General features: G+C 38.7%; 2 protein-coding genes, 1 long non-coding RNA gene and 2 pseudogenes across 3 annotated transcripts in view; all 5 read left to right on the forward strand.

The window, feature by feature from the left end:
- The window catches only part of LOC118811074 (NAD(P)(+)--arginine ADP-ribosyltransferase 2-like), a 6165-nt gene extending 2094 nt beyond the window's left edge, over positions 1 to 4071 (forward strand). Inside the window, exon 2 of the mRNA XM_036575287.1 lies at positions 3307 to 4071. Coding sequence (XP_036431180.1) covers positions 3307 to 4071 — 765 coding nt within the window. The remainder of the gene's footprint in view (positions 1 to 3306) is intronic.
- A 4675-nt stretch (positions 4072 to 8746) lies between these two features.
- On the forward strand, positions 8747 to 10631 carry LOC118811075 (NAD(P)(+)--arginine ADP-ribosyltransferase 2-like). Its single transcript, XM_036575288.1, has 3 exons — positions 8747 to 8812; positions 9026 to 9730; positions 10512 to 10631. Exons 1-3 carry the CDS (start codon positions 8747 to 8749, stop codon positions 10629 to 10631), a joined length of 891 nt encoding a protein of 296 aa, XP_036431181.1.
- A 9294-nt stretch (positions 10632 to 19925) lies between these two features.
- LOC118810786 lies at positions 19926 to 25131 on the forward strand. The gene is made up of 3 exons (XR_005007445.1): positions 19926 to 20288; positions 24773 to 24885; positions 24988 to 25131. It is a non-coding gene; the product is annotated as an uncharacterized LOC118810786 (long non-coding RNA).
- Positions 25132 to 42719: 17588 nt separating this feature from the next.
- LOC118810791 lies at positions 42720 to 46178 on the forward strand (annotated as a pseudogene).
- Positions 46179 to 71461: 25283 nt separating this feature from the next.
- The window catches only part of LOC118810789, a 4541-nt pseudogene continuing 3913 nt past the window's right edge, over positions 71462 to 72089 (forward strand).

The following is a 72089-nucleotide window of genomic DNA, read 5'->3' on the forward strand; positions in this document are numbered from 1 at the left end:
ACGTATCATAGCAGTGTTTGTATGTTTTTGATAGCTATTTTTATATTCTTTATATTTGTTTATATTCTTTTTATATTCACACAATTTTATTGTGTGCAATTTATGCCTGCTATTTAGTTGTTGCTTGCCATGACATAAGAATTTAATTGAGCATGTGTTATACTGTGTATTTGATAAAAAAAACAACTTTGAGTTGAGGTGCTCTGTGTTGTGTATAACTATGAAGTCTTGCGCTGCACCCTTCAGTGGCTGCTCGCTACTCAGCATAATGCTCCATACCATACCCGGACACTATATATTACTTATTAGGCCTATATTTTGATTAGGTCATTTCATTCCCCTGATTTTATAGGGTATTTATTTCATCTGTAGTCAAGAAATACATATTTGCATGGACTATACATACAGCAATTCTCTCAAATTCAAAGGTGTTTTTTTGACATGGGAACAGATGTTTGCCAAATCAAGTGTGAAATAAAAACAAAAATATATACATAAGCAGGAGAATTGTGATTTTGCTGTAAGAATCATATAAATAAGTGAAAAAATTGTAGTTAAAATACAAATACAAATGAGAACTATACAACAAATAACATTTTTCTCTCTCTATCTACAGAGAAAGTTAACCAAGATAAGCGAGTGGACAGAGCAATTGGGGTCTGTAAAAAGGTGATAGCTGCATTCTCCTTCTCCTGGAAGAAAAAGCAGGACTTTGCAGCTGCTCAGGAGGAGTATAACTTGCCAAAGCACAAGTTCAAGAGTGAGACACCAACAAGATGGGGCTCCCGTCAACAAATGGTGTAGCGGGTTCTGGAGCAGAAAAGGGCCATCACAGAGGTCTTCTCAAAGGACAAGAAGACCAGGTCGCTGGTTCCCACCTGGACGTTTAAGAGTCTATAGATGCAGCCCTGAGCCCACTCCTCGAATTCACTGATGCCCTGTCCGGTGTGTCATTCCTAAAACCAGTCATGCATCTCTTCAACACCTCCATCTTGAAGGAAGCAGAGGATGACACAGAGCTCACCCGGACCATAAAGATAACAGTGAAGGGATACCTCAACGAAAAGTATGATGACACAGCAATGGACGATCTGCTTGATATGGCATGCCTCGTTGACCCAAGATTCAAGCTTCAGTACTTGCTCAGGAGGAGAAGAGACAATACATCAAAGAGCCATGTTGGAGATGCTGAAGGGAGAGAGAGCTGTTGTGGTAAAGGAAAAGAGTCTAGTGAAGAAGCTATGGGAGATGTTTCTGCAGCAGTGCCACCAGCTAAGAAAGCAAAGCGGTCTCTGGCTAGCTTTTTTTCAAACAGGCCCACCACTACCAACACAGCAGGCCTGAGTGCACAGCAGGCAGTTGAGAGGGAGCTCGGCAACTACCTTCTGGTTCCAGATGCTGACAATGACTCAGATCCTCTGGATTGGTGGAAAATCTATCAAAAGAAATTCCCCAGAGTAAGCAAACTGGCAAAACAGTACTTGTACATTCAGGCCACAGGCTCCCCCTCTGAGAGGGTTTTTAGCTCAAGTGGCAACATTGTCACAGGTAAAAGGGCAGCTTTGAAGACAGATAATGTAGATCAGCTTGTATTTCTTGCCAGAAACCTCTAGGGCCCATCATAGGGTGTCATCAACCCTCAAACATGTCCCTCCTCCAGCAACAAGGGTTTTTATTGTTGCTCACTTTTTTTTCTGTATTCCGCAGCTGTTTTTTCTGTATTCTGCAACTCTGAGCACTTTTCTTATTTTTTTATCCTGGCTGAAGCACTTTTGTTTCAATCTATGTACTTGAGAATAAGATAACCAGCCTATGTTGTAGTTTAAAGTTAGCTTGAAGATATTAATATTGATAAAGCCAAGAAGTTTATGTTTATTTGATGGTGATGTCATGTTTCTTGTTTGTATATGAAGGCTGAATACAAATAAAAGGTGAACATTGATTTATTTGTGCCATTTTCATTTCTAAAATTTCATATAGTTTTATAGGAGGAGGTTTTATAGACAAATTCATTCATTGGCAAATTCATTTTTCAGAAGTTTGTAGGTACAGATATCCGTTGTGGACATTCTTGGCAGTTTTTCTGTGGCTTTTATATTGTTCATATCGATATCGGAATTATATCGTATCGAACGAAATTAAGAAATATATTGTGATATAAATTTTGGCCATATCGTCCAGCCCGATGCTGTGCTCACATATGTTATCTGACCACGTATACTCACAGCATGTTAAGTATCTTTGCACCTTATTCTCACTACCTCGGGTTTAGAAATGAGTGCTATGTCAGCACTGCACTGTCCTGTCTGTTTACTGTGTCTAATGTCTGTTTTAAGTATTTATTGTATTGTGTCTAGTTCAATTTTTTTGCACACTTATGTCTGCACATTTGTACTTTGTACTGTGTATTTTCTTCCATGTTGCACCTTGTTCCTGGAGGAACATAATTTCGCTCCACTGTGTACTTACACCCAGATGGAATGACAATAAAAGCCTCTTGACTTGACTTGGAAGCAGATATTTGCTTTTAAGTTTTACATAACCAGTTTTAGTTTTCATTGAAAAAGAGCATTGCAAGCACCAAATCTGCAGACCAAAGATACAGCAAGCCTGGTCCTGCAGTAAACCACACCCACATCATGTCATGAAGGGCTTGTTAATGAGCTAAATCATTTGATAAGGTGTGTGGGGAGCATGGAAATAACTAAAATTTGCTGAGCAAGGGCACTCCTGGACCAGGGTAGGGAAACACTGCTCTACTCTGTAGCGGCACCATTTTTACAGCTCCCCCAGGCACATCTTTTGACCACAGCTGGAGCGTCAAATGCATGCCATGTTAAAGAACTGAAAGCTTGATAGCAACGATTGGAGGGCTGAGAAAAGATGCCTTGACATGAATTTAACTGTAGTTCAGAACACGTCAACGTTAACTGATGAACAAATGCATCTTCAATGTAACTATTCATTTAACGTACTAGCTGACATAGCTAGATAGCTAAAGACATGCTTGTGTGCAGTTAACTAATTTTGAATTGCTATGTATATAGTAGTGTTGTTATACAGATATGGAATTCAATCCAGTATGCATTGCTTACTTTTTTCAGGTGAAACTTGAAAGATTACTGTTTCCATCTTCACTCACTCTCTGCTCAAATGGCTGCTATGCAATGCTGAATTGTGATGGCAGCTGCCACCCTGTAGATCTGCTCCTGCTACCATTATACAATAGGTGCAATTATATAACAGAATGCCACTGCGAGTTTGATTATTTCATGCCCAATAAAACAACTGTAATTATTCTTGCAGAGTATCCGTGGAGAGATTCAGCCCCTTGACATGGCCGACAACTCCGTGGATGACTCCTATGAAGGCTGTAAAGATGCCATGTATACTTTGGTGATGTCAAAATACATGGAACATGAACAAAATGCAACTTCTTCTTGCTCAGCTGCCTGGAATAAGGCTCTTGGTAACTACATCAGAAATGGACTCGGGGTATATCAGTCCACTGCTATTTCCATGTACACTGAAAACTGTATATATGCCCAATTTAACAGAGTTTCTCGTAACGGATCAGCAGCATACAAGTCAGGTGACTTTCAGTTTTATACACTGCATTTCTTTCTGACTGATGCTATTCAACAACTCAAAAGAAATCAAACTGAGTGTGTGACCACATATCGCAGAACCAATATCAAATTTGAAACAGGAGTTCTCAATAAAACAGTTCGATTTGGGTCTTTCACATCTTCCTCTTTGAGCAAGAGTTTAAAAGAATTTGGTGAAGAGTCTTGTTTTCAAATTTACACTTGTTTTGGAGCTGCAGTGGAAAAATTCTCAGCGTTCAAGAATGAGAAAGAGGTGCTAATTCCTCCATATGAGACCTTTCTCGTCACCGCCATTAAAAAAAGACACAAGCAGAACAATCTCTGGTGTAAAGTGGTGTATGAACTCAGCAGTGCTGGTAAGAGGAGTAATCTTCAGTGCATAAAAAACAACAACAGTTCATCAGCAGTATTGCCATCCATACTTATACCTGTTCTGCTGTTCACTGTTCTATTGGTTACTTAAGAAACATCAGTAAACAGCTCATGCAGATGCATACAGCTCTCAGAGAGCAGTTCACAGTATGTAAATATCCTCTTCAGTGATGAGTTCTGATTATCTATGTCTTTTTGACTGTATATTACCGCACTCCAAATTATTGTACAGAACTGATGTTACAGAGCTCATCACAGAGCTGTCACTGTCCTTTCAGAATGTGTTTAATACAACTAATTTTCAGGGTTTCCTTTGTGTAATTAAAATTTTGATTTGAATTTTGTGGCCTGAATGGCCCACTTTTTTGGTGTATAAGTCATTTGGTTACTTTTGTAATGTTGAATTGTTTTTTGACCTATGTACCCAAGTTCAGACTTTTTCAGTAATAACTCCATTTAAGGTGTGTTTTGACGATTACAATTCTTAGACTATTGCAGTATGCATGTCACATTTTAGGCCTTTAAAAAGCATCATGTTTACTACTCTTAATGTTATGGGTGTTACTGTAGCTTACATCATTCATGCAACTGTTTTGTGTTCTTTGCTTTGGGAGATAGTAAGTTTATGTTAAATTCCGCAAATAAACAGTAATCATGTATTAAAATGTGCAGAATTGTGTTTTTTGTAGAGCAGTGGTCTCCAACCTGGTCCTGGGGAGATTCCTTCCTGTAGTTTTTATTTTCAACCTGCATCCAATAAGCTTCCCCGCCCTTTGCGTAACTCTAATACATCTGAAAGAGGCTAATTAGCTGGAGCAGGTGTGGTTGGAATTAGGCTCTGCAGGAAGGTAGCTTTCCAGTATTAGGGTTAGAGATCACTGCTGTAGAGGATGTGTACTTATTTTCAGAAAACATGCTATTTGGCCTTTGTATACGACTATATATATATATATATATATATATATATATATATATATATATATATATAGTATATATTATTGGGCAGTGGATCATTCTCAGCACTGCAGTGACACTGATGTGGGGGTGGTGTGGTATGTTAGTGTGTGTTGAGCTGGTCTGAGTGGATCAGCACACTAAGTGGTGTGCTGCCCACTCAATTAGACACTCCATCCCTGTTGGTCAACCTTGAAGATGTAAAGTCAGAGACAGTAGCTCATCTGTTGCTGCACAGTTTGTATTGGTCATCCTCTAGTCCTTCATCAGTGGTCACAGGACGCTGCTGGCTAGATATTTTTGTTTGGTGGACTATTCTCAGTCCAGCAGTGATACTGAGGTATTTGCTGCTGTGACACTGATATGTTTTGTGGTGGTCTGAGGAACAGGTAAATATGGACTAACAAATTATGCAGAGAAATAGTCAATAATTGTAGACCTACAAAGTGCATCTATATGGTAAGTAGACCTGATAAAATAGATGAAGAGTCAAGTCAACTCAAGTCAAGAGGCTTTTATTGTCATTCCATCTATGTACAAGTACACAGTGGAGTGAATTTACGTTCCTCCAGGAACAAGGTGCAACAAGGAACAACAAGTACAAAGTGTGAATGTGCAGACATAAGTGTGCAAACAAAAAATTAAGCTAGAAATAACACAATAAATAGGATAAATTAAACAGACATTAGACACAGTAAACAGACAGGACAGTGTAGCGCCAACACAGCACTCATTTCTGAGCATGAGGTAGTGGAATAAGGTGCAGAGATATTTAACATGCTGTGATCTGTGAGTTTACGCAGTCAGATAACATACGTGAGCACAGCAGTCACTGAGGTAGTAAAACAGTGTAAACACAGTATTAGCAGCAATGTTCCCAATTGCAAGTAGTGCATCAAAAGAGGTGTGTTAGTTCAGTCCTTGTGAGTTTAAAAACCTGATTGCTTCTGGAACAAAGCTGTTGCAGAGTCTGGCAGTGATGGCACGGATGCTCCGGTACGTTCTGCCAGATGGCAGCAGTGAAAAAAGTCTGTGTGAGGGTTGGATGGGGTCGTCCACAATGCTTCTGGCTTTGCGGATGCAGCGTGTGGTGTAAATGTCCATGATGGTGGGGAGAGAGACCCCGATGATCCTCTCAGCTGTCCTCACTATACGCTGTAGGGTCTTGCCTCAGAGGCGGTGCAATTCCCAAACCAGGCGATGATGGAGCTGCTCAGGATGCTCTCCACAGTCCCCCTGTAGAACATAATGAGGATGGGAGGGGGGAGATGAGCTTTCTTCAGTCTCCGCAGGAAGTAGAGGTGCTGCTGGGCTCTCTTGGCTATGGAGTTGGTGTTGAGGGACCAGGTGAGGTTCTCTGTGATGTGGACACCGAGGAACCTAGTGTTCATGACGATTTCCACAGCAGAGCCAGTGATGTTAACTGGTGGGTGGGCACCTTGCACTCTTCGGTAGTCAACAACCATCTCCTTAGTTATGTCCACATTCAGAGACAGGTTGTTGGTTCTGCACCAGTCCGTTAGCCGCTGCACCTCCTCTCTGTATGCTGACTCATCATTCTTGCTGATTAGACCCACCACAGTCGTTTCATGCATAAAGTCATTACAGGTAAGATATAAATGGTAAATAAACATTTATTCATTGCACATGAACTCCCTGCCACCTCTTTGCCACCATTGGTAATGACGGCACACGAGCCATTTCAACTTATATGTCCAAATTATCTATTTGTGGATGAACTAGTGATGGAGATGCGTAGTAGTGTGTAAATGCATGGCCCCTACCTTCTTTACAGACAAAGAAATGGTCATAAGGAAAAGCATGCTGGCCACAAACATGGTAATCTTCATACAGCTCAAATCTTTTCTGATGAACACCGACTGCAGGAGAAATCAATAATTTGGATAAACAAACAAGGATACTTAACCATCACAATATATAGTGCAGGTTAAAAAAAAATCATGAGGCAAATTAAATAATCTTTTGCACAAACATGATGAAAGTGTCTAATTACATAATTTCCATATTGACCATTCAAACACAATCACACCACCCACCCTGACCTAGTCTTGACCTCATCCAGAGTTAAGCCATAGTGATAGAGACCAGTATGGGCAGGGAGGTCAGTGTTTAAAGTTAACTAAATGTATACAAAGTGAAATCAACAGAGAAATCTCTATGCATATATGCTTCATCAGTGTATATGCAATATGTGCCACTCCAATTGGGTATAAATATGTAATTGATTATATTTTGATTAGATTTTCTGTTTATTGAATTATATACATTGTCATTGTTGATGACCAAGTGTCACCTTTATTCTTATACTGTCGCTGATGCCAGTCTTTTAGTACCTGTACTCTCGGTACCGTTATCCATTTTCCTCAGGTTTACACCATACAGTAAATACAAAACGATCCAAGGGTTTGTTTTAGTGCCAAAGGATTTCCCACACCTGTGATGGGTGACTCTATCATAATCCTTGCAACAGCCCTATCCTAGGAGTATTATACTAACAAAGCAGAGCCAGTGATGTTAACTGGGCGGTGGTCACCTCGCACTCTCCGGAAGTCAACAACCATCTCCTTAGTTTTGTCTACATTCAGAGACAGGTTGTTGTTTCCGCACCAGTTTGTTAGCCGCTGCACCTCCTCTCTGTATGCTGACTCATTATTCTTGCTGATCAGACCCACCACAGTCGTGTCATCAGCAAACGTGATGATGTGGTTTGAGCTGTACTTTGCAGTACAGTCATGAGTCAGGAAAGTAAACAGCAGCGGACTAAGTACACAGCCCTGAGGGGCACCGGTGCTCAGTGTGGTGGTGCTGGAGATGTTATGACCCAGCAGGCTCAGTTTTCCAATCAGCTGCTTGGGGATGATCTGTCCAGTCAGTGTATAATATTACATATTACTTCAGTGTCATATCGGGTCTCGTTGGGTTTTACCAAATATTTCAAGATCTACTAGTGCTGTCCCGTTTTGATTGTGCAATGTAAATAGAAGTGATTCAGGTGCAGAATATTTGCTTTCTTTATTCAGTTTTTCCTGCTTTGTACACTGTCAGAAAAACAGGTACCGTACAGGTAGATTTCTGGTTATCAAATAAAATAATAAGCCTCGAGTCAAGACAGGGAGTATGAGTCATAATAAACATAGAATTTTAATAAAATATGGTGCTGAAAATGTACCCTTGAGGGTTGCACCCTACAGTGTGGTGTATGTTATTGGTTTACACCATGGATGATAAGTGCAAAAGATCCAAACACGTCAGACAGCCCTGACTCAAAAGTGAAGACAATGCAGAGCTGTTAAACTACTTGCTAAAATTAGCAGGGCTTTATAAGGGCCATGCTCTTTAGTAGAGTGGGGCTGGCGCTTATTGCATATACGCTCTCAATCAGCTATACAAGCAACTTCTTTATCCGTTTGTTTCTGCATATTTTTTATTGAACTATTGGGTGGCTCTCCTGCCTGAACTCATCTCTACCACTCTGGATTAATTCTGGATTTTGAAATTCTAGATCTAAGCAAACATACTTTGTGACTTGCTGGAGGCAACTACACCACTAAAAGCAGGTTAGTAAAGTGTCTTTAAGCTGCTGGTGTGATTGTTATTCTGGCTATTATGCAACAAAACACCTGCCTTGTGTGTATGGAGAACAATTATACTGTTGCCTGATATCTGTGTTTATCTCTACCTGCATTGCCCTGAACATTTACACTATGATAGTCAAGCATCACTGATACGTTTACCAAAATCTCAATCTCTCTGCAGTCGGGGGTTTGTCCATTACAAAAGACTTAAGCTGTATGAAGATGACCGTATCTGTGGCCACTGTGCTGTTCCTGATGACTGTTTCTGTGTCTGTAAGGAAGGTAGGAGCTGTATATTTACACACTTACTAAATCACCAACACTATGACCACTGAAATTGTTTTGTATAAATAATGGGTCAAGCATTTGGAAGGAATAACAACCACAATTACCACTTCCTTGCTGATGTTTTTTAACAGCTGCTAATACATAAAAGTCTAAGTGTAAGCTATTGTGTATCTGATTATTTCATGCACTTTGTCATCTCTCCTGCAGAGCAGTGGTCAGACTCTGCCCCTGGACATGGCCAACAACTCTGTGGATGACTCCTTTGAGGGCTGTAAGGCTGACATGTATAAGTTAGTGGAATCAAAGTACACTGAACAGGAAAAAAATCATACTCCTGGTTTCTCGGCTGCCTGGCAAAATGCACTTAGTAACTGCAACAAAGATGGACTCAACATAAACCAGTCTGCCGCCATATACATGTATACACAAGACCGTTTATATAATTCAGATTGCTCGCATGTGGTGTTCAACAAAGCTTGCCGTGAAGAAAAAGCAGCGTACAAGTCAGGTGACTTTAAGTTTTACACGTTGTATTTCTTTCTGACTGAAGCCGTTCAGCAACTCAAAAAACAACTAAGTCAAAGGTTTTGGTGTGCAACCTCATATCGCAGAACCAGACTCACAATTAACAACGTGGCTGTCAATCAAAAAATTCGATTTGGTTCTTTCACTTCCAGCTCTTTGACAAACAAGTTGATAAATTTTGGTGAAGAGTCCTGTTTCAAAATTAAGACTTGTTACGGAGCTAAACTGAAAAAATACTCAGCTGTGCCACATGAACAAGAGGTGCTAATTCCTCCATACGAGGTCTTTCGCATCACAGCCATTAAAAAAAGAGATCAGAAGAATAAACTGTGGTGTAAGGTGGTTTATGAACTCAAAAGTGCTGGTAAGAGAAGTGATCTTAAATGCATAAAAACAAAAAGACCTCCAGTGTGGGATCTTCACCAATAATGTTACCCTGTATTATATCAGGTCTGTTTATCCATCCTATCCTGTTTGTCTTTAAGAGAGCTCTGTTTTAAATAAATGCTGTATATTACTGAACTTGTGATCTGGAAAGTTCTGGTACCTGCAGTACTCTCAATTGTCAAAAAATGGTTTATGGCTCAGTGGATCAGCATTAGTGCCATCTTTATTTGTAACTGTTCAACTGTTTATTTAGTAAATATCAGTAAACATCTCAGGCAGAAACAGCCATCAGATAGAGGAGTTGACAGTATGTAAGACTCCTGATCAGTGATTATTTCTGATTATCTATACCTGTTTGTCTTTATTGGAGACTGTTGTGTTTTAATAAATACTGCATATTACTGAGCTACAGATTAGTGGGCTTGTGCCGGGTAAAGTTATCATGCTGAAGCAACGCTACTGCTTAAAACAGAGCTTCTAAATGCTGTACATCTAGAACATGTTTAATACTACATTTCAGCCTTTTTTGGTGTGTTTGTTTGTTACATTATAAAGAAGCCAGTAGTCTGATCTCTCTTTTTTTCAAATGTACTCATTAGTTATATAGTGGTGGGCACTTAGATGTTTTAAGTTGATTTATGGCTTAAAAATGAGACTGCATTGTGTGTTTAAAATCACGTTTTTTAAATGACATTATTCACTTTTATTATAGCTTATAGATGTTTTTTAGTGAATCAATTCTTTTGCTTGCTTTGTTCTGAGAGGAGGCAGCACAGCATACCAGCACCTGCTAAAGAGTCTGGAGAGAGAAATTCAAAATAGCCTCCCTCCAAAAAGAAATACAAATCCCAGGCCATTTAAAACTTGTTTTTGGCCTTTTGTTTTGGTTCTTTGGGTTTAAGTCTATGTTACAGAGATGTCCTGAATTTTCTTTTATTTTCATTGTTATTTCAGATTGAAATACTTTTACAGGATCTTTTACACTTTTTTTCATGTGCTGTTGGGCTTTTACATGCAAGAAATATCTGCTATATGATGATATCACCTTTATGAGAGAAATAAAAATATATTTTCCATTATATGTGAAATCTTATTATTTTTTTTTAACCTTTTATATACAAAATTGTTACAAATGGATATACAGAATTTTGGAATAAACTCCTCTTTTATTACACCTGATTATAATGACACAGGTTATGTATCATTAGATCAATTATGTGTACAAGACACTATTGATTTTTGCTGAGGTACAATGACATAATGACCAGTGGTCACCAAAACTCCTCCTGGAGATCTACTTTCCTGCAGGGTTTACCTCCAACCCAAATATAAAATACCTCCTTCACCTAAGCAAGGACCTCTGAAGGTAATAATTAGATGGATCAGGTGGTGTGGATTAAGATTGGAGCAGAGTTGGTGACCACTGGCCTAACCAATAGGGCAGCTATGTGATTCAATGCAATAGCAGCTGGACTGTCAATAGCCAGCAGACATAAAGCAAACTAAAATTATAATTAAAGGGACCTGCTGAAACCAAGTCTTGATAGAGTTCACTTACAGCATGAGCTGTTATTTGGGGAAACTAATATATTGCATCAATGTATTAATTAAGTTTATATCAATATGGCCAATAGGCTGCACAGCCATATTTTATATTTTTATTTGGCCTATTCTATCAGTACACGGATAAGCGATTTGGAAAATGTGTGTGTGTGTGTATGTGTGGTACAAGGGAACTGGACAGCTGTCCAAATATTGAAAATAAAGCCATCTTCTTCCTCAATGACACATCAGTACATATTTTTCACCTTTAACCCCTTAAATGCACAGGACACATCGGTTCGTCCAGGTTTCCATTCCTCATTCCTATAACTTAAGAATAACTCAACCAGTTAGCAGGCTTTATATAATTTAAGGCTATAAAAGTCAGGTCTGAGGTCAGTCTAAAGACAATTGAGTATCTGGCACATTTCATCAGTCCATGGTGCTGAAGATAGAGAAGTATTCATGCTAGTGCTCCTTGAGGAATTGTGGCTATCCATAGAGAAGAATTTTCTCTTAGCAGGAAAACTATAATTTTATATATAATATAAAATAAAAATGGTTTACACCAACTTTCACAATTATTATCTAAATGAATAAAACAGCATGAAACATTTATATCCACAAAGAAAGTACTTTGTAAACAAAAAGTAGCCAAGAAATAATTCTCAAAGACCAGCACAACTAAACAATTTAGCAAAATAGTACACTGAATTGGTACACTCATAAAAACAATGGTTCTTCACACATTATTTTGTAAAGGAAAAGATTCCATATAGAACCATGATCACTCAAAAAACCCTTTGCATGATTTAAGGGTCCTTTGCACTGTGAAAGTGTTCTTCCGTTCTTCTACCTAGAACCTTTTTAAAAAATGGTTCTATATAGCACCAAACAGGTTCTTCTACTGTTACAATATGAGCTTGTAACAATAGAAGAAGCAGTTTCAGTGCTATATAGAACAAGTTTGAAAAAGGTTCACATTCTTTCAGAAAACACATTTTTAACTATAATTGTTTTTTTTTATATTTAAGGAGCAAAATTTATCCATCATGCAAATCACCCATGTGAAAAAGTAATTTCCCCTCAGACTTAAATGCAACCAGCCCTGTTAACCTCACTCATATTGAAATTTATCATCAGAGTGATGTTCTCATCACAAAGTTTTTACAAGCACACAAGGCCATGATCAAAAGAAAACCCAAAAGAGATGAGAAAATAAAGCTGTCAAATTGTATCAGCCTGTAAAGAATTACAAAACAATTTCTAAGTTTCTAGGACATCACTGAACCACAGAGACAGCCAATATCTTCATATTGAGGAAACTTGGAACATTAATTCAGTAAATATTTCCAAGAGTGGCAACCTGCCAAAACCTCTCCAAGGACCCAAAGGCAAAAAATCCAGGAAGTCACCAAAGGTCCCTGCAGAACATCTAAGGACCCACAGGTCACTCTTGCCTCTAATAGTTGAACAGTTGGACAGGTATGTTAGGAGTCGAGAGAGAACAAAAACATGGACTGTCTGGGGCTCTGAGGGCCGGTTTGAGACACACTGCTCTAGACCACAGGTTCCTAACACTGTTCTTTTACCTCCTGACATGCACATTTTTGTTTTTTTCCTGCTCTAACACATCCACTTCAACTCAGGAAGGAACTTTCAATTAGCTGATTATTTAAATAAGGTGTGCAGGGAACACTAAAATATGTAGGACAGAGACCAGGATTGGGAACCGCTGCTCTACACTTACAAATCTGAAATTCTAAATCACCAATACACCTATAAAACATCCATATTCATAAAGAACCTCAGTGTGGGAGTGGCAATGTAGATTAAGGCCCAAAGTTAAGTCTAGATTCTATAAACTGAGTTCCAAAACAATTAGGATAATATGTGAAATGCCAATAAAAACAGAAAGCAGTGATTATTAAATTCTGTTTGACCTGTTTTAAAATTGAAAACTGTACAAAAATACAATATTTGATGCTCATTCCAGTTTGATGCCTGCAACACAATCCAAGTAAGTTAAGACAGGAGCATGTTTACCGCTGTTATACATATTATTTTTCTTTTAAACAGCACTTACATCGCAATAAATGTTTGGAGATTGAAGACACCAAACGTTCCAGGTTTGAAAGTAGAACAATGCAAATCTTTAGCTGCATTACCATGTGAGAACTTCATTGTCATATTTTGCACCACATGTTTTCAACAGGAGACAGGCAGGCCAGTCTAGCACCTGTGCTCTCTGATTATGCAGCCATGCTGTTCAAACACATGCAGAATGTTTCTTGGTGCTGTCATGTTGAAATAAACATGGAAGTCACTGAAAAAGACCACGTCTGAAAAGCAACATATGTTGCTCCAAAGTATATTTTAACTCCAATATATAACTCTCAGTGACTAATACCCCTGACTAATAACCCCACATACTACAACAGATCCTGGCTTCAGAACTTAATGTTGTTAAAAACCTGCATGGTCCTTTTTTCCTTTGCCCTGAAGAACACAACGTCCTTTATTTCTATAAACAATCTGAGAGGTTGGCTCAGCAGACCACAATTCACATTTCCACTGTGCATCTGTCTATTTTAGATGAGCTTGACTCCAGAAAAGTTGGCAGCGTTTTCATGAGTGGACAAACCTAATGATTGCGAGGACACTGAAAGGGTATTCAAAAAGAGCTGAAAAATTCAAAACTTGGTGAAGCACGTGTCTTCCTTATTTTTGGGCCTGTGTGTGTAACATTAATCTGTAAAGACTTATGACATGGTCTGACATAACTCCCACAAAATCCAACCTGTAGTAAATCATTACTTCAGACTTTACAGAGTGACTCATAGCAGCTCACAGACACCATTTTTGTTCTTCTGACTCAGTAATGCTGCTTCTGCTAGAAAGACCCCCCCCCGTCACAACGGGGGTCAGACAGGTCATGTTGTCCTGGCATTCACCAAACCCAGACTCATCCATCAGACTGCAAGACAAAGAAGCGTGATTTGTCACTCCACAGAACAAGTTTCTGCTGCTCCAGAATTCAGTGGCGGCGTGTTTTACACCACTCCATCTGACGCTTGGCATTGTGCATTCTGATCTGAAGGTTGTGTATATCTTTAGTGAGTGATTCAACAGAGAATAAGCACTGTGTGCTTCAGCACTCAGCGGCCCCACTCTATGAATTAGTGTGGTCTACTGCTGCTGTTGCTCCTAGATGCTTCTATTTGACAGTAATAGCACTTAGAGTTGACAGGGGGAGATCTAGCAAGATAGAAATTTCACAGACTGACTTGTGGCAGAGGTGGCATCCTATCAGAGTGTCATGTATAAAGTCACTGAGCTCATCAGTATGATTGAGTATGATGATCATGTATTGCACAGTGTGTGTGTATGAATAATAGCCTGAATATAGTGAGGACATTCAGCGCAGTTCAGACAGCAGGAGATGAGTACCTCTCTGCAGTAAGGAGACTCATTGTAGAGCTTTATAGCAGTCTGTAAGAAAAATCTCACATGGTGCTCTTTAACACAGTATAGCTATAACAGTCCGCCAAATGTGCGTCTCTGTTTATCCAGTGTTGTATGCAGGGGTATTGTCCAAAATGGCTAATAGCTTGTTGAGAGTCCTGCCACAACCCCCAGAGAGTCCGGTTTGACTCCTACAACAGAGCCAGCCTTCTTAACAAGTTTGTTCAATTTTTCAGAGCACTTTTGTTAATGCTGTTACCGCAGTGCACAACAGCATAGAATATAGCACACATACAACAGATCGGTAGGCTTTTTGTGGGTGAAGCCGACAGTGATGAAAGAACTGAAAACGCACCACCAGAGCCATTAATGGATCCCTGAAGGACAGGGTTGGTGCACATGAGCAGCACCCTTGTCAGAATCAAAGTTGCACCAGACTTGAATGTGTGAGCTGTCATAAGTTCTGCTGTGCCTAGGAGGACATGGAGCTGTATATGCATTGCTTTGACCAGTGCACAACAAAGCAAGGACTGCCGCAGCAGTCGCATGCACCGCTTCAGTCTCTCTGCTTTGTTGCACTGATAGAGAAGATGCCACAGAGCTGGCATTCAGCTGCCCGCCAGTAAGGTACGCAAAGGTGCTGCTGCACTAAGGACATGGCCTGAGAGAAGACTGGAGGCATCCACTGCTGAGGAGCAGGCACACCGTGGTACTTGTGCCGGCCGGGGCGGTGGACAGGCCTACCCAGCATGCCCTGTGAGAAGGGGCCAGCCCCCAGTTTGGTTCAAAGATTCTGTGGTCCTCTGGAGTGAGGATTTTTGTTTAAGAATATATAGATATATAAATATAAATAGAATGAAATAGAATAAAAAGAACAGAACAGAATAAAGCATAAACCATGACTTGTGCAAAAGCTGTCTTTTTTAAGTGTAGCAAATGCTACAATACACTTGATTTCAGGTGACTTTTGGACTTATAATGTCCAGTCCAGGTTCCCTCTTGTCTACATTGATTTTAATCACTCTACTAAGAAGCAGCACTCACTGAGAAACAGGCCTCCATATTGATCAGACTTGATATGTACACAGTTAGCGAGGGGGGGGTCAAGTGGTAGCAAGTGGTTAACATGACTTGTGCAGCTAAAGACTCTGTGAAAATAAACACAGAAAATGTGCTACATGTCCTGTGTTCTTGATACAGGATGTGAGAGCTGCTGCACAACCACAACACCACAAAAAAGTGAGAAGAGTACAATGGAGTGCAGATTCACCACCATCGCAAACTGACTGACATGTAGAAGCTCCCTAGACTCTATCATGAGCTTAACCCTTTTGTATGCAATCTATTAACTGTTTTTGTCACTGACTGTAGAGTGGCATATCATAGCATGTTGACAAAATGTTTTGGCATGTTAGTTTTGGGTTATGTGTCCTCTAGCATTTATTGCACTTGGTCCATTTTGCTATGGACTCTTATTGTAGGGGGCAACATGCCCAGATGTGGCTTTCCACGCCCATTTAAAACCCTATGATTTCACCCTAGAACGAAACGAGCCATTTTCCCTTTTTTGATGGGCTCATGAATAATTTGATGAGCTCTTTGGCACCTGTACAATCTGTACCATTAAAGGTGGATCGGAACCTTTAGTTAAGAAGCTGGCACACAGGAAACAAAATTCAGCCTTGTTTAAAGATGAACATCAACCTTGCCTGTTGACCTTCAGAAAGAAGGTTCCTTGTTCCTGTTTGTTCCTTGGAAAGGGTATAAAAAGTGCAAACTTTCCTTTCACAGCCTGGTAACGGTATATTTATTACCCTTACATGTCTCTGCAGAATAGTTTTTTTTATTTGCTTTTCTTATCTTAAGTCTGCATTTCTGCTGCTTCTTCTTCTAGCATGGCTCGCAAGGTGACAGTCTGGAAAATGTATCCGTCAGGGCAAACTTGATGCTGTGAAATCTTCACACTGGCCTCTCATGTCCAACCCTTTCCTATACAGCTTAAAATCTTTTCCACCCCAACACACCTGATTCAGCGAAAGACTTAATAAATAACTGCAACAGGTGTGTTGGGGCAGGAATGCTAGAAGCTGCAGTTTACTAAGTACTGCAGGTTTAAATGGGTTTAAATGACAGCTCTAACACTGACTCACTTGCAATTCAGTAAACAGTGACAGAAATAGAATAAAACAAATGACATCATGAGTGGCATCGTTCAAAACTATAGGGTTATGCTTGGAATGAGGAAACTCTACATGAGAAAGAAGAAACTGTGGTTAAAATCTGAAGTCCAAGACTGATTTAATATTGACCGCAGCATTCATTCATTCAGTATTAACATCTGTCTAACACGTTTAGACTGAACGTGTTGCCACCAACATTAACTTGAATGATTCACAGTGGTTTCAGATCATGCCTCAAATTCCATCCAATACATTCACTCAAGGCTTTGGGTGTTATTCTTTTGTACACTGTTTTCTGTATGAAAGTTTTGTGTTCAATAACTGGCAAAACTGAAAAGCTGAATCAGACACTGATGGCAGTGTAACATATCACTGTCAAAAATACAGCTTTACAGATACACACACGCATCATTTAAACCGCTTATCCTTCTGGGCTGCGGGGAGGTGCTGGAACCCATCCCGGCTGTCAAGGGCAGAAGGCAGGATACACCATGGACTGGTGCTTTACAAATACAATTCTAGTCAAAAATATAGAGATATGCTCAGGGGCTAGTGCCTTAGCTTGCAGCTAGTAATTTAGCTTAGGCCTAATGTATTACCTTTGGGTTAGTGTGTTAGCTTGCAGCTGCAATGGCATGCCCATGTCATCTGCACACATATCACCCTTCACAGGTGAGTTAGTTAGTAGAACTATATAACAGACAGTTACTTTATGATGTGACATTATAAAATAATAGCAAATTATATTTATTAACACACCAAGCACAAAACATTTACTCTGACTTATCAGAACTAGTATATTGCTGTTGTCAGAACAAAACCTTGTACCTCCAAAATGATAACTTCACAGGAGAACCAGACATTTTTCCAAGCCACTGCATCTTTTGGTCCATTCATCATAAACTTTATTCATAATGTAAAGGACAACAGGCATTTTCCAATTATGTCAAAAACTGAAAAACTTTCAGATTTTAAATAGTCAACTTTAAAAGGGAATTCCACAGATTTTTTTTTTAATTTTCCTATAATTTCAATCAATTAAATAGATAAAATATAAACAAAGTTCAGTGCGGTTTGATATGAAATGCTCCATTCTAGAGAAACTTAGCAAGTCAGAATTTTTCACAGCGATAGTGACAAGAACTAGACCAGCCTTTCTCAAATGGGGTGCCATCTGACTTTGTCAGTGGTGCGGTCAAAAAATATTCTGAAGTTGGTGTCTGTAAAAAAAAATAAATTCCAAAAAATGACTAACACCACTTGAAATTACAGATCATTAGTCACCTCATACATCATCTAAATTTGCCTCCCTATGTCACAATGTCAACACTAAGGTCAGCGTATGACTACATACTGTATATGTTGATGTAAATAGCATACTACAGTGGGTTGTTTTTCTTTCCTGCAGGTTGCGTTATGGGAGTGTTGCATGAAGCACACATGGAGCGTTTTTTGAAATAAAAAAGATTCCAGAATCAGATAACACTGAATCTGAGCTCCAGACACTTCATCATCCAGTAGTAGTTCCGCAGCGAGGGAAGTAGCAGCCAGCAGCAAAGAATAGACAGTATGATGACAACTGACTGTCATTCACGTTCATCTTTACTGGGTATTCAAGCCCTCTCCATATATGCCTCGTATGTGGAATGAAACTGTCAAACCAAGCAATGGTTTCCAGCAACTTAAGACACCTGACAACAAATCATCCATGATCAGCCATCAGGGATGCAGAGTAATTTATTAGTTTGAAAAGTCTACACAACTGGCAAGAGCAAGTGATGATGAATGGATTCAATTATTTCAAATAGCTCCTGTAGTTTCAAGTAGCACCACTGCAATTCTTCTGCCCAAATTTGTGCAAACTGAGCTTTTCGAGTGTAAATTATTTGAAGAATAAGCACAGGGAGTGATGGGGAGCTGTGGGCAGGAGCTCTGTGTCTGCCTCTCATCCATCCCTGCCAGAACATCTAAAAGAGGGAATTATGCAGAAATGTTAAAACATCAGTAGAATTACCCTTTAACATTTCTGGCTATTTCTGTACTACAATAGGAAGAATTTATCTGGACCAGTTTAATAAAATGCCTATAAATATCAAAAGCGGTCAACGCTGGTGTTGTAAAGGTTGAGGTGAATTGTACTTTTTGTACAATTAATGTGCGTAAATTGTATATTGTTTTGATAATAATGCACACAGTAATTTCAAAATGAACTTTTCATTTTCCAAAACTAACATCAATAACTACTTATAATTCTGATCCAAATGAAATCAGTATTCAATAAGAGTAACATTGCACTATGACTGATTTTGAATCAAACAGAACATGTCTAAGTGACTTTCAAACTGGGTTAATTATTGACGGCACACATTTTTTTGCACACACATACATTTATATAAAGAAACTATTCAACAAATGTAGTGAAATATACTAATAGTCATGTGTAAATGCATTTAGATATTGTAATATATTTGGTAATGCAGGTAGAAATGTATATAAATGTTTTCTAAAATACATTAAAGAGTAAATCGATTTACTGCATGGGTTGTAATAATTTTGTTGTAATAACAATTAGTGCAGTTATTTACAACCAGTATTTGCAAATAAAACAGTACGTCTACTTCTAATGAACTGAACTGACATTGTTACCTGCAGGCTCGTATCCCCAGTGTATAACACTGCGGTGACCGGCGGGGCTTTGTGTGTGTTGTGTTAGCAGATATCCACCACCAGGGGGAGACAGGGTCCGTGTATGTTTTAGTTATTTTCATATTAAATCCAGCGAAACGGGAAAACGTCTCAGTTCTCATTTTTGGTTCTGTGAAAAAGTCAAGAAATATATTTGTTGTACAGTTTCACAAACTAACCATAAAATAAAAATAAACAAAACAAACAAAACAAAACAAAACAAAACAAAAACAACAACAAGAATAAAGGGTCGTATTTCATTTATTCAAATTGAACATTTTCTAGCACTTGAACCGGAAATAAACGTGCACCTGTTGTCGCAGAAGCTCAGAAATCAGGAGGTGAAAAACGACAAAGACAAGAAAGATCGGGCATGGGTGTTGTAGGATAGGCCTGGTCCTGGCGTTTTGGGACACTACGTGACGTCTTTATAGGTGTTAGTATCTGATGTCAGCAAAACACTGAAGCGATATGGGGAAGAGACTCTACAGGACTCCCGCCGTTTAACAGTGAAATCTGAGCTGACCGATAAGGATGAGAAAAAGTACTACTGTAACGTCACGTCGTCGGATGTAACCGTCCAGCAGCTGCGCTGCAGCTCCAGACTGTGCTATCCTGTGTTTATACTGCTCTCCTTACAATACTGTGGCAGCTGCCCTGACTCGGGTTTCGGGAAGGAGCTAGAGGTGCGTTGTGAAAAGCTGCGCAGTAAAAAGAGACGTTGTGGTTTAATGTTGTTGTTTTGTAAATCGCCCTTATTAACCGTTATTTACACACAGAAACAACCGAAATCACGAGCGTAATCTGTAGTGCCCATATGCCTGCGACACGCGCGTGCACGTGAAGGGGAGTCAGTTCTGCAGAACCCCGACAAACAGGCCACGCGCGCATTCTGCACATCTATTTCCGGTTAAGGTGCTAGATTTTTGAAATTTGGATAAATAAAATACGACCCTTTATTGCAGGTGCTGTTTTGAGGGCCTGCAAAACAGAATCCTGGGGGTCAACTGGCAATTTAAGATTTTAAACCTTATAAAACAAAACAAAACAAAACAAAAAAATCTTATTTTTCTTAGTTATATTTAAAAATATGTTTAATAACTTATGTAAATTGCAAAAATACAAAAAAGTTATAAATACAGATTATAAAAATAAAACAAAAACAAAAACATTTGATAAATGTTTAATAGCATGTCATGGGTCTGCAAATGTGCCACTGGTGCAGGGGCCTCTCTGCTCCTGGTGCAAATTTGCACTTGTACATGTTTAGGCTCACACAAACTGGCTCAGATTGCTTCCCTTTAGGGTAAACAGAAACGCACCTGGAAGAAACAAATAAAACATTTACACGTGATCATATCAGTACTTAACCAAATTATACTTTCCAGCTAAATCATAATTTGTTATCACTGAATTAGATTATTATTAGAAGGGTCTGGCTGCAGACCTGCACTCTCAGCCTGACGTGCACCGCCAGCCTAGTAAGCCAGACATACACTGTGCTATTTTAGAAATCTCCTTTGGTGACAGATCCCTAACGCAGCCCCTACAGACGTTCTGTGTACAATAAAGCTGTTTCATTCAAAACAACACGCTGCGCCTCCGATGTCCTCAAAACACTGGCTGAATCTCAAATTGCTCCCTGCTCCCTACATAGTGCACTACATATTAAAATAGTGGCTCCTGCACCCATAAATGCATAACATGCCTAATAAATGCCTTCTGAAATTCAGCCATGTGTGCACAGTTCCATACTGGACAAACAGTGCACTATTTTGGTATAGAAGCCAGAACTTAGTGCACTACATAGGAAGGAGGGGCCGATTGAGATTCAGCCATTGACAAACCGCTACAGCAGCTGTACTAGCTAACTTGTGCCACACTGTGCAGTGAAGCTGAACAGGCGGTTTACAGACAGGCATCTCTATGAAGACAAAAATCACAGTGTCCATTTACACTACACCACAATTCAACTCAGTCAAACGGAGCAAAGTCGCCATATATGGACGCTGGTGCCGCAAATGTGGACTTTTTGCCTCCGTGTAGAAGCGGTGGTTGTGATTGTTTGTGGTTTTGGGTGCGACTTTGAGAAATCGGTGCGTGAGGCTGTTCACACTGTGAGACAAACAACCAAAATTTCTGACATGTCAGAAAATTATCCGATCGCCCGACGACTGTTTGGGCAGTTAATCGGGTATCGTTTCCCCTCTCACACTTAACAGCAAACGACGGCCGATGAAGCTGAAATTCGGCCCGATCATGAAATTCAATCGGCTCCGACCAAATCGGGCAAAAATCGCATAGTGTACGCCTGGCTTTAATGACGTCAGTGCACTTTCTGCCACGACTGTGTCTTGTCGGTTTTATCAGAGCCGGTTTATAAATTCTGCGGGTTTAAATGGCGTCCATTCATTGTGGGACTTCTGAACGTGGACAAGCGGTGAACCTTTGGACACCCCTGTGCTAATCTTATCCACAAAGGGCTGGTGTGGCTGCAGGTTTTTATTCCAAGGCGCAGGAGATCACCTGATCAGCAGTTTAAAGACTGAAACCAACTGATTAAACAAGTAGAATCAGGTGTGCTCCAGCTTGTTTTGAGTGAAAACCTGCAGCCACACCGGTCATTTGTGGATTAGAGTAGGTATATGACAAGGGTTACAGTCAAGGCCAAAGCTAGGGTTAGGAAAATTGTTAAATGTAGGTCCAAAATGAGGGTTGGGATTAGGTTTTGGATTGAGTTTAAGAAGGGATTTGTGGTTAATATTGGAAAAAGTTTAAATTAAGGATCAAAGCTTGGGTTAGGTATATGACAAGGGTTACAGTAAGGGCCAGAGCTATGGTTAGGAAAATGGTTAAATGTAGGTCCAAAATGAGGGTTGGGATTAGGTTTTGCATTGATTTTAAGAAGGGATTTGTGGTTAATATTGGGAAAAGGTTTAAATTTAGGATCAGATGTTGGGTTAGATATAGGACCAGTGTTACAGGAAATGCCTGAGCTAGGGTTAGATTTAGGAAAATGGTTAAATGTTGGTCCAAAATGAGGGTTGGGATTAGGTTTTAGATTGATTTTAATAAGAGATTTGTGGTTAATATTGGGAAAAAAGTTTAAATTCACTATCAGGGGTAGTGTTAGGTATGTGAAACGGGTTACAGTAAACGACAGAGCTAGGGTTAGGGTCAGGAAAATGGTTTAAATGTAGGTCCAAAATGAGGGTTGGGATTAGGTTTTCCATTGATTTTAAGAAGGGATTTGTGGTTAATAGTGGAAAAAAAAGTTTAAATTCAGGATCAGAGCTTGGGTTAGGTATGTGACAAGGGTTACAGTAAAGGCCAGAGCTAAGATTAAATTTGTGGTTTTTATTGGGACAGTGTTTAAAATTAGGACAAGAGGTATTGGTAGAAGAAGGAGTGAGCTAAAAGTTTGTTTTGAAGGGTTTTTGTGGGTAAAAGCGAGAGGTTTTGCAGTAGGCCATGCATTATAAAAAACAGGAAAACGTCATACCTATTATCACTGGCCGTATCGCTGCAATCAATTGCAAACGGGCAGCTTTTCTGAGCCGTAAAGCCAGAATGTTTCACATTGGTGGTGAGCGAAGGAAAATGCCCCCCACTCACACTTGTCAGACGGTAGGATGTAGGAAGATGCTGAATGTTGAATGACGTGGCATAATATTGAATGAATGAGACGAAATCAGTGCTTTTGTTGCTGCCTTGTAACATCCGGGATATTTATGCTAATCAGACCAAAAAGTAGCTGCTTCGATTGGTGCGTTGTCGGTTGACAAGTCTTCATCACGTTACTGCTGCTTGTGAGACACTAGCAAGCACGCTAAATTAGGCTTGGACCAAAGATTCCGTTTCCCAAGTGCAAACGCAGAAAGTGTCAACCTTGATGAAGTCTGTTCACCACAAAGGGTCTGAAAAACACCGCAGATCATCTGTGCCGGCGGTAGGTTAACCTAACGTGTCTACTTTGTGCCTGACGGAAATAGCCGTCTAGCTCTGGGTTAGCATGGGCATTTGTGCAGAGGCGCTTACCTTACCTTTTGCTCTCGTGCTGAGTTAAGTTTGACTCAGCATTTTCCCTCATCTTCTGTGCCTCCCGCCGCCACGGACACTGTTTATAGTGTTTTTTTATTTTTTTATTTTTACCCGATTCCCAATTTAGTTGTCTCCAATTCCACCCGCTAGTTAGGACTCCCCCAATCACACAATGCTATCAATGCTAGGAGGGTGAAGGCTAACACGGGCTTCCTCCGAGACCTGTGAAGCCAACCACTGCTTCTTTTCGAACTGCTGCTCACGCAACATCACTGGACAGCCGAACGCGCTCGGAGGAAAGCGCCAACCGCCACATCTGTTACGTCAGCTAACAGACGCCTGCGCTGACTAGCATCGCACTGAGTGATGGGGGGAGAAAGGCCCACCCAGAGAGAGCGAGGCCAATTGTGGACTCCCGGCTACGGATGGCTGTAGCATCACCAGGGCGATCTCCTGATGATGGGGTCAACGCTTAGATGGTTGTGCCACTCAGGAGCAGACCCTGTTTATAGTTAAACATGCTTTCACTACTAGTGCTTTAGTTCTCTGTGCACAGCCTGACCGTTTAATTGCTTTGCTCAAGTAGCTGCATAGAGTGCTCGGCCTTGTCTCTACGCTCGTTTTGGCTAGGATTTGCCTGTGTTGTCTATGTATTTATTTTGTCCCTTTTATTTGTATAAAAAAAAATCTCTGTTCACAGCTCATCACCTTTTAGGGAATGAGCGCAATCATAGTGGTATCAAAAATATGTTAAGGGTCTCCATATCTATCACAAATACTTGTGCAACCACAACCTGCCTGACTTGACTTTTGTCAAGTTAGTGGCCTTTTTCACACTGTCTCTAGAGAGAGGACACCTACCACAGGTAATGTCTTTTAACTTGTTTGTGTTTTGAAATCTCTAGGGGTTAGGAGTTTACTTTTGTTTTAAGTATTTTAGTGGTACTTATGTCAACTTCATTTACAAGAGCTTGTCTCGTGTTACAGGACTACTTCAGTTTTGTTGTTTTACCTGCATGCTTTTCACTTTTTTACTTCTTTTTATCTACACTCTTTGTTCGTTACTTGCCAGTGAAAACAAACATTAGGTCCAAGTTGTTCATTTTTGCCAATGCTGTGAACCCCCCAGACATACTTCCTGGAAAGCTTGGTGAGACGGAATGAAAGGACCATGTGCTTGTAGACCGACCAGAGCAGGTGCTGTCCTGTTACAGTGGACGTCTGCAGCAAAGCAGTGTGCAAGTAGTTATTGCTCATAGCAGTCATTACAGTGCAGACTTTACAAACGCAAACCTACATTTCATGAGTTTGTTAAAGCACTATATAATTTGTCCCATTTTTCAGGGGAACCAGTCAGTGTCCAGCACAGCAAGGAGCTTATGGAGATGCTGGTCGTGATCCGGATGCTCCAACTTTCAGTTAAGTATACATCGCTATACACGTCGTTATAATTACATGCTCAGTATTTTTGTGTTTTAATAAAGTAGATCATACCAGTGAGTTGAGCTAGTAACTGTGAGCTAAATGAGAATTTCTGATAACTGAAAAACACTTAACATGTGCTTTTTTTTCATAGATCCTCAGAAAATAGGTAAAAGGAAGTCAAGTGATGTCATCAGTGTGATTATTTAAAAATTTTGTTGCGCAGTAACACCAGTGACACAACTCCTGAGGACAACTTTCATTATATATTTTAAAATATTTATTTGGCGTTTGTTTTCTTTGTCATTTAATTCATATATTTCATTGTCATGTGTATTGCATGGATTATTGTAGTTAAATTTGCAGAAAAACGCGTTTTTACTTCAATATATGGCCTCACCCTTTACACATGACTGTGGGGATGAGGACGTCTGTGGTGCTTGGAATTCTAGATAATTGATTTAAAAACCAATATTGCTAAATTGATGGCTTTAACAAGGTAGAATTGTGAAAATAACTTATTGTTTCATATTAAAATATAAATAAATTGTAAATGTTTTGTCCCGTGTACATTTTTCTCCCAAATATCACTGGATCCTCCGAATTACGAGGTCTTTAAAGAGTCTCAATACAAATATTGCTACATGCAAGCTAATGCTCTATGCATCAATTTGATGTCACTAAGCCACACGCAAGTAAGGCGGTCTGTTGCAAGGTGTGCTACCTTATTGAAATGTTATAAACTATGGTAGAAGTATTCCTTTATCAAAAATACTACCAGTGGTAAAACTATGAACCCAAATTTAGCTTTTTTCAACAGCTTCTTCTTTGAGTTCTCTCATTCCACCTTAAATGGCACAGCAGCTGTGATTAGCAGTTACAAACATTAGCAAACAGGACAAAACTACAAACTATACTAAATACTGACCTGTTGGTTTTGTGAAACAGGAAAAGTTAATGTTGCTCAGCTGTCAAGCAGAAATAGAGCAACCTGCTTATTATCATGCCTTTCAACTCTCCATGAAGCTCAACTCGGCTTCTTTTTTTCCAGCTGCTAATTCAAATTTTCCCCTTTCTAGAGAGTTCTATAGAGTTCTATAGTATAACTTATGCAAGTCTAGAATTGTGTTTTTCAAAAAAAAAAGGTGGTTCTGTAGGAGGCCAATTTGTGAAAAACAAATTTAAGTTTAAGAACTGAGGAGACACTGCTGTAGTTTTGAAAGTGAAATGTTTTCCTGTTCTGATTTGATATAGGAGCTTCAGCTGCTCAACAGTTCAGGGTCTCCTTTGTCGTATTTTTCATTTCATAATGCACAAATTGTTTTCAGTGGTGACAGGTCTGGACTGCAGGCAGGTCAGTTTAGCACCCATACTCTTTTAATACAGAGCAATGCTGTTGTAATACATGCAGAATGTGGTTTGGCACTGTCTTGCTGAGATAACGAAGGCCTTTCCTCAAAAAGACGTCTGCATGGCAGCATAATGTTGCCAAAACCTGTATGTATCATTCAGCATTAGTGGTGCCTTCACAGATGTGCATATCACCCATGCCATGTGCACCAATGCACCTCTATACCATCATGAATACTGGCTTTTGAACTGTGCGCTGATAACAAGCTGAGTGGTCTTTAGCCCAGAGGACAGAGTGAGCATGATTTCCAAAAACGAATTTCAAATACAAATGCAGTGGTGAACTGTTTTAATAAGTGTTTCTGAGCCCATGCAGTGATTTCCACTACAGAATCATGTCTGTTTTTAATGCAGTGTCATCTGAGGGCCCAAAGATCACGGCCAGCAAATACTGTTTTTTGGCCTTCTCCCTTGCATACAGAGATTTCTCCAGATTTTCAGAATCTTTCAGTGCTATTTTGTATGATGAAAAACAAAAATTCTTTGCTATTTTATGTTATGAAACGTTATTCTTGCGTTGTTGCACTATTTGATGGTGCAGTCACAGAATGGTGAACTCTTCCTCATCTTTACCTCTGAAACACTCTCTCTAGGATGTTTTTTTATACCTAATCATGCCATTTTTTTATGTAAAGAATGGGTTTGAATAATTCAGATTACAATCAAAATAAGGACAGTTGTTTGGGAAAGTTGCACTGCTGGTGAAATGTTTAGGCAATAAGCAGCGCTTCAACTCAGTAACTGAGGAGATAAAGCTCTGTAGCTGATATCTATCTGCCTTAGACTGCACGGTGAGCAGAGCTATCTGTCTGCTGAATTAGTAAAAATGAAGCCACTGATTCAGTGATGGGGAATTTTACAGAGCTGAGGTGAGATGTGAGATTTAATGGACTGAATGTTTCAAACACTGTTGTCACGTAACTTAAACATGTTTTGAACTAAAGAACGTTACCAAGGTGAAAGAACGTTCCATAGAACTCTAATGAAGCTGAAGGTCTAAACTCGTTCAGTCGTTCACCGACACCCAAACGATCAACCTGCTTTCACTCGAGCTCTCAGTCACAGCGAATCAACGGACACTCCTGCTTTAAGATGAAGCTTCCTCTGGTTCTCCTCGGCGCTCAGCTGCGGCCAGCGGTTCTTTGTGCCGCTGGCATTTCAGCAGCAGCTGTGACCTCTTGTTTTTTTCTTTACAGGTGGCGGCGGATTCTGGACGGACAGCGGACGACGAGGGCCGAAGATGCTGCGACCCAGACGGACGCCTGCGACGGTGAGTTAGCGAGCGGATATTCCTGCTGGCATAGAGCGCTAAGAGAGACACTTGATGTAGAAAAACGACTGTAGAGAGCGAAACTTAGTGCTGCTAATCCTGACAGCGTTTTCTGAACTGCAGCAGTTCAGTGTAAAACAGGTCTGAGGGGGTTTTTGGGGAGAAACGCTTTTAAAAAATGCACTTTTTATTGAAGAGCACACTCATGTCCCTCTCTCACACTCAGCGGCCCTAACCGAGCCCGCATTTAAAGCTTAGTAGAGAAGCTGTCTATTGCAGTGTAACTTACTGCTGTCTCACTCACTTATTTACAGATTTGTTTTGTGTTAGTAGCGTTAGCTGACTTTAGCCTAAAACTAGGCTAAGTCTGGGGTTGCTATGGCAACAGATTTCCTTAAAGGGGCCATATTACAGAATTACGTATTATCTGACAAGACTAAAATCAGGTTATTTTACAGATTTATATAACAGAAGCTAATCTTATCTTAATCTTATCTTAATTTAGGAATTTTATCTTGTTTTACAGTATTTTATCTCAAGTTAGTAAATCCTAAACTACTCGATGGACGTCGATAATCAGCTGTTATGTCTGTTACCTAGCAACTGACCATACTTGCACAGCTGAGACGTAAACACGTCTTTACAATAATGTTACAAATGTAGGTCAGTTTGCAAGAAAGCTGCAGTTATGGATGTAAAAAAGGTGAAAACTAAAGTGTGATAAGCTGTAAGATGTGAATTAGTGAGAGCTCCGTGCTGTTTATCAGAACAGTGTCAGTTCTACTTCCCTTTAATCAGCAGCGCCAACGTTATTCCTCCTAATAAACAGACACACGATCAGCTCTGTCTCCTCATTATTCACCACCATCACTGTAATATCTTATTAGAGGATTCTTCATCAACATGAACACACGAAGGCAATAAGACGTGGAGATCGAGTCTGCAGTGTCTGGGGTTTTAAAACGTAGAATTAAAAAAGGAAAACATCTCAAAAGTGATAAATATAATGTCGTTTTGCTAGAATTGAACTATCCTACCTGTCACAGTTGTTTAAAAACAACAGAAACGAAGTTATTATAACACTGGGGTTGTCTTAATATTAGGACAATATTTAGAAAGTTTTGTATAGTTAGGGACAGCTGGGATAGGCTCCAGCACCCCACCGCGACCCAGAAGGATAAGCAGTTTAGATGATGTGTGTGTGTGTGTGTGTGTGTGTGTGTGTGTGTGTGTGTGTGTGTGTGTGTATATAGTTAGGATGTTCGTGTAATACTGTTTTCTTATCTGGAGTTAGGATAAGATTATAAAGTGAGGAACTGTTGTTCTGTAGTAGCTTTTGTCCTAAAAAACCTAACTGAAGTTGTCATGGTAACTAAACAGGTAAGATTTCAGAGATAAGATGTTTCTGTAATTTGGCCTCAGAGTAACAAACGGTCAGCTCGTAGTGACCCTTCAGCTGCCCTTCATTCAGGAGAATTTGTGAACAGTGCTGCAGATTAATCTTAACATTGTACGAGCCTTTCAGGATCCTGAATATGTCACTTATTATTTAAATTATTTTCCTCAGGAACGGAGGAACACAAGCGGGCCATCTTTTCTTCAGGATGTGCCCCCATGCGACAGGTGGTCTATCTTACTTATCAGTTTAAAATGGCTAAAGATCATAAAGATACACCAATATCCCTGTATTAATCATGTATTTGTCTTTGCTGTAGGTTTCTGTGCTCAGCTGGGAGCAGGCAGTCTTAATTCCACCTCGTTCTTGTGGAGCGCTGGTGAGAATTAAGGTAAAATTCAGCTCTTCACACAATGTTTCAATGCAAAGAAAGAAGATTTTTAGTGCTAATGTCTGCTTAATATCTCAGTTTCCCCTAAACACTTTATATTCTCTTTTCCTCTGTCTCTGTAGCAGCACTGCCGAGCTTTGCACAGAGCAAACCGGTTGTTTGCTCACACCTTCTCACAGCCACTTTTTGACAGCACGAAGGTTCGTTTCAGCTGATTATTTTTCTAATAATACACTTTTCAGCAAAGAGAAACACTTTATTGACTGTTGTAGTTTGATTTGTGACAATGGTGAAGTTGATGATGAGATGTGTTTACATGATTCCTGCAGCTGGTGGAGTTGAAGCTCCAACATAAGACCATCTGTGAGGGGCTGGAGTCTGAGCACTGCTGGGTGCTCAGCAACGAATTTTATCGTTTGTTCCCGGAGGTGAGACTCAGTTATTGGTGCAGGTTCATATTTTCACTGTGATTATATTTTCTGCTGTCTTTGTCTGTTTTACTGCTTTTTTATTTTAACCTCATGGCGTTCACTGATTTTACAGCTTCCTCCTCAGCACTTCGCTACTGTCAGTGCTGTGGCCTGCATCAAGGTAAAGCTACAATCTCACTTGGACTATAAGACTTCTGCTACCAGATTGCCCTATTTAGATATTTTCATCAACATCTCATCTGGTCATTCAGCGCATTGGAACATCGATCAGCGAAGCGTCCATCTACCTTCGCACTGAATCAGTGGAGACATCACTGCAGAATGTTACTCTGGTTAGTAAGTCCTGTATTTTGCAGTTCCAGTTAATAGATTGCAACACAGTAGTTCTGTAAAATTGTGTCCAAATATTAGTTTATGCATTTTCAGCATTTCTCTATGTGTGTTTTGCAGCAAACCAAAGTGGCGAAGACACTGAAGGTGGTGTCCATTGATTCAGAGGGCTGTTTCAGGACTCATCAGTCCAGCAGTACAAGAATCCTTGAGACGCCAGCACCGTTCCTGGTTTCCAGCAAACCAAAAGGACCCCCACCAGGCTTTTAATCACTGACACTCTACACTCTGATTTCATGCACTTTTATGTCATTAATGTAGTAACTGCAGTTTTGTAAGTTCTCTGTGTGTGTGTGTGTGTGTGTGTGTGTGTGTGTTTTTCAGATGCAGGTTTCTGTGTAACCTGGAGGGCCCTGAATGTTTACCTCTGAGATCATGACAGTGGATCATCATATCTACTAATCTAGACTGGAAACATGGTATGAAAAAATATTCATTTTGAAGGGGAATAGCAGTAATTGTTCAAAATACCTGCATAATCGAATCATTCATCGACACGTGACGGTTTAGATTTCTTCATAGCGCTGCTGATAGTCACCAGGGTTCATGAGGTCTACAGAGCAAATATAGGCCTTTTATTTACTCTCCAGAATAGTGAACCTACACGTGTTTTATATGTAATCTTTGTGATAGTAAAATAGCTATACATCTGAAAAAATAAGATTTTATTAGGGACTATATTGCCTTACAACACCCTGCACATACCCCTCCACCACAAAAGCATTTAAAAAATTGTTTTAGTCCATAACTTTATCTCAAAACTACTGTAAAATATTGGCTCTGTCATCAGAAAAAGTGTATTCATAACCATTTCGTGTTGCAGCTTTCTGTGAGGGAGCTTTAAGCTCCTCAGACATCTGGTTCCTGTCACTCCCGCTGTGAACAATACTGACTTGGTAAGTTCCTCTAGAACAGAGCATTTTACATCAAACGTCTCAGAATGATTTTGGTCACATCTTAACCATCTAATATTTTTAAAAAATTGGCAGAGTTCTCCTCAGTTTCAGTTGTAAAGGCATACACAAATGTGGAGTCTTTGCAAACTATGAAAAATAACATTTTAATCAAATCCGAGTATTAACTATATATGTACTTGATTTAAGGTTAAAAGAGATTTAAAGTTCTCCAGTCAGCAGAAATAACCAGAGGTAAATGGCAAAATCTATCTAGAGCACTTTCTCTCTCTTTTAATTACTCCATCTGTTCTTTCCTGTTTATCCTTTAACATTCACAGATTTGTGATATCCTAACATGTCTATCAAGTTTAATTTAACCATGTTTACAATATCTAAATCTCTCTTTTTCTTTCTTTCTTTCTCATTGTATATCATGCAGGGTTCCATTGTTCCAGTGCAGCGTTCTTCCTGGATTAGAGCCTCTAGACCACAGTGGTTTTTGAATGTCCTCAAAACACTCTAGACAAAAGGACTGTTTAGATTCTGGTCCGGATCAGAAGATGTTCGTCAAAGGAAGCCTTGGGAGGAAGTACAGCAGGAATATTCGAGACATCAGGACTCATGAAGAGAAGATCAGTGCCATGCAATCATCACTGTTCAAGCCATCATTAATCTTTTCATCGTTATCAGTACCGTTGCTATCATTGGTGATTTGAATGTAAAGAACACTGGACAGATTCTCACCATCCCTGATACAGTCATCACCATCTCTGGACTTTATCTTCAGCCTTTATTTTCATCAGCAGCAGCATCACCACTGCTTCATCATTATTATCTCAGCCACGGACCATTAGAGACATCAGGACTCATGAAAAGGAGATGAGTGCCGTCATGATGAGGAAGACTGAACAGATTGACCATTCCTGATACAGTCATCAATCGTGAACCACTGGACATTGTAATCATCAGATTTTTGTTTTCATCAGCAGGAGCAGCATCACCGCTGCCATCATACTCAAGATGTCAGTTATCATCATCATCTTAGTCATGGACTTAGTCAGAAGGTGTTGCTTGATTTCATCATCAGACAACAAGCTACCAAGCAGCTCAGAAGGTTTTGTGTTAAAGCAGTGAATCTGCTTTATTTAATATACCTGGACTCTTTACTGAGGTCCTGCTAGAAGGCTACCCAGCCTGGGTTCTAGACTGTTGGCTGTAGCTACAGTTTTGCTATTTGTCTATAACTAACAATTTGGCGACCCTGCTCGGACTAATCGTCATTCAGCTGGGATTTTGACTGTAATAAATAAAATGTATCAGAATTATTGGTAATCAAAAATAGTGTAATATTTCAGCAGCATAACACTAAGCTGTATTTCATTGATATGGATTGTTGTGTAAATTGTATTTGCACAGTATTTATAACACCCTTATGAATATTTTGCAGGAAATTCCCAATTTATTTCCATGTTGCAAACAAATAGCTTTGTTCTAATTTTTACCTTCTGGGTCAATGACAAATAAGGCTTCAACATTATTAATTGAAAAATTCTCATTAAACAGGATGTGAGGTGCATTTTTATTCCTGCTAGAATCTGTTAAATATATTTATACTTGTTTCACAGCTGCTGTAAAGGTTCATTTCAATTCATACATTCATTTACGAAGGTGATGTCAGGTGGTGCAGCCAGACATAAATAGTAATAATCAATTAATATTTAATCAGATTTACCACAACTTGTATAGACATGTATAGAGTAGTTTTTGTTCTTGGACACCATTTTAAACCTTTGTTCTTGAACTTATGTTTATACATACATTTAATTTCAAATATATGAACATTATTATAATAATAATGCATTTTCATCTTTTTCCTGGGGTCAAACCACCTGACGGCCAAACAGGAAAGGGCTACTAACCTTGGTATTGCACCATGAAGGTCACTTGGGGTCTTCTTTGGGCACCACTATTTCTTAAAAGTATGTAAAAATAAAAGTCCTCTGCTGTTGGTTATGCTGCATGATATGTCAGCGCCTCATTTCTTACATTTCTTCGCCTCATGTCTTACAGTTTGCAAGCCTTAGATATAACTGTGCTAAAGCTACATACCTGCATAGTGACAATTTACAACATGCCCCTGTGTTACATCCTCCCAGAGTCTGAAGAAGGAATAGTACTGGAAATCAGGACATTATGCAGATGATCATGTAGTTCCAGTTTAAGATTAAACGTGTAAATAAAGAATATCCACGCTGTTTGACAAGTTTGAATAGCTTAATAGTTTTGTGAATAATCTAAATGCCTAAATTATTAACAAACATCTTTAAAACTTTAAGAAAATTTAGATATTTAAAAAGTTGTCTTATATATAAAATAATACAATAAAAGAGTCTTTTAACTTAACCATCCAGCAAATCCCACCTCCTCATCAAAGAACATGGTTTAAAATGTACAAAATGTATTTTAAAGTAAAGGTTAACATTCTTATATATTCATAATAATGTGTTCATTCAGAGTAAAACTTTAAAAATGTATTGTTTCACAACATTTGTATAAAATTTAAAGGACTATGCTGGGGACACTGAAGGCACATTACATTGATATTGACCCATAATTATGAATTTTCTCCATATTATTCTTTTAAGTTGACCCTTTTATAAAATCTGACTGTGCGTACAGAAACTATTTTGTAGAAAGTATAATCAGACATTGTTGTACATGGAGGAGGTGAAAATAAAGAGAATATATTAGGTGAGGTGAGATTTAAGGAATCAAATCATTAAGTGAATCAAACTTCCCATCACAATCGACAAGCTATAAAAACTGCTCAGCGTTTTCTCTGTTCATCTCCATCTTGTCTTTTACATTCTTTTGGGGAGAATTTCCTGTAAGACACAGCAGGATTAAGACTCTGATTTGATTCCAGCTTTTTTACAGTAAATACAGTCTAAATCTCCTTTACACAGAGCTGCTGTGTTAATCTCTCTACATCATCTTTCTTATTTGTCTATTTCTTATTTACAATGGGAGACGACAGTTGACAGCTTTCTGTGTGCAATAGTTATCAAACCACAAGATGAACTTAAACTCTCATTAAAGTTTCATTCACTAAATCAGGGTCCGATTTGTGTTTGAGGTCTTGGGGGTCCCTTTGTGGAGTGTCTGATTATGAGGTGGTCTATAACAAAATATATAACAAATTAACCATAAATGTAAAATTTGTAACACAAAACAAGCAACATAGCAAACCGGTTACCAAATAAACTTTTCCATAAATATATTGATGAACACTCTTTTCACAACATAAAGGGTTTTACAGAACCCTCCTGAACCAATGTGTGAAAATCCACCATCCTAAATATTGAACTGCCTTTGTTTACATTACTGAAAGACACTGAATAAATCAAACCAAGCTCTTAAAGGGGAAATTTGTAAAAAAAAAAATTCGACATATCTCGTAAAACAAAGTCATTTAGAGTGGTTTGATATGAAATATTTAATTGTAGACCAAATTACAAACTTTTGTTTTTTTTTATAATTATAGCAACAAGAAGCAGGGACTGTGACATCTACAACACAGAAATAGCCATTTTATGTCTGTGCAAACTACAGAAATCTACTTCACACTTCAAAACTGTTTCTTTTTTGGTGTACAATATTGATAATGGACAAATAAAAGTAGATTTAGAAAAAAAAGTTTTCTTTGGGTAAACTGCTGTCCTATCTTAAAACCCCTGCATGTATCTCTTTGCAATGGAAGTTTAAAATCTAACATAATACAATGTCTTGGCTATCACAGTGTATTCTTAATGATTTCTTGTAATAACGTTCTGTGAAGGAACTTTTAGAGGCATTAAATGCTTCAGATGTTTGGTTCCTATCACCACCACTGTGAAAATCGCTGAATTGGAAAGTTTCTCTAGAACAGATCAAACCACTCTGAATGACTTTGTTTACATCTTAACCTTTAAACAGTGCAGAAAAAAAAATTGTAATTACCATTGAAAGGTATTTAATAACTTAAATGATTCAACAATTGTCCCTCATTCATCAAAGTTGCATACTGTTAATTCCGATGGTTAAATGAGCAACAACACAAACATCACCAACACTTTTTTATTTGTGACTTAATATGTGTTCAGGGAAGTCCAGTACAAGAGCGGATGTACTTATTTTACATGCGTGTTGATTTAAACAAATGCTGCAGACTTTCTGTGTTCCATTTAAGACACTGTGCTTTTGTTTTATACTACTGATCCTGAAAAAACAGCATAGACCGATAGGACTTCCATGGTTTATGCTGGTTTATGCTGCTCTAGTGCTGGTCTGATGGTCTGGTCGGGTCTTACTTCTGTTTATTTCACATTTTATTCTTTCCAATTGTAGTGATTTTAACACTATAAAGTTTGGTCAGTAGGGGGAGCTGTGCACTCACTGCTCGACCTCAAACTCCACCTATGAACACAGCCATTAGCTCACGAGCGGCTGAAGGCTGTCATTTTATTGGCTCCCTACTGCAACATCTGCATTCATTTGATATGGGGGGGGGAGTACTGTACTTAAGTACATTGTTTGAGTATCTGTTGAAAATTGCAAGTAATACGTTTGTGAATGTGTGATGAATCTGGTGAAAGGCAGACAGCACCACTGCTGCTAACACAGTGTGTTAACACGTACAGGAACCAGTGGGGACATTACACCAGTTCCTGTGTGAATCCACTGCTGATGAATACTAATAGTTAGCTATTAAAAATAAATGTTTTAATCAGGCAACAGTGCAACAATGTGTTGACATTAAAAAGAAAATGTACTTTTGAATACTTAAGTATTTTTAAAAGCTAGTACTCCAGTACTTTAACTGAAGTAAAAATATGACAACTTTCACTTGTACTGGAGTGATATTCCAACACCCAAATTCCAGCTTTACGGCAAGAGGGGTCTGCCAACACCAAACACCTGTTGGCTGATTGACCACATTTGGGGTAAGAATAAAATTGTCTACCTATGTTTTTCAGTTAAAATATGCCCTTAGACCTCTGTGAATTGCTTGTGTGCTTTCAGCTGTGTGTGTGTTGTAGGCTTCCCTTCCTTTGTTTTATGGGCAATTGTGACAATGCTGTGAACCCCTAGATGTACCTTCTGGGAGGCCTGGTCGGTCTCTCTCTCTCTCTCTCTCTCTCTCTCTCTCTCTCTCTCTCTCTCTCTCTCACACACACACACACACGCTCTCTCTCTCTCTCTCCCCCACCCTCTCCCTCTCTCCCTCTCTCCCACCCTCTCTCCCACCCTCCCTCCCTCCCTCCCTCTCTCCCACCCTCCCTCCCTCCCTCCCTCTCTCCCACCCTCCCTCTCTCTCTCCCCCCCTCCCTCTCTCTCTCTCTCTCTCTCTCTCTCTCTCTCTCTCTCTCTCTCTCTCTCTCCCACCCTTCCAGGTGTACCTGATTTTGCCATCAGTCATGTAGAGGGCCTCTGGCTGGTGTAACTGGGGAGGAGCCCAAGTCTTAAAAGGAGGCCTTCAAGATGGCTGAAGGGAGAGAGGACACCTACCACAGGTAATGTCTTTTAACTTGTTTGTGGTTTGAAATCTCTTGTGTTAAGAGTGTGCTTTTGTTTTAGGTATTTTACCAGTACTCCCTTTAACTTAATTTACAAGAGCTTGTCTCTCGTGTTACAGGAGTGCTTCAGTTTTGTTGTTTTACGTGCACGCTTTTCACTTTTTACTGCTTTTGATCTACACTCTTTGTCAGTCACTTGTCAGTGAAAACAAACATTAAGTCCAAAGGATTCATTTTTTAATTAATCAGCGTTTCAAATATCATTTTATGTTATAATTAGCCTTTGGTATTTCTTTATAGATAAAAAAAAGTATAGTGTGTGTGTGTGTGTGTGTGTGTGTGTGTGTGTGTGTGTGTGTGTGATGGGTTTGCTTTGTTTACTAGGCAATTGTGCCAATGCTGTCCACCCCAGACATGCCTCCTGGTAGAGGAGAAATGAAATGACCATATACCTGTAGACTGACCAGAGCAGATGTTGTCCTGTTACAGCGGACGTCTGCTGCAAAGCGGTGTACGAGTAGTTATTGCTCTGGTCGTGATCTGGATGCTCCAGCATTCAGTTAAGTATTCATGGCTATACATGTCATTATAAACACATGCTCAGTATTTTTGCATTTTGCTGCTCTGTCTTGTAGTGTGTTTACTTAATATTGCTAAATAAACACTGTGGTTTTATTAAACACGTGTAGTTTGTTTTCTTTGTCGAGCCGTTGCTTTGGGGAATGCTGCTTGGTTCCACCATATGCTGACTGGCCACTTGGTTAAGTACACCTACCTTGTATCTACACTCCTTGTCTGTTTTTGTCAAGTATGTTTATCATATACTGAAGGTGAACTTTGTACTTGTACAATTACAGCCTGTAATCCATCTGTTTCTCTGAATGATTTGTTAGCCCCCTTTCACTCTGTTCTTCAACGGTCAAAGGATGCTGCTCACAGGACACTGTTCCCTTGACAGGGCTGTAGTGTTAGATAGATCGAACTATGCACTGTAATAAGTTAAAAGCTAACATATGTTAGGTATGTAGTTGTAATTATTTACAGTAAATATAGCTTTTGGTTTTTAAAAATGGAAAAAAACCCACCAAGGTAAAAAAGCATGAGACTAAATGTGTAGTTTTGCAGTTTTTCCTGAGTTGCATTGACAAGTGAAATTAAGTAGATGCTGTAGAGAGAAGGTAGTTGTGCACGTTTTAATGCGCAGCATGTGAGCTGGAGTGAGGTAAAAGTTTGTTTTGAATGGTTGTTGTGAGTAAAGTATAGGTGAGGTTAAGGTGAACAATCAATCTCCAAATCACAAAGACAAGGCTTGAAGTTTGAGTATAAGTTAAGGTTATAAGGTAAGGTAGGTGCAGGTGCTGTGGGTGTATAAATATAAATGCTATCTTACTAAAGAACATCACCAAAGAAATTAACTCAGTGCCCTGACACTGCAGCTTCATTGTCTTAGTCTGTCAAATATACAATAAAAATGTAGTTTGTTTTTCATTTACCATGAAACTGCAACTGCACCAATTCATCTACATAATGCTAACTGGTGAGGAAGAGCAGAGATCTGAATCTCACACAAATGTCAAATATTGAACTAACTCTGCTGCAGTCTGGCAGACTAAGATAAAAATATTGATAGTTTACACATGTAACACATTATACACCCACCATTCAAAATCAGCTGAAGACATCACAACTGAGGAAGTTAAACCTCACTGCTGTGTACAGTCCTTTACTCCCTTTACGTTTCTGAACTGTTAATGTCAGCTCACAAAAATATTTCCAGTTAATGTTAGGGAAAATGTTTTATAACTAGACAGTCTGTAAAAAATGAAAAAACAGTTTACTTACCAGTTTGCTGCTGTATACCGACGTGTTATGTAAATACAGAGAAAGCGTCTGATTCAGGTGTCTTTTAGGAAAACGCTGCAGATCTTCTGCCAGTAAAGTTAAAATATTTACTAAAAATTCTGTGGTTATAGGCTGAATAAAAGACCACAAACTGCTGCTGAGAAGGGGGATTCTTCAAAAATCTCTACTGGCAGCAGGACCCCCTCCCTGTTTCCCAAAATGAAAAACTCTTCAAATGTGATGATTCATGTGACACATTTCTCATTCAGAACAGTGACTTTATAGCAAAATGTGCAGAGTTTGCGTGTGTGAGGTTTATTGTAATCCAGCTGCTAATCATCTCTGTTTTATACTGTACCTGTAATTACTGTCTTTTTTACTATAACTAACAAATTAGTCACATTTTTGGTATCCAAATTACATAATGCCGTTACATGTATTTCGTTACAACCCAACCCTTCCCATCAGGCAAGATCTAGAACAGTCACTTACAACTACATGAGGCTCAGTTACTGCAACAACACCGTCACTCACTGTGGATGGTGTACTATACAAAAGTGTTCAGACTGTATCAGTGGAGGGACGATTCCACAGTTTATGCACTAGAGAAGGAATGATGTACATTAAATGTAATGAATCTTGAACATAGGCACCTGTGTCCAGGGGTTTGGTTCTGATGAGCTTCCTCCTGGGATTCCATCAGTTGCAGGCTGGCCACTGTTCTGTCCCTCAGCCTTCATCCTGTTTATTCTACAGAGCAGAAATCAACTGTAAGCCATGTCTAGTTAGGCTGCAGTTAAGGACCTTAAATATGCAAAAGGTCCAACCACTTTGTACTAAATCATGTGAAGAAAAAGCAACATGTGTGAAATTGGAAAAAAAATGACCTATGCTTTTGCTAAATTATTAATTATTAAATTAACAGTTTTTTCACTGAAGTGTACCAAACAATAAAATGCATCATTTAAAAAAATTTACTTAAGTGAATTTTCTTTAATTTTTTATTTTGTATTTTTCATTAAATCATGATGTGAATTCAATTCATTCTGTGAGGAAATAATTAACTTAGACTTCTAGAACTACACCCTCAAAATCTCTCTCCCCTCCCTGTTTGATCTCTCCATCTGCGTATAAGGCCCTTTTACATGTATATTTTAAGTTATACATTTGGTCTGTCTCCTATTTAAATAACTATTATAGTCATCTTTGGTTCTGTTTGGGTCCACTATGCTGTAGGAAAACAACTTTACACCATGTTATCACTGACTTCATTTCCAGACAGACCCTAAAACAGCTTTCCTCAGTTATCAGTGAAGTGACTGTTGAAGATGGAATGTATCATCTTAGATGGACTGAGGGCAAAATTAAAGGCAAACTATAAAGCCGGCACTCAAGGAAATAAGAGGAACTAGCTTAATGGAAAGTCTGTGTGAGTTGTGCAAAAAGATGTCAAGGGGCGGGGAGTTATTTGAGTGGGTGGTTCTTGACTCTCTCATAGATGCACAGCAGAGCTGTTCCTCAAGGCTTGCATACACTCACTCAGCTGCATACATCTGGACTATTTGGGAAAAAAAGTAAGGAACCACATATGCAAGAAAGAATCAGCAGGAGAGCCACATTTGCAGCAAGTCACCACACATGCAAACATTAATCTGCACATTTAACTTCCCACAACATCCATATAATGCAGTGATACATTAAAACCCTACTGTGGTGATCGATGTATTCTTTTATGTTACTGTTTGTACATTTATAGGTTTTATAGCAGTGAGTGGTAAAAGCAAACAAAGTGAAGCTAAATTTTGTGCTCCCTGCCTCTGTTTTAGTTTCATTTAGTTTCACTTTGATTGTTTTTGTTAGCTGCATATCTGTGTGATGGACGGAAGTGGCAGTTTCCGCCCTTAACGGTAAACTTCACTCCCCTTCACAATGTAGAAAACACTACAGTGCATGTATTCCACCTTAAATAAATGAAACAGTAAAGCTTTCACTATAGCCTCTGGTAAAACTGTGATGATTTAACCCTGTACAATTATTCTATGCACGTTCTAAGCACTAGGAAGCTGTAAAAAATAAAATTCTAGAATAATGAACAGAGCTGTAATATGTAACTGTAAAACGCTGGGTTATAATAAAATTAATATGATACCCTTTGGTGAATACCAGCAAATTCACAGCTTGATCCAGCTAATGAAGGGCTTGATAATTACCAAATAATCTGGATCAGATGTGATGGAGGAGAAAATAGTCACTGCTACTTCACCTGCCACAATAAGAGGCAGATACCAACCACAAATAGGTGGGTTTCATCACTCTATCGGCACTAAGCTCACCTATACTAAGCTTAACTGTTGGGCACTTCCTGATATATCTGGCTCTCAACATCCAAAGGGATTACCTTGCTCACGGCTCAAAACTACAGAGCACTGCTCCTTATGATTAGATTCGTACCCCTCCTGCCTGGTCAGCCCAGATTGCACAAGTGTGATTTCAAGGGACTCAATTAGTGAGTCAAGGTGTGTTATTGGCAATTTAGAGAAAGCTCTAAAGTTAAAAAGTTGGGTTTGTGTGAAAAGTGGGTGATATTCAAATAAACACAGAAAGTAATGAAAGTAGTAGTAGTGTAGTCTGTGTGACCTGTATTAAATTGAAAACAAAAATACAAAAACACATCTAATATTTTAACTTATGAACTTCAATGTTTTTGCTAAATATATGCTCATTCCAAATATGACTGCAACATGTTCTGAAACTGTTGAGACAAGATCATGACATTCTTCAGTTGTGCAAGTGTTCAGCTGCACAACCGTATGGACCTTCATCTGCTATCATGCTAGTCTAGCTTCCACAATCTCTGATCACGCAGCCTTGCTGCGGTAGCGTGCAGAATGTTTCTTGGCATTGTCAGGTTGAAATAAGCATATATGTCCCTGAAAAAGATGGCAGGTAAAGGGTGGCATATGTTACAGTGTATATATCTTTCAGAATTAATTGTGCTTTCACAGATGTGCAAGTTACCCATGCCATGGACACTAATACACACCCATACCACCCACGACAGACCCTGGCTTTTGAACTTTACTCTGGTAACAATCTGGACGGTGAAATGAGAGTAAAATAACTTAAATTCTTTGCAAAAACTTGTAGAGAAACATTGTTCTCACAGTTGCCAAGGTGGTGAGCTTGAGCCATTCTTGTTCATATTGGGTCAGGCCTTTTTTGGATACTCCTTTTATACCTCATGGATTACATGATTACATTATCTCTTCAAAAATGTTTTCTAAACAATTAGCAATGCTCCAAGTCTTCAATTGCATCTGTTCCAGCTTTTTGGAACATGTTGCAGGCATCAAGTTCGGAATAAGTGTATATTTACAAAATACGAAGTTGATTAAAAAAACACAGTACATGTCTTTGTGCTGCTTTCGTTTCAATACAGATCAAAGTGGATTTTTAAATCCATTCTTCGTGTTTTTATTTGCATTCCACACACTGTCCCAACTTTTTTTTAACTTTTGAATTTGTATACAGTTATACTCCAGCAGGCTGAGGACCAAGTTTGGCCTGCTTGCCACTCAGTTACACAACTACATTTCATATTGTAATGACATTTTTATCATGAATGTGGAAAATGTGAAATTCTGTCGTTTTAAAGTACAGAATATCACCTTTTTCACACACACACCAAAAACATCTTATTACATTACAGCACAAAAATACTTTACTGACCTGGTTCCTATTTCCCAACAGCATCTTAGCTTTACGATCACCTTAACTGTGTTCAGTGTGATGCTCGCTCTACGATTTAAGAATCATCTTTTTTGATAAGATAATTTTGGGAAATTCAGCCTGTTTTGGTAGGGCAGTGACTTTGGGTGAGCTTGAAGTCACAGAGTATTGTTGGCACATCTGTTTTTTTTTTTATATTTACCTGCCCTGTCCCAACATGTTTTGGAGGGCAGTGTACTTGTTGCAATACCTTGTGATGGTCAAGTATCCTTGTTTTGTTAATCAACTCCACTGATTTCACTCTCCAGAGTGTGATTTGTCCATCATTAAAAGACCTGAGCTGTATGAAGATGACTGTGTCTTTGGTCAGTGCACTGCTCCTGATGACTGTTTCTTTCTCTATAAGGAAGGTAAGTGACATATACTTACACAGTGACTAAAGCACATCTCTATAATATAATGGTGCTCCTTTAAGAAAAATGATAAAAGTTACAGCAGCCTGCTACATTATTAGTTTGCTAATTCATAAGGACTAGACCATTCTCACACTTCCACATTCGCTAATGTGGAAGCTTAAATTGTAGTGTTAAAAAGCCACCAGTGTGTTGTTAACAATGTCTGAGACTACTGCCTGGATAAATGCTGCAATCTTAGATGCACCAGTAATTCAACCAAACAGTCTTACCTGATTTTCCACTCAATAAAGTTTAAAAATGTTGAACTTGGGCTCCCGAGTGGTGCAACCGTCTAAGCGTTAGCCCCATCATCAGGAGATCGCGAGTTCGATCCCTGGTCCCTGGTGATGCTACAGCCATCCGTAGCCGGGAGTCCAAGAGAGCACAATTGGCCTCGCTCTCTTTGGGTGGGTAGGATGGCCCCTCCTTCTCCCCCCATCACCCAACGCGATGCTAGTCAGCGCAGGCGTCTGTTAGATCTGGCGGTTGGCGCTTTCCTCCGAGCGCGTTCGGCTGTCCAATGACGTTGCGTGAGCGGCAGTTCGAAAAGAAGCGGTGGCTGGTTTCACAGGTCTCGGAGGAAGCCTGTGTTAGCCTTCACCCTCCTAGCGTTGATAGCATCGTGTGATTGGGGGAGTCCTAACTAGTGGGTGGAATTGGAGACGATTACATTGGGGAGAAAATCGGGTAAAAAAAAAATAAATGTTCAACTTTAGCTGAAAAGTTCCACTCCTCATGTGTTACTTTTAACAAGGTAACCAATCAAAACAGAGGGCGGGTAAAACTGAACCGGAGAACCAACAGGGGCTGCACAATAGGACAGATTTACTCACATTTGTATTAAAAATGCTCAGCGCTTATTTTAGAATGGAGTTTGTATTTTCATAATCTGCAGTAACCGAATTGTTTAAATGAACACCATATTTTGACTGACTGTTTTGCAGGCACATTGCTCAAACACACGCAGATTGAGATAAAAAGTAGGAAAATCTGTGCAGAGCTATAGGCCAGTTCTGAGTCCCAAAACAGTCAATAATGTTTTTATAATAATGTTTGATCAATCGTTATATCTGCCTCTCCATGTGCGTTCCACTGCTAAATCTTATTGATTGTGGGTGTGACACAATCAGTTATCGCACCACGTAAATCTGATTGGTTCAGCTCATTTGCCTAAAGTTTGTCCAGAAGGAGAAAGCAGTGGTTTAATGTGTCAATTGGATGTATATATTATCGTCTCTAGCCTGGTTATAGGACTGTATCACAGCTTCTGCTTGATGTAAATTAGCAACAAAAAAGGGCAAATTATATTGCATGACGTCACGTCACATATAATCTGCTTAAAATTTCAGCACCCTCAACTTAAAAAACCTTCCTGTGTGCCTAAATGCTGTTTAAAACGCAGTATTTCCAACAGGATACAGCACAGACGTCCGTCACAACACACTGCGTTTACTGAGCAGTGGTAAACAGAGTCTTACAAAGTTCAAATGTTTTCAATTTTCGCGCGTCAAACTATACATATAAAAACTACACATATAATGTTATAAGCCTATTGTTTTATAAAAATAAAACACTGACTGGTCTTATTATGAACACAGGTGAGTTTAAAATGTACAATAGATTTCTCATATTTTCTCTTCTTTATTTCATAGTTTTTAAAAAAATTCATGAAAAACTGGTCTAATTATTTTAAGAGAGAAACTGAACCTTCGTTTTTTTATAAGCCACAATGACTAAAATCAGAGAAGTCCATTTAAGAAATACAATACTGTGCAAAAGTCAGAAACCACTCTTTCATTAGTTTAATTTCCAGTCAAAATGGCCTTTCATTATGAACAGTTACTGAACAGTTAATCATTTAATTCATCATTTTTTTGAATCAGAAAAAATCTGAAACCATACAACAGAAAACTTTACCTTTATTACAGCCTCCAGACTTGGTTTCAGTTTTTCAAAGAACATTTTCCACACCTACAAAGTTCAGTCTCAGAAGTTGGTTGCATTTTCTGTTTCTCACAATCCAAACAATCCCAATATCACATTTAGACTCATCAGTCATAAAACTTTATCTCAGATATCCAGTTTTGGTGTTCTAGTACAAATTTCTTCACAGCTGCACATCCTGTCAGACTCATAGTGTTGAGTTGTCTTCTCACAGTAGAAAGATGGACAGAAACACATCTGAAGCAAATTGGAGCTTAATTTTCTCCTCTCTCTCAAAGACAAAAGCTTTAAGCACTGTTCATCTGATGGTGACAGTTTTGGTGGCTACCAGGTCTTGCCAATTTTTTCTATATGTTTTAATCATGTTTTGGAAACTACAGTTTTTTTTAATTTATTTTCCTTTGACTTTCCCAGTTTTACCCAAGATGATTATCTTGTATATAATGTCCTCAGAAATACTTCCTGAATAATGAATACATTGAATGTCCATTTTGACTGGAAATTAAATCAATGAAAGGTGGTCTCTGACTTTTTTTGCACTGCTTCATGTTAATTTAGTCTAAGGTGGGCTTATTCAAGGCTTCTCCCCTAACCGACTAAACGTTTGCAATTGTTTGTCTGACCATTTTCCTACAGAGCAGTGGTCATGTTTGGCCCCTGGACAGGGCTGATAACTCTGTGGATGACCCTTATGAAGGCTGCAGGGACGCCATGAATGAATTAGTGATCTCAAAATACATTGAAGATGAAAAAAAGAACACTCCTGGTTTTGCAGCTGCCTGGAAAACTGCACTTAATAAATGCGCCAAACATGGACTCAGCATAAACCAGTCTGCTGCTATATACATGTATACAGTGGAACCTCTGTGCAGGGAAGATTGCTCATATATGGAATTTAACAATGCTACTCGTAACGGATCAGCAGCCTATCAGTCAGGTGACTTTCAGTTTTACACACTGCATTTCTTTCTGACTGATGCTATTCAACAACTCAGATGTTCTCAATAAAACAATTCGATTTGGGTCTTTCACTTCCAGCTCTTTCAACCAGCGTTTAACTGACTTTGGTAACAAGTCCTGTTTTCAAATTAAAACATGTTTTGGAGCTGCAATAGAAAATTTCTCAGCATACAAAATTGAGAAGGAGGTTTAATTCCTCCATATGAGACCTTTCTCGTGACTGACGTTAAAAAAAGAGACAAAGTGAAAGATCTGTGGTGTAAGGTGGTCTATGAACTCAAAAGTGCTGGTAAGAAGAATAATTTTCAGTGCATAAAAGTTAAGAGTGGATCATCAGCAGTAGTGCCATCTTTATTTGTTCTGCTGTTTACTGTTCTGTTGGTTACTTAAGAAACATCAGTAAACAGCTCATGCAGATGTAGCACACAGCCCTCAGAGAGAAAAGTTTACAGTATATAAATCTCCTGTTCATACAGAGGTTCTGATTATTTATTACTATTTGATTTTAAGGAAGACTCTGTTTATAAGGACTATAAGGAAGCTCTGTTTTTATCAAACGTTTTCACCAAAACTGATTTCTGAACCTCTTCATTAATTATCATGTGGAAAATTCTTTTTCCAAAAGTTTACTCAGTCAACTCACGATACACACAGATTTCAAATCTGCTAAATGCTTTTTGCATAACAGGTAACACAAGTTTCATTATAAAGCAGTTAACCACATGCTGTCATCCAGTAAGTCTTATCATTAAATATACAAAATTCAAGTCAGCACAAATTAGCGTCAGACCACTACAGTACAGAACTGACATCGGGGTGGTTAACACAGGTAGTGCTGCGTTACTAAAACAGGATTTTGTACCGAGAGTATTAGATATTATTAAATTCATTTAATAATTAAAATGTTCAAAAACTCTGAAGCCATTTGAATGAACACTTTTGTCAAACCATGCATTTCTGTGATGTTTGTTTATTAGGCTAAATGCTACCTGGTCACCAGCATCACACAGTTGGCATCTTTGCCCATCAGACTCTTTGGAGATGAGCACGGCTGTCAAGTTTGAGGTGACAATCAGTTTTAACTCCAGGTGCCATCCAGTCAGTTTCTTACTATTTAGATTGCTAGCTAGCTAAAACAGCCAGCTAGCCAACTGGAATTGGAGTTGACTAAATTGGGGAAAAATCAAAAAATCAAAAAAAAAAAAATTGCAACAAAGGCTGCTGATACAGTGTTATCTGCCATATAATTATATTTGCAGTGTTCACATACGTGGCATAAAGTTAAAACTGCATAAAATGGCTGGCTCAAAGCCAGTTAATCCATTTTACAATGTGTAGAGGGGTCATTACAAAGGTCTTAACTTTTATATGCTGATACTTGCAGATATCTTGCTTAAATTAGTGTGGTAGCTTACTGCATTGCTTTTTTTCTCTCTTTTTTTTCTTTTTATAGTGTGTGAAGCCATTTAAAATATCACAGAATGACATATTGCCCATAGGGGGCCCATTGTTAACTGGAAAACTAACAGGTTGGCACATCATCCACTGAACTCGCACAATATCATCTAGAGCTGTAGTTCTCTCTTTTATTTACCATAATCTCAATGTTCAGGACCAACATTGTTCATGCAAAGATTGTAAATGACATTCTTAATAGCACTGATAATGTTTCTTTAACTGTTTGAAAGAAAAGAACATTAAGAATGTGATGCTTTCTTGAACAACTAACACTGCCAGACTCTTAGGGAACTGTTGATTCAAATTCATATTATTTACCAATTTAAAGTTTCAGTATTTTATGTGTGGTTTGTTTAAGCATTCTAACATTTAAGACTGTGCTGTTGAGTTTAAGAAATTAAACTTCAACATGTAATGGATTTTTCCAATGTTTTTCCCATTTTTAAGCTTTCAAAAGCAGGTAGAGCTGCTGTAAACAGTATTAAATCCACTGAAGGATCCGCTTTATTTGACTCTACACAAGATCCTGTGTAAATGAAGACACGTGTGTTAGTGCCAGTGGTGGACGAAGTACACAAACCATGTACTTGAGTTAAAGTACAGATACCCAAGGTAAAATTTTACTCCAGTAAAAGTAGAAGTCCTCCCCTTAGACCTCCACTTGAGTAAAAGTACAAAAGTATTTGCCTTCAAATGTACTTAAGTATCGAAAGTAAAAGTACTAAGAGGTTAATTTTGGCTCTAATGTCCTGTTATCATTTTTGTAACAAGACTTTTGCTTCATTAACTCGTTTAAGGTGAAAATACTCCAGTGTCACTCTTGAAAACTCTTGTGATCTTTTAATAGAATGTCATTAATTATTCTGACGCTGATGTCTATTTAAAATATCAAAAGCACAAAACACTGAAGGCAAACAATTTCCATTAGGTAGAACCAAGTGGTTACAAGTTTAAGTTTAATAAAAACCTGCTTTAAAAAAGTGAGAGTTTTGCAAAAGTGTTTGTATAAATTCAGAAAAAAGAAACATACCAGTCACAACTGCATATGTGTATGTATTTCTATATTGTGGTCTATTTACACAAAGTTGGTTAGAGTCAGGAGTTTCTTCCATCATTTATGTTGGAATAGACACTCCCAAACTGCACTGATGTTGAACCGTATACTTGAACTGGGTCGGTATGTCCAACCAAGGTCAAAACAAGCTCAAAACAAAGTGTGCACTGTACCCTGATTGGTGTTCTTGCTTCACGCTTCTTTTGTTTTGACATGTTATGTTTTTATGCACACATAAGCCAAAAGGAACGACAGATTTCGCATAATGTAGTGGAGTAAAAAGTAAGATATTTGACTTGTAAAAAGTCACCCAAAATGGAAATACTTCAGCCAAGAAGGTAAGCTAACTGGCAAACAAGGAGGGCAGCATTCAAAGGTGCCAGAGAACATTAAAGAAGGAGAGACACAAGCGTCTGTGTACCTTCTGTTCATTTGATTTTCATTTTAAAAACAAGTATTATAAAACGGCAAATGGGTCGATTCTCGTTTCTGGTTCTGTTATTGTCAGTGGAAAAATCAAGAAATAGCTTCATTTTACAATTTCACTAGTCATAGAACCAGAAACTAGTCATAAAACCAGAAAATAACAAACAGCAATGGAATAAAGAGTCGAATTCTAATGATCCAAATTTAGAATTTCCCATAATAAGCGGAAATAAATGTGTAGAGCAATGTATGGAAGCTCTGAAACCACAGAAATCAGGCCTGTGGTTCTGGTGCGTTTGGTCGGCTATATTACTTTTTGTATAAGCGTTTGTATATTTGACCTGTACAAACTATATGAGAAAGGAACGATACAGGCATCTTCTAATATAGAGCCACATTATTAGAAGAACACTTTGAACACAGGACAGCGCACATGGCGGGAGTCGTGTCGCATGTCAGCGCAGTTTTTTGCTAATAGAACAAAGTCAATAAACACATAAAAAACATTAAACCGGCTCCCATAATACCAGATCTAGGCTGACCTTCTCAATATTCATGCTCATTCTTTCCTGTCCTCATCATTTTTTAACCACAACAGCCTGATTTCTGAGCTCCTGCGACCATAGGTGCACGACCATGGGATTTTTATCAGTAAAATCAACCCCTTATTCCATTGCTGTTTGTTTGTTATTTGAATTTTTGATTTGATCATTTTTGATTTTGATAACTTCTTGTTTTTCGACTGACAATAACAGAATCAAGAGCAAGAATTGACCCATTTGCCGTTTTTCAATACTGGATTTTGAAATGAAAATCAAATGAACAGAAGATACACAGACCCACAAGCAGATTTGTTCACAGACATTTTCACACTACCCTGTCACAAAAAAATGTACTATACTTTTTTGTTAACCGAAGTAAAAACAATGTAAATGTACCAAAACAAAGGTACAACAATAGTCTTAAGGTCTAGTTATCTTACACAAGGTTAAACTACAGTCACATTCTCAAGGAATGCACATTTGTACCTTTTCATAACCCAGCAAAATGAAATGAAAGGACTGAGTCAAGACAGGGTGTATAGAGTCACTGTAATTTAAACAATATGAGGTCACTGTACCTTAAACAATATTAAAAAAATATACTTGCAATCAAGTATGCTACAATTAAGTTCCCTAACTAAAGTACTAAAGATGTACCCTTGCAGATACCACCACAGCGGTGTGAGGGATACCACTCAGGTGACAGGACTCTAGATTTCAGCTTACCTGCAGGTACATAATAACAGGTCTTCTTGATTCAGCCACCACAGCCAAAGTCAATCAGTTTGACCTGCAACTTGTCCATACTGATCAGTATATCATCGGGTTTGATGTTCTGGTGCACCTCACTTGTGTCACTGCCACAGTGCCTCCACTACCTGGAGCATTGTGACACGAGCTGTCTCTTCAGTGGCGGAACCTTCACAGTAGTCAAAAAGGCTTGAATCTATGCAAGGCTCAGGGCGCTCCAAGGTTATGATGTAGTGGTTGAGATTGTCAAACCACTGAATGAGCTGTATTATGTTGTTACAGATGGACAGCTGGCTCATCAATTGCAGCAGAGCCTCTTCCATAGGCACGGCCTTGGACTCATCAGGCTTCAGGAATGTACATAGTTTAATGGTGAGGAATTACCGTTGTCTCCCATTTTTGCGAGAGAACAAAAACAAGGTGAAACAATGATGTTTCAGTTTTATATGCTTGTGTCCATAAAAGGTGCTGACCATGAACCATTTTTTTGTTTCGCCCCAGGCTAAAAACTGATGAAGGAGTGACCTTAATCATAAGTTAACACAGTGCAAGAGTCAGCCTAAGAAAAAAAATTAGTTGCACAGGAATGTGTGGAATGACCTGTTGGTGCAAAGCACTTCTCCAAACTTTTGCAAATTTGTTGTGTTCTCCTCAGTGACCTGATCAGAAAAGAAAAAAAAAACATTCTGAGGTGAGAAGGCTGTGACATCATACTTTTCTTTCATGACACAATTAGGGACTTCATTAGGGACACCCGTTACCATGGCACTGTTTAAAATTGCAGCTTGAAATCTAAGATGCATTCCTAGTAGTTCCCTGCAAGTGTGCTGCACAGGGTATTCCGACATTTTAAGGTGATTCCAAAGCACACTAGGTGTAAGTGTTTCGTTGGAAGGGAATGTCAAACTGCGTACGGAATAGAGAACAATGGCTTATCACTTTGAAGGAAGTTGCAGGAAGGTTTACCCATCAGTCACTGCATGTTTCTTGAAGAATGGTCTTTAAGAAAGATTTTTCAGGACAAATGAAGGTATTTATCAACTACAGTTCCACTTACTGATATCCAGCGCTCAATTGTGTAGGAATATAAATGGTATTGCTTAGGGACCTTGTGGAATGAAATGCAGCTCTAGACTGTATTTAAACTATATTTCCAAAAGAAAAGATCTAAAAAAAAAAAACTAAATTTAATGATGCAGTGACAACCATCTTTATCTCTTACATCTTGTTTTTAAATAATGAGAAAAAAAAATTGTGCATGTCTGTGTAAATAATGTTCCTTGTTCTGTTACTCAGTCTCACTTTCCTCTGTAATTTCTATTTTATAACAGTAGGTGTCGCACTGCACAGTTAAAAACACAGATCCTAACACTGCCTGCTGATAATCATAGTGCAAAACACTGACTGTAAACTGTAAGTAACAATATGGACCAAAAATTAAATCAGTAGCCTTTGTAATCTTTTCCTGGTCCTCATCCCCTGTAGATTTCTTTTTTTCAAACAGAAAAGGTGACACTTTATTTGGAGTGGTCCTTTATAGAGACATAAAACATATGAGGTTTATCATTAGGTTTTGGGTTGAGGTTAAGGTTAGGGTTAGGATTAGGACCAGGGTTAGGGTTGGGTTTTGGGTAATGGAAGTAACATATTAACAATACATCTACTTAATGTAAGTAATGTATAAGTGATGTGTACAGTATTTCTGTAAGATATTTACTTCAATGTGTTCAGATAAAAAGTTACACCAAATAAAAAGTTATCACAAACAAATCTTGGCTGGTGAATGCTGACGCAGTTTGATGTTGTAGACTGTCCAATATTACTGATGTGCACAGGCACTTGAACACTCAGTTAACTGTTCAAGGTGCCAGTATTGGAAATCAATGAAATTTGGGTATTTATTTACTATTTGGTTTCATCATGTGAAGAAGCTTGAGAAAAACATACAGTCAACAATTCAGGGAAACGGTTATGTTACTTTGACCAGAACTGTAAAAATGAACACCTTGCTTGTATTTGCAAGTAAGTAAGTAAGTCCATCCATCCATCCATCATCTAAACCGCTTATCCTTCTGGGTCGCGGTGGGGTGCTGGAGCCTATCCCAGCTGTCATCGGGCGGAAGGCAGGATACACCCTGGACAGGTCGCCAGTCCATCGCAGGGCAGACAAACAGACATATACATCCACGCACACCTAGGGGCAATTTAGCATGTCCAATTGGCCTGACTGCATGTTTTTGGACTGTGGGAGGAAACCCACGCAGACACGGGGAGAACAGGCAAACTCCACACAGAAACGGCCGGGAATCAAACCCAGGCCCTTCTTGCTGTGAGGCGACAGCGCTACCCACTGCGCCACCGTACTGCCCAGTAATAAGTCATGTTTGTTATATTCTGAAATATGATGGCCTGTTGCCAATGAATGTGACTGATATCCCTAAATAGTCTTTGCTGATGTCTGGAAACAGTTAAAATAGTTTTCTCTGACAACCAAGCTAACATCATGTAGGCTGTGTGGGTTTTACGTGGACATGGGCTGTTAGTGGGTTTTAGATTGTATGCGTGTCCCAGCTGGGCATGGGTTGCAGAATGGCTACAGTCAAGGGCTCCTAGTTAAGCTGCCCATTACTGCCTGCATGCAGGTACTGCATGTGTCCTATTTGAGATATATCATATTTACATGTGTTTTTATATATTGTTTTTTCCAAATAATAATAGCTTAAAACATATTCTTAGTAGTTGACTTGTAATAATATGTTTCATTTATTTTCATAAATATAGAAATATATACAAATATTGAATGTTTCAACAAAGTATAACAAAGTATATAATATAAACAGCATTTAAATATGTCTATGTGGTACATAGTTTTCTGCCTCAGCATACATGCAAAAATGGTAGAACATAACATGTAGTATTCTGTATAATTTGCAGTTTAGCAGATGGCTAACAGGCTAACTAGCTCCTCCAATTATATTCAGATTTGAGCATTAAGTATTTGCTAAATGATTAACTGAAAATTAAAATTTTAAAATCTACAATTGGCATTAATAGCAGTGTGAATAAGTGAATGTAAACTATTGTTAACTAGGAGCTAACATGGAATTGCAACTCCCATAAGGTTTCTAGTGGTATCTGCAGTACGCTATACGCTACCATATAATTATATCTGCAGCTTTTACATGCTTACATGACAAGAAGTTAAAAATGGCATCAAATGGCTGCCTCTAAGCTATTTAATCCACTTTGAAAATGTGTAGCTTTAAAAAGATCTTAAATTGTTAACACTCAGATATAGTGCTGTGAAAAAGTATCTGCCCCGTTCACAATTTCTTCTATTTTTGCATATTTGTCACACAGATCATCAAACTACTTTTAATATTACACACAAATAAGCCAAGCAAACACAAAATGCTGTTTTCAATTGATGATTTTCAAGGAAAAATGCTATTCAGCCCTTCCTGGCCCTATGTGAAAAAGTATTGCCCTCTTAGATACTAAGCTAACCAGTTAACCAAATTCAATTGATTATTTGTTCAATGTCACTAGTCACACACAGGCATGATTACTGCCAGACCTGTTGAATCTAAACATCACTTAAATAGAACCTGTCTGGCAATGTAAGCAGGCTAGAAGGTCTCAAAAACCAGCACATATGTCACGTTCTAAACAGATTGAAATACAGATGCAAAACAAAGTCATTGAAGTCTACCAGTCTGGAAAGAGTTACAAAGCCATTGTTAAGGATCTGGGATTCCAGCAAACCAAACCTGGGGCTGCTTTGCTTCTGCAGCACTTGGACGACTTGTCATAATTGATGGAACCATGTTTTCTGCTCTCTATCAGAAAATCATGAAGCAAAAGGCCTGCCTGTCAGTTTGTAACCTAAAGCTCAAGTTTATGATCATGCAAAGCACACAAGCAAATCCACTTCCCAATGGCTCAAAGAAAGAAAATTGAGGAATTGGAATGGCTGTGTTAAAGTCCTGACTTGTATCCCATCTCAAGACCTTAAACCAGGTCAAACTGGAGACTTTCCGGGTGAAAGTGCTGCTGAGATTAGCGTTTACCCTCATCTAGTAGTCCGAATTCAGTCCTTGAAGGCCTTGCTAATTAGCTGATGAGCTAAATCAAGTGTGTTTAACGAGGCAATGTGCTGACGTCTGCAGTGTTTTTACCCACCAGGACTGAAGCTTGACACATGTGCCTTAAATGGTCAGTTCATGTTTAAAAAACCCTCCATTGTTAATTGCAATTGTCACTGCCAAGGGTGCCACAACCAGTTATTAGGTATATGGTGGCAGTTACTTTTTCACATAGGTTATATAGGTGTTGAATAAATCTTTGTCAATAAATGAAATAGTGTGGTGACTTACTGCGTTGCTCTTTGAAGTTGATTTTAATAGCTTTTCTTTCTCTTTTTTTCATTGAACTGTGCATACTGTGAAGCTATATTAATTTTGTACAACACAACATGTTTTGTATGGTTTCAAATTGTATATAATGAAAGAATTAATATTTATTAAATATTTAATTAATATTAAATATTTATTAAAATATTTATTCAAATACAAATATTTATTAAAATAAAAATAATGTTTTCATTTAATTTATAGGTTGCTAAATTATGAGAATATCAGGATGAAAACACCACAAGGTTCATTTTATAGCTTCTTGCACTAATAAGACTACATGCACAGATTTGGCATTCTAAGTTTGCTTATGTTGTGATACAAAAGTGGTGCCTATTGACAGTTATACATTGTAACTGGAAAAGTTGGAGCTATTGAATATATTTCAGAAATTAGTCTGTGGTAACTGTATGTAATACATGTAATAACCCACTTGGGGCCCTGGTCTACTTCTTATCCTGCTCATAAGGGCCCTACTTGAAGCCCACCATGGCTCTATCATTAACCCATGTAAGAGGACATTGTAAGAGGCTCATGTGGGGCCAGTAGGTGATTTTTCACATGGGCCCCACTCACAGCCCAGCTTTGCCCAGTTATTGGCACCTCATGGGCTAAGACACACTTATGGAGCTGATGGACAAATCTTTCTGGGCCTCAACTGGGTGGCTCAAAGTGGACCCAACTGCCAGCCCATTGTTAATGCATGTAGGGCCCACATGGACATGTTGGCTGGGTAGCATACTCTCAGTTACATTTTGAGAGTGTGCAAGTAAGCAAGGTGTCTAGAGCAGAAGGGAACATATTCAGATCATACCAAGCATTAAGAACAGGAAAAACTCTGCCTCAAAGTTCAATGTGTTGTACATTACAGAGTGGTTATCTGAGTTACCATAGCCCGTCTGTCAGCTGTAACCATTCTCGCCATTCTCTGTTGACTCCTCTCATCAAGAAGGTGTTTCCATCTGCAGAACTACTGCTCAATGGATGTTTTTCATTACTGTACCACTGTAAACTCTACTGTTTTGAGTAAACTCTACATACTGTTGTGTGTGAAAATCCCAAAAGATCAACAGTTACAGAAATACTCAAACCAGTCTGTCTGGCACCAACAATCATGCCATAATCAAAATCACTGAGATCTTCCCCACCTGCCCCCTGGCTGACAGGTGTCCTGCGCAGCAAACAGCAAGAACTAAGGAAGGCTGAGAGAAGGTGGAGGAAATCACAGCTCAACTCGGATCTTCACTCCTACCAATCTCTCCTTTCCAAGTTCTCATGCGAAGTTACTGCTGCAAAGTCATCTTTCTACAGAGGGAAACTGGAAGCATCAGCATCTGATCCACCTGAGGATTTTGTCACCTTCTTTGAGGAGAAGGTTGATAGAATCCGCCAGTCTTTCCCCTCTGTCCCACCTCCTTCCACTAGACCTCCTCCTCTTGTTCTCATCCCTTAAACTGTTTTTCTTCTCTTTCCACAGATGATGTCCTACCACTGATCAAATCGAGTAACCCAACCACCTGCCCACTGGATCCCATCCCATCTGCATTGTTCCAGTCAATCTCCAAGGATCTACTGCCCTTCATCACTTTTCTGATTAACAAGTCCTTGTCATCAGGTGAAGTTCCATCAACTTGCAAGAGTACTTCCCATCCTGAAGAAGCCCTTGCTTGACAGCTCTGATATCTACAGACCGGTATCACTCCTTTCTTTCCATTAAAAAAATCTTGAACATGCAGTCTATAATCAACTGTCTCTCTTTCTCACACAGAACCAGCTCCAGGATCCCAACCAGTCTAGCTTCAAACCGGCGCACTCAACAGAAACTGCTCTTATAGCAGTGACTGAGAAGCTCCAATCAGCATGATCAGCCAAACTGTCAACTGTCCTGATTCTTCTTGACCTCTCAGCAGCTTTTGACATGGTCAACCATACAATCCTTCTGGACATCCTCACCAACCTTGGAATCACTGGCTCTGCGTGGAAGTGGTTCAAGTCCTATCTGGAGGATCGCTCTTATCAGGTAACATGAAGAGGGTCTACATCCTCTCCATGCAGGCTCTCCACTGGTGTCCCACAAGGCTCGGTGCTGGGTCCTCTTCTCTTGGTGATGTAATATCCTCTCATGGCTTCTCTTATCACTGTTATGCTGATGACACTCAACTAATGCTTTCTTTCTCACCCTCTGACACACAGGTTTCCAGTCGCATCTCGGCATGTCTGTCTGACATCTCTTCATGGATGGCAGCTCACCACCTGAAGCTTAATCCAAGCAAGACTGAGCTGCTATTCATCCCTGCAACTACAGGTCCTCATCATGATCTTGCCATCTCATTCGAGAACTCTCTGATTGTTCCGTCTGTAGAGGCAAGAAGTCTTGATGTGATTCTGGATGGCCAGTTATCGTTCTCAACTCATATCGCGAACCTAACTCGGTCATGCAGATTTCTCCGATACAACATCCAGAGGATCCGACCCTTTCTCACTCGAGAGGCCACCCAGGTGCTAGTTCAGTCTCTTGTCATCTCAAGGCTTGACTACTGCAACTTGCTCTTGGCTGGTCTTCCCATGCAGGCCATCAAGCCTCTGCAACTCTTCTTTGCCCCAGAGAACACAACATACATTATTTCCATGAACATTCTGAGAGGTTGACGCAGACCACAATTCACATTTCCACTGTAAATCAGTCTATTTCAGATTATCTTGAGCCCAGAGAAGTTGTCAGCATGTATAGACATTGTTGACATGACTTCCAGTGTGCATAATATATCATAACTGGCACTTGTTGATGTAGTGACAAACAGCGTTTACTGACAACAGTTTGTCAAATAATTCCTGAACCTATGTGGTGATATCCATCATAGAAGCATGTCAGCTTTTAATGCAGTGCTCTCTGCAGGGTTGAAGGTAACAAGCTTTCAGGTGTGATTTTTGGCCTTGCGTTTTATGTACAGAGATTTGTCCAGATTCCCTGAATCTTTTGATAATATTATGCTCTGTAGAGGGTGAGATATCTAAAATCCTCAACCACTCATTGAGGAGTGTTTTCTTAAATGGTTGGACTAAATGCTGATACATTTTTGTGAGCCTTGACCCATCTTTGCTTATGAAGGACTGGCCTTTCCTGGATGCTCCTTTTACACTCACGCATGATAATATTACCTGAACATTTAACAACATTTTTAGCCTTGAATTGCTCCTGTACCAACTTTTTTGGAAAGTGTTACAGGGACCAATTATAGAATAAGTGTATATTTACGAAAAGTAATAAAGTTGCTAAGACAAAACATTAAATACCTTGTCTTTGTACTGTTTATGTTTAAATACAGGTCAAAGTGGATTTGCAAATCACTGCTTCTTGTTTTTATTTGCATTTCACATACTGTCCCAACTTTTTTGGAATTGGATTTGTAGGATCAGCTACCATTTATCCAAGTACTTTTGGTTTTGATGATGAAAAAGCAAGGAAAAGAATAAAACAGTACTAGAAAATCCATTCTCTATCTTGTAGACTCACTGACTGAATGTGTGTGTTACTGAGAAAGTCCACAAGGTCATTGGGCTGCCTCTGATTCTGCCATTAGTGAATTCAACTACAACCCCATGGGGTTGTACTTTAAAGCTGCACCATGTAAGTTTTGGAGATTTGGAGACATCTTGGGTGGAAATGTGTAAACGCAACATGCAGAGGAACATTTTGTATATGTCAGCTCTGCTTTGGACCCCTTCCCTGCGTGGATGAACCTGATGATTGTGAGGAGATTGTAAGAATATTCAAAGAGAACTGGTGGTGAAGGACGTGTCTTTCAAGGATGTAAGTGAATTATCTACTACTGTCATGATATCTTCATCAGGGTAATGTTGATTTTGCATTTCAGACCTAAAAATCCTAATAAACCCAGACCTTCTTTTTGAGTTTGTGTGTGCAACATTAATACGTAAAGATGTGTGATGTTGTCCTAAAACCTCCTAAGAAATCTGACCTGACACTTCTCACTTTAAAGTTATTGTTTCAGGCTTTATACGGTGACTCACCACTTTGTTATTTCTGTTTTGAGACATGATTTTCTAATAACTCAAGCATTAAACAATATAATGGTACAGTATTTACTAGGGTGGCACAGACACAGGACGACATTGGCACCGATGCGGGGGCCAATACTTATCACCAATACCACAAAGCAAGCTCTGATGCACATGCATCAGAGCACATGCTGAGTGATGCGAGCATGAGCAGACAGAACTTAACACGTTGGTGGTGTGAGTTGACAAGCAGCAGCAGATTTCACATGCTCATGTGAAATCTGTGACATAGAGGTCCCAAGTTATGACAGTTGAGTCTCGATTCAAGTCCTGAGTCAGTGAAGGTGAGTCTCAAGTCAAGTTCCAAGTCAATAGTCCTAATCTTCAAGTCTTAAACAAGTCAGTATGAATTCTTCAGCTAATTTAATGCCATAACACCTAATAATGGTAACAGTACTATAGCTTTTTAATGACAGCACGTTAGCAGTGTATGGCTGTATGTTAATTTTTTATTAATATTTTTACCCTTCATACTAAAATAAAAAATCATTGATACACAGATAACTATGACAGTTATATTGTATGTAAAAAGATTAGTGCACTACACATGGAAGGAATTTTAAAACTACTACTGAACTTTTTTTATATATATATTTTTGGAAACAAGGATTAAAATAAAACCTGGCTCAGCACTAAAACTAGCTCAGCTAACTAAAAACAACCACTAGTTTGAATTGAATTTAGATGGCAACAGAAACCAAAATGACAGAGCTGAAAAAAGTGTACAGAAAAGACAGCAAAATTATGGTAAAAGTTCAAAAGCTGAAGTTGACTTTTTTCTCCAGCAGCTTCTCGTTTGAATTTTCCGTTCCACCTTAAATGGTGCAGCAGTTCCTTTCTGATGCCTGCTGCACCATTTAAGGTGGAACAGCAAATAGTAATCTAATATGAAGCTGACGGATAAAAAGTAAACTTCAGCCTTGTGGTGTGACACCCGTATATTGTGGGAAGGCAGTGGTAGTGAGTGACACAGAGGTCACATTCTCTTGGTTGCTCTTCAATGTGACTCAGACAAGAAAACACACAATTCAAATAAGGGAAACGTGAATTGACCTTCATAAGTCAGAGAATGGCCATAAAATATCTCTACTTACCTGAAAATGCCCACATCTACAGTACAGCAATAATTAAAAAGTTCCAATCAACTGGACCTGTGACAAACTTGCCTGGACGAAGACCCAAGTTTATTTTGCCCTCACACACAGTGAGGAGGATGGTAAGAGAGGCAAAATTCACTGTTGGAGAGCTATAGAAAAAAGAGTCAAGAGATTTTTCCCTTGTGTTCAATAGAGTGATGTACGTTTATCATCATATCAGGTAAAACCATGTGAATGAGTTCAAGTGAGTCTCCACTTTGGGTAATAAAAGCAAACCTGAGACTAAAGCCACATTGTTCTTCTGTGAACCAGTGTGGAGATCAAGAGTGTAAGTAGGTCGTATGCAGTATATACAATGCATGCACAGACTAAAATACAGCCTATTAATAACCTAAAGCACTATGTTGAATATTGATAAAGGAAATTCAAAGATAAAAGGAACCTGTATTGTTTTACTTTATGTTTCATTGTTTTAAAGCAGTAAGGAACTAGAAACATGTACAAAATATACCTTCGCAACATCTTTCTCTTATATGGTACAACAGACAAAAGCTGCTGTGCCACGCCGTTTGGCAAATGAGACTGAATATGATAAAGGGCATGTTGGCTAAATGGTAGCTAATAGAGGCTAAATGTAATCTTCTAGTGTATTATGTGTATATATGTTGGTGACACAGTATATTGTAAATCTTAAATAAAACAGGCCGTCAAAATCTACCTAGATGTAATGTCAGATGTAGGCTGACTATGTTTTATCAGCAGTGAGTAATCAGCTAATAGTTTTGTTAGCAGCTAATTAGCAAGTCTGATATCTAAATTTGCTCTGTTTCATGCCATATTTTTTAACATCTTTGAAGATGTTACAGTAGAAGACTAAGTGCTTTATTGGCAAAGGAAGGTTGAACAAAGTATCAAAGGCAATAACTGTGGCACATGTATTTTGTCAAAAATAATTACAACCCCATTTCCAAAAATTTGGGACGCTGTGCAAAATGTAAATGAAAACAAAATGCAATGATGTACAAATCATTTAAACCCTATATTTATTTATTTATAAATTAGTACAAAGACAACAAATCAAATGTTGAAACTGAGAAATTTTATTGATTTTTTGAAAAATATACACCCATTTTGAATGTAATGGCAGCAACACGTTCCAAAAAAGTTGGGACAGGGCAACAAAAGACTAGTAAAATTGTGTAATGCTAAAAAAAACACCTGAAGTTTAATTGGCAACAGGTAAGTAACATCACTGGGTAGAAAAAGAGAGAGGAAAAAGAGTATACCAGAGAGGCTGAGTCTTTCAGAAGTTAAGATGAGTAAGGGTTCATGAATCTAAATTTGAAATTTTTTTGGAAATCATGGACACTGCATCCGCCGAGCTTAATACTATCAGGCTTGTTATCAGCACACAGTTGAAAAGTCAGCTTCCATGATGGTATGTGGGTGCATTTGTGCACATGGCATGGGTGACTGGCACATCTGTGAAGGCACCATTAATGCTGAATGATAGATACATGTTTTGACGTCTTTTTCACAACGACGTCTTCCTTGATTATTTTGGCAACACAATGTCAGACCTCGTTCTGCATGTATTACAGCAGCATGGCTCTGTAGTAAAAGAGTACGGGTGCTAAACTGACCTGCCTGCACTCCAGACCTGTCACCCACTGAAAACATAAGGCACTTTATGAAACAAGAAATATGACAAGAGACCCTGAATAGTTTAGCAGCTGAAATCATACATCAAGTAAGAAAGGGAAAACATTTCACTTTCAAAGCTACAGCAATTGGTCTCCTCAGTTCCCAAACACTTAAAGAGTGTTGTTAAAAAAGAGGTGATGCAGCACAGTGGTAAACATGCCCCTCTCCCAACTATTTTGGAACGTGTTGCTACCATAGAATTCAAAATTTTCAAAAAACAATACAATTTCTCAGTTTTAGCATTTGATATGTTGTCTTTGTACTATTTTAAATAAATATAGGGTTTAAATGATTTTCACATCATTGCATTTTCTTTTCATTTACAAACATTTTTGGAAATGGGGTTGTATTTCTTGATGAGCATTTTTTTTCTCAGAATAAATTTATTTCAATTAAAGGTTGGATTTTTTCAATTTTTTAATGTGAGATTAAGCTAATTCAACAAAACTGCTGTTAAATATGGTTCTTTTTACTAATTATTTGTAGTAAATAAACAAAACATGGGTTAGTTTTAATCATATATATATATATATATATATATATATATATATATAATATATATATATATATATATATATATATGCTGGTGCATGTATAAGAATATATAAGAGGTTAACATAACTGGTGCAGATAAAGAGTGTGTGATAATAAACACCCAGAAAATGTGCAACATGCCCTGTGTTGTTGATTCATCCTGTGAAAGCTGCTGCACCACCACAACACCACAAACAGAGTGAATAAAGTGCAGTGGTAAATTCATCACCATCAGCAAACTAACTGAAATGTAGAAGCTCCAGAGATCTTCAGACTCTCTCTCACCTGTCAAGAGTTTTTCCTTGTGTTCAATAGGCTTGTAATAGTTTTGTAAGATTAGCATCATATCAAGTAAAACCATTTGAATGAGTTCAAGTGAGTCTCCACTTTGGGTAATAAAAGCAAACCTGAGACTAAAGCCACACTGTTCTTCTGTGAATTAGTGTGGAGATCAAGGGTGTAAGTGGGCCGTATGCAGTATATACAGGGATGGGGGAGTAGCTAAGTAGCGCACTACTTTTTGTAGGTAACTACAAATTTTTGTAGCTAATAGCTATAGTCGCTACAGTCTTATGAAAGGTATCTAATAGCTGTAGCACCTACAAATTTTTGTGTAGCTATAGTGATAATTTTCACCACAATTTCTCTACAGGCTTCAGGCAATCCACGCAAAATCTGAACCATAGAACATGGCCGTTAATGGCTAGTGGCAACTGCGCAATCCTGACTGAGCCTCAGACAGTTCGAGCAAACGGTCATGCGCTCGCCCCGCGCGCTGATCACCCCGCGCGCTGATCACCCCTTGCTAGTAGGCTTAGCTCAGGGGTCAGCTACCGAAATATTAAGAAGAGCCATTTTGTCCTTTCAACAAAAATAAGACCACCTTGGGAGCCACAACATTTTATGTCCGTTTTACCATCTTGGCTGTAAATGTGTCTCAGGGTGTGCTGATTTACAGGCTAACAAATATTAACGAAAGTGCAGACTTACTTTGCTCTGCTTTAAGCTTTAGGTCAGCTGTAGCCACTTTTCTCCCACCTCTGTCAGGAAACTTCTCTGCGAGTTTCTTGTAAAATGTGTCTCAACGTTCAACTTTTTACAAGGCTGAAGTTCAGCTTTTCATTCACCAGCTTCTCGTTCGAATTCTCCCATTCCACCTTAAATGGCACAGCAGTACAATCTGGCGCCTCAGGCACCATTTAAGGTGGAACGGTAGAATTCGAACGAGAAGCTGGTGAATGAGAAGCGACTTTCAGCCTTGCGAGTTTTTGTAGATTAAATGTATCAGGAAACCAGCTGAGTGATTATAAATGCAGATGAAAAGTCCATTCATCTCCAAATTATCGATGTTTGTCTTAAATCTTTCTCTTTGCCTTTTCGTTGTCTGCGTTGCTGTGTGACCAGCAGTCTGTGTGTCTTAGCAGTTATACATTAACTCCAGCGTTTAAGACCATTTATTGTGAAAACTGTGTTAGAACTGTGTGTTATAATGATTTTACAGCAGAGGATTATGTTATTTTACCTAAAAATCTACTTCTGCTGTGGAGCTGCAACAGCTCTGCAGCAGTGAAGAGATTATTCAGGCCTGATTCTCACCCCAAACTGATCCAGGGTCACTGATGAGGATTTTGAGGCTAAAGTGTTGCTGAAGTTGAAAGGACTCATGTCTGTAAATATCTTGCTGAAATGTTTAAATTGGAGCAGTTTTATTTCAACAGTTGACAATGCTCTGCACAAAGTTGTTTGGTTTGTATGCAGTTCTTTTTGTTGATTATTGTTAGGAAAAACCTGGAATGATTGACTTTGCCTTTACTTAGTGTAAATTTTTGTTGGATATCACGCCTTGGTTGTGTAAGTTTGATTGTTGGTTACACTTCAACTTACTTTTTGGTGATCTTTTTGTATATTTGCAGCTTGTCAGATGTTTGTTTCTTTCTGGCACATGACTAAATGCAGTGACTTGTTCACACTTTCAGTTGGGCTTGTTTGGTGTGTCAGGTGGAGATTCACAAACATTCTGACAATCGCGCTTTGAAAGCCGATGGGGGTGCCAATACTTATCACCAATACGGTGATACGGTGACGCGAGCATGAGCAGATGGGTCTTAACACGTTGGCGGTGTGAGTTGACAAGCAGCAGCAAACATGCTCATGGTGAAATCTGTGACACAGAGGTGGGAACAAGTCACTAAGTTGCAAGAAACAAGTAAATCTCAAGTCTTCACACTCAAGTCCCAAGTCAAGACAGTCTCGATTCAAGTCCTGAGTCAGTGAAGGCGAGTCTCAAGTCAAGTTCCAAGTCAATAGTCCTAATCTTCGAGTCTTAAACAAGTCAGTATGCATTCTTCAGCTAATGTAAGGCCATAACACTGAATAATGGTAACAGTACTATAGCTTTTTAATGACAGCATGTTAGCAGTGTATGGCTGTGTGTTAATTTTTTATTAATATTTTTACCCTTCATACTAAAATAAAAAAATCCTTGATACACAAATAACTATGACAGGTATACTGTATGTAAAAAGATTGTTGACTAGTTTGAATTGAATTTAGATGGCAACAGAAACCAAAATGATTGAGCTGAACAAAATTTACAGAAAAGACAGCAAAATTATGGTAAAAGTACAAAAGCTGAAGTTGACTTTTTCTCCAGCAGCTTCTCGTTTGAATTTTCCGTTCCACCTTAAATGGTGCAGCAGTTCCTTTCCTTTCAGCAGTTCCATTTAAGGAACAGCAAATAATAATCTAATATGAAGCTGACGGTCAACTTCAGTCTTGTGGTGAATGTTGCACTTGTTTTACCTGCAGAACCTGTTAAAATGGGGTCTGATACAGAGAGCTGTTTCTTTTGTTTTGCTATCATGAGGAAAATGGTCAGTTCGCCTGGTAAGTTTCTCCAGTAAAACTAGTTTAAGCGCTTAGTTTTATTGATGCTGTTGATACTTTGCATGTTTCTAACGTATAAAGACGAATTTGAGCTCTAATGCTTCACTTGTCTTCTGTAATAATGCTGTGTATCAGATTTATGGCAGGAAACAAATCCATTCACAGGTAAAATAACTGACGGTGTAGCAGTCTGCAGTCCAACGTCTCTCCACATCTCTTCAACTTTGGGTCTCTAGCCTTTCTGAGTCATAATCCTTCAGTCCGAGTCAGAGTCCTAGTCATTGGTGTTCGAGTCAAAATCAAATCTCAAGTGTTTCTCGATTTTCTTGAGTTGAGCCTCAAGTCATCAAATTCGTGACTTGAGTCAAACTCAATGACTCGAGTCCACACCTCTGGTGTGACACCAGCAATTTGACCTCTGTGTCACTCACTACCTGAGCAAACCTGAGACTAAAGCCACATTGTTCTTCTGTGAACCAGTGTGGAGATCAAGAGTGTAAGTAGGTCATATGCAGTATATACAATGGATGCACAGACTAAAATACAGCCTATTAATAACCTAAAGCACTATGTTGAATATTGATAAAGGAAATTCAAAGATAAAAGGAACCTGTATTGTTTTACTTTATGTTTCATTGTTTTAAAGCAGTAAGGAACTAGAAACATGTACAAAATATACACTCGTAACATCTTTCTCTCATATGGTACAATAGACAAAAGCTGCTTTACTGGCTGTGCCACGGCGTTTGGCAAAGAGACTGAAGATGATAAAGGGCATACTGGCTAAATGTTAGCTAATACAGGCTAAATGTAATCTTCAAGTGTATAATGTGGTGTATGTTGGTATCACACAGCCCTCCAGCATGGACTCCAGAATCCTTTGGGTGATCATTTCTCAGAATCCTTTGGGTGATCATGTGACTCCATCACACTCAACTTGTCATCTGCCTCACCTGAATACTGATTATTTCCACATGTTTTGTCTGTCAAATGACCAGTTTAGTTAGCCTTATAAACCATTTAGAGTAGGGACTTTGTGAGGTATTGCCACTGTTTTCAGAGCTACTGAACGTTCATTGTGCATTCTGGTTTGTTTTTCTTGTGTATTGCCAGTTTATTCAACTCTGCCTTTTGTTTTCTCCCCTTAGTTTGGTTATGACTGTGTTTTTCTGGTATTGGACTGTGTTGGAACTGACCTTGGCATGTTTTTTGACCACGACTTTGGAAATCCCTGATTCAAGTAAAGCATCTATTGTTTTTACTCTCCACATTCATCTGAATGATTCTGTCCCATTACAGTTGGTGACACAGTAAATTGTAAATTTTGAATAAAACAGGCCGTCAAAATCTATTTAGCTGTAATGTCAGATGTAGGCTGACTATGTTTAATTAGCAGTGAGTAATCAGATAATAGTTTTATTAGCAGCTAATCGGCAAAAGTCTGATATCTAAATTTGTTCTGTTTCATGCCATATTTTTCTTTAGTTTACACATTTCTCAGTTAATGAATGTATTTTGCCAAAATGGTAACTTTATAGTGGGAGTAAAAAACATACTTTGCTTTTAATGTAAGTCAGTGAAACCAAAGTTTTTTCCAAGTAATTTTGGGACATTTCTTTTAGTATATTTATCATGAAATTTACTCACAATGTAAAGGGCAACAGGCATTTTCAAACTATGACAAAAACCGAAAAAAGTTTTTTTTCTGACAGCAGCAATTTTTATCTCACACAATCTCACACCACAACTAGTGCTATTTCTGCGAAACTGATAACTATGCTATAGTGTTGAGAGTGATGTAGTGGTCTTTATCTCTCACACCATCTCCCACCACAACTAGTGCTGGTTCTGCCCTGGGGAAAAAAGACACAACTACATCACTCTCAACTCCACAGTGTAGTTATCAGTTTTGCAGTTTTTGATCTATAGACACAAAACATACCACAACATTTTTAAACTAGACATCCAGTACCTTTTTACTGTCTAATTTGTATGAATTTTAAAAAAATGTTATTTTCATTGATTTGGGAAAGAACTGTAAAACATACGCAGTCAGCTCCATAATTATTGGTACATTGCCAGTATTAACCCAAAAGTTGTTAGGGGACCCCAGTGGCAGCGGGACCCCAAGTGGCTGCTTATGTTGCTTATTAGGTAGAGCAAGCCCTTCTTTATTAATGTTTTTATGGCTCAATGTGATCAAAACTTCACACATATCTAGTGTAAAGCCTTGTAAGTGGAGTAAATTTTGTCTAAGATTTAAAAAAACCCTAATTTCTTGAATAAAACCATGTGTCACAATTATTGACACTCATAGAAATTCTTATGAACAAACTGTAACTGAGGAAAGTTTAAAACAACCAGAGCTGTAGTAAATCTCCTTGAAAATGGACATAAATTTATTTTGCCTTCATGCACAGTGAGGAGGATGGTTAGAAGAGCAAACATTTCTCCATAGATCATGGTTGGAGATTGGCAGAAGAAAGTAGCATTCTGGGGTCACCAGGGCTCCAGAACTATAATTAGACACCACCTCCATGTCAACAAATTATTTGAAAGGTGTTTTAGAAGGAATTATTTTCTTTCATCTAACTACAAATGTAACTGCCTGAAGTTCACTAGATGCTACTGGAACTATGGTCAGATGAGACAAAGCAGGGCTTAATGGTAGAACACACTCAAGGTGGGTTTGGCATAAAAAGAAAGATGGTTTTACATAATAGAAACTCATTGCATTATAGCAAAAATGTCTACAAAGTTATTGTTAAACTGGCACATTAATGCAGGCCTGGCATTTCATAAACTGACCAATTAAAGGCATGTACACTCATTACGTTTCATTGCATAGCTAGTGCTGTCACATGAGCTGGCTGTACAATGTGGATAAAAATTATTCTATTAACATATGCAGAGAACTAAATTGAGTCTAGTTGCTCCTGTACTAGCATGGGTACATTTTGTGAAATTGCTTAGTTGGCTATTTGGCAATGAAATCAATATGTATAAGGCATGCTTTCTTTTTTTCTTTTGATCAGTTTTATGCTGAACCTATGAGGCTTTGTACAGTGTTTTGTTAGTTTACACCAGGCATGTCAAACTGGGGATCTTCCAGGCCAAAGTGCTGCGGAGATTAGCGCTACCCTCATCTAACACTCTGAATTCAGTTAATGAAGGCCTTGCTAATTCGCTGTTTAGCTGAATCAAGTGTTTGAATGAGGCAGTATCTTGAAGTCTGCAGTGTGTTGGCCTGTGAGGACTGGAACCTGACATGTGGTTTACACCATAGATGGTAAGTGCAAAAAACGCAAATATGTTGGTCACCCAAACTCAATGACTCGAGTCCACACCTCTGGTGTGACACCAGCATTTTGTGGGAGGGCAGTGGTAGTGAGTGACACAGAGGTCACATTCTCTTGGTCGTTCTCCAATATGACTCAGACACGAAAACACATAATTCAAATAAGGGAAAAGTGTGTTGACCTTCATAAGTCAGTGAATGGCTATAAAAAATCTCTACGTACCTGAAAATGCCCACAACTACAGTTAGAGCAATAATTAAAAAGTTCCAATCAACTGGAAATGTGACAAACTTACCTGGACGAGGACCCAAGTTTATTTTGCCCTCACACACAGTGAGGAGGACGATAAGAGAGGCAAAATTCACTGTTGGAGAGCTATAGAAAAAAGAGTCAAGAGTTTTTCCCTTGTGTTCAATAGAGTGATGTACGTTTATCATCATATCAGGTAAAACCATGTGAATGAGTTCAAGTGAGTCTCCACTTTGGGTAATAAAAGCAAACCTGAGACTAAAGCCACATTGTTCTTCTGTGAACCAGTGTGGAGATCAAGAGTGTAAGTAGGTCGTATGCAGTACATACAATGCATGCACAGACTAAAATACAGCCTATTAATAACCTAAAGCACTATGTTGAATATTGATAAAGGAAATTGAAAGATAAAAGGAGCCTGTATTGTTTTACTTTATTTTTGATTGTTTTAAAGCAGTAAGGAACTAGAAACGTACAAAATATACACTCGTAACATCTTTCTCTCATATGGTATAATAGACAAAAGCTGCTTTACCGGCTGTGCCACGCCGTTTGGCAAACGAGACTAAAGATGATAAAGGGCATGTTGGCTAAATGTTAGCTAATACAGGCTAAATGTAATCTTCAAGTGTATAATGTGGTGTATGTTTGTGTCACACAGCCCTCCAGCATGGACTCCAGAATCCTTTGGGTGATCATGTGACTCCATCACACTCAACTTGTCATCCATCTGCCTTATCTGAATACTGATTATTTGCACATGTTTTGTCTGTCATATGACCGGTTTAGTTAGCCTTATAAACCATTTAGAGTAGGGACTTTGTGAGGTATTGCCACTGTTTTCAGAGCTACTGAACGTTCATTGTGCATTCTGGTTTGTTTTTCTCGTGTATTGCCAGTTTATTCAACTCTGCCTTTTGTTTTCTCCCCTTAGTTTGGTTATGACTGTGTTTTTCTGGTATTGGACTGTGTTGGAACTGACCTTGGCATGTTTTTTGACCACGACTTTGGAAATCCCTGATTCAAGTAAAGCCTCTATTGTTTTTACTCTCCACATTCATCTGAATGATTCTGTCCCATTACAGTTGGTGACACAGTAAATTGTAAACTTTGAATAAAACAGGCCGTCAAAATCTATTTAGCTGTAATGTCAGATGTAGGCTGACTGTTTTATTAGCAGTGAGTAATCAGATAATAGTTTTATTAGCAGCTAATCAGCAAAAGTCTGATATCTAAATTTGTTCTGTTTCATGCCATATTTTTCTTTAGTTTACACATTTCTCAGTTAATGAATGTATTTTGCTGTTGTCAGATCAAAACCTTGTATCTCCAAAATGGTAACTTTATAGTGGGAGTAAAAAACATACTTTGCTTTTAATGTAAGTCAGTGAAACCGAAGTTTTTTCCAAGTAATTTTGGGACATTTCTTTTAGTATATTTATCATGAAATTTACTCACAATGTAAAGGGCAACAGGCATTTTCAAACTATGACAAAAACCGAAAAACGACAAAAAAAAAAAAAAGTTTTTTTTCTGACAGCAGCAGTTTTTATCTCACGCAATCTCACACCACAACTAGTGCTATTTCTGCGAAACTGATAACTATGCTATAGTGTTGAGAGTGATGTAGTGGTCTTTGTTTATCTCTCACACCATCTCCCACCACAACTAGTGCTGGTTCTGCCCTGGGGAAAAAAGACACAACTACATCACTCTCAACTCCACAGTGTAGTTATCAGTTTTGCAGTTTTTGATCTATAGACACAAAACATACCACAACATTTTTAAACTACACATCCAGTACCTTTTTACTGTCTAATTTGTATGAATTTTAAAAAATGTTATTTTCATTGATTTGGGAAAGAACTGTAAAACATACGCAGTCAGCTCCATAATTATTGGTACATTGCCAGTATTAACCCAAAAGTTGTTAGGGGCCCCAGTGGCAGCGGGACCCCAAGTGGTTGCTTATGTTGCTTATTAGGTAGAGCAAGCCCTTCTTTATTAATGTTTTTATGGCTCAATGTGATCAAGACTTCACACATATCTAGTGTAAAGCCTTGTAAGTGGAGTAAATTTTGTCTAAGAATAAAAAAAAAACCTATTTCTTGAATAAAACCATGTGTCACAATTATTGACCCTCATAGAAATTCTTATGAACAAACTGTAACTGAGGAAAGTTTAAAACAACCAGAGCTGTAGTAAATCTCCTTGAAAATATACATAAATTTATTTTGCCTTCATGCACAGTGAGGAGGATGGTTAGAAGAGCAAACATTTCTCCATAGATCATGGTTGGAGATTGGCAGAAGAAAGTAGCACTCTGGGGTCACCAGGGCTCCAGAACTATAATTAGACACCACCTCCATGTCAACAAATTATTTGAAAGGTGTTCTAGAAGGAATTATTTTCTTTCATCTAACTACAAATGTAACTGCCTGAAGTTCACTAGATGCTACTGGAACTATGGTCAGATGAGACAAAGCAGGGCTTAATGGTAGAACACACTCAAGGTGGGTTTGGCATAAAAAAGAAAGATGGTTTTACATAATAGAAACTCATTGCATTATAGCAAAAATGTCTACAAAGTTATTGTTAAACTGGCACATTAATGCAGGCCTGGCATTTCATAAACTGACCAATTAAAGACATGTACACTCATTAAGTTTCATTGCATAGCTAGTGCTGTCACATGAGCTGGCTGTACAATGTGGATAAAAATTATTCTATTAACATATGCAGAGAACTAAATTGAGTCTAGTTGCTCCTGTACTAGCATGGGTACATTTTGTGAAATTGCTTAGTTGGCTATTTGGCAATGAAATCAATATGTATAAGGCATGCTTTCTTTTTTTCTTTTGATCAGTTTTATGCTGAACCTATGAGGCTTTGTACAGTGTTTTGTTAGTTTACACCAGGCATGTCAAACTGGGGATCTTCCAGGCCAAAGTGCTGCGGAGATTAGCGCTACCCTCATCTAACACTCTGAATTCAGTTAATGAAGGCCTTGCTAATTCGCTGTTTAGCTGAATCAAGTGTTTGAATGAGGCAGTATCTTGAAGTCTGCAGTGTGTTGGCCTGTGAGGACTGGAACCTGACATGTGGTTTACACCATAGATGGTAGGTGCAAAAAATGCAAATATGTTGGTCACCTTTGAGTCCCAAGTAAAAAAAACACAGAACTGTTAAACCCATCGCCTAAATTAGCATGGCTTTATAAGGGCTCGGTTATTCAGTAGTGGGGCTTGAGGATGTATATATGCTGCTGATCAGCTATGAAAGGAAACAACTTCTCTGCTCGTTTCTTTTACTGAACTTTACCTGGCTCCCCTGACTGAATTCATCTCTACAACTTTGGGTTAACTCTGGACAGTGAAGTCCCAAATTCCAGCAAACATCTGTGAGTTTGAGCTCACTTTTAGTCACCGTCCCACCAAAAGCAGGTCAGTAAAGTGTCTTTGAGTGTTATTGCACGGTAAAAAGTGAAGTAGGGAGAAGTTGATTTGAAGTGTTTTGAGGTTTGTAGTATTGCTTTTGTTAATCTAAACAAATATTTTGCTAAACTATTTTTTTGTTTTAATTGAATGAAAACAGTTGAATTGACAGTTGAACTGACAAACCATTTTTTGCAGTGTGCAGTGTAAATGTGTCAGAATGGTCATCATGGCTGTAATGTGATATCTCATGTTTTTCTTTCTCCTGTAAAGTTATGATTTTTATAAAGTTTGTGTATATTTAGCTATGTATACACGGTGATGTACATATATAAATCAATAAATGCATAAATCATTAAAGAGCAGATATATCTGTTTACACTCAACATAATTCTGGCTTATGACTTATTAATACCGATACCGACACAGC

This window comes from Colossoma macropomum, unplaced genomic scaffold (assembly GCF_904425465.1).
Source record: "Colossoma macropomum unplaced genomic scaffold, Colossoma_macropomum, whole genome shotgun sequence".
NCBI classification, from domain to species: domain Eukaryota; kingdom Metazoa; phylum Chordata; class Actinopteri; order Characiformes; family Serrasalmidae; genus Colossoma; species Colossoma macropomum.

What these genes read in the sequence shown, in the direction of transcription:
- LOC118811075 (XM_036575288.1), top strand. Translation starts at nt 8,747, where the DNA reads ATGAAGATGACCGTATCTGTGGCCACTGTGCTGTTCCTGATGACTGTT. An exon ending in TTTCTGTGTCTGTAAGGAAG is followed by an intron (nt 8,813 to 9,025) that starts GTAGGAGCTGTA and finishes TCTCTCCTGCAG; the next exon opens with AGCAGTGGTCAGACTCTGCC. An exon ending in AGAGAAGTGATCTTAAATGC is followed by an intron (nt 9,731 to 10,511) that starts ATAAAAACAAAA and finishes AGCACAGCATAC; the next exon opens with CAGCACCTGCTAAAGAGTCT.